The 72,089-nt window shown below is 34.5% G+C and overlaps 1 protein-coding gene and 9 non-coding genes across 10 annotated transcripts; 1 reads left to right on the top strand and 9 right to left on the bottom strand.

The window, feature by feature from the left end:
* Nucleotides 1-21,359: 21,359 nt before the first annotated feature.
* Nucleotides 21,360-21,443, bottom strand: TRNAL-CAA. Its single transcript has one exon. It is a non-coding gene; the product is annotated as a tRNA-Leu (tRNA).
* Nucleotides 21,444-22,508: 1,065 nt separating this feature from the next.
* On the bottom strand, nucleotides 22,509-22,592 carry TRNAL-CAA. Its single transcript has one exon. It is a non-coding gene; the product is annotated as a tRNA-Leu (tRNA).
* Nucleotides 22,593-23,684: 1,092 nt separating this feature from the next.
* On the bottom strand, nucleotides 23,685-23,768 carry TRNAL-CAA. Its single transcript has one exon. It is a non-coding gene; the product is annotated as a tRNA-Leu (tRNA).
* Nucleotides 23,769-28,116: 4,348 nt separating this feature from the next.
* TRNAL-CAA lies at nucleotides 28,117-28,200 on the bottom strand. The gene has a single exon. It is a non-coding gene; the product is annotated as a tRNA-Leu (tRNA).
* A 2,006-nt stretch (nucleotides 28,201-30,206) lies between these two features.
* Nucleotides 30,207-30,290, bottom strand: TRNAL-CAA. The gene has a single exon. It is a non-coding gene; the product is annotated as a tRNA-Leu (tRNA).
* A 3,226-nt stretch (nucleotides 30,291-33,516) lies between these two features.
* TRNAL-CAA lies at nucleotides 33,517-33,600 on the bottom strand. Its single transcript has one exon. It is a non-coding gene; the product is annotated as a tRNA-Leu (tRNA).
* A 1,092-nt stretch (nucleotides 33,601-34,692) lies between these two features.
* TRNAL-CAA lies at nucleotides 34,693-34,776 on the bottom strand. The gene has a single exon. It is a non-coding gene; the product is annotated as a tRNA-Leu (tRNA).
* Nucleotides 34,777-38,580: 3,804 nt separating this feature from the next.
* TRNAL-CAA lies at nucleotides 38,581-38,663 on the bottom strand. The gene has a single exon. It is a non-coding gene; the product is annotated as a tRNA-Leu (tRNA).
* Nucleotides 38,664-39,724: 1,061 nt separating this feature from the next.
* Nucleotides 39,725-39,808, bottom strand: TRNAL-CAA. The gene has a single exon. It is a non-coding gene; the product is annotated as a tRNA-Leu (tRNA).
* A 15,960-nt stretch (nucleotides 39,809-55,768) lies between these two features.
* Nucleotides 55,769-60,109, top strand: LOC109157799 (wall-associated receptor kinase-like 20). Its single transcript, XM_019305640.1, has 4 exons — nucleotides 55,769-55,870; nucleotides 57,219-58,043; nucleotides 58,725-58,781; nucleotides 58,907-60,109. Exons 2-4 carry the CDS (start codon nucleotides 57,254-57,256, stop codon nucleotides 59,992-59,994), a joined length of 1,935 nt encoding a protein of 644 aa, XP_019161185.1. The 5' UTR covers nucleotides 55,769-55,870; nucleotides 57,219-57,253; the 3' UTR covers nucleotides 59,995-60,109.
* The last annotated feature ends 11,980 nt before the right edge of the window (nucleotides 60,110-72,089 follow it).

Raw genomic sequence — 72,089 nt, forward strand, 5'->3', positions numbered from 1 at the left:
GATACGTATGTCTATTTAATTTGTCACGTTTTAGCATAATTGTTTTGTGCAATTTGTTTGCTAAATGTGTTTAATTAGATTAATTTGAGATTAGTATGTAATTTAGGGGGAACGTTCTTTTAATTGGGTTAATTTTGATGAAATTGTATATATTTAAGGGAAATTTAGATATTTGCATGCCTATTGGGTTTATATGAGAAGAAAAGATGTATTTTGATGAATACTTGCTCATTTTGGAGATTCAAAAGTCAAACAAGTTAGGCCCAATTTTAGAAAGTCAAAAGATTTGATTGTTTTGGGAACTTGAAATTTCTTTTCAGATATTAGGTATCAGTCTGATCAATTTATTTTTATCAGGTTTCTTTTCAGAAAATCAGCTTTATTGAAATATGAAATTGAAATAATAATATTTATCTGGAGTATATTTATTGGTCTAACAGATTATTTTCGAGATTTTTTTTATCTGATTTGCTCCAGGTTGGCGGTTATTTGAAGCACAATTTTTGGCGCCATGTACTCACAAATGGAGTATAAAAATCTGAGCTAGCAAATTTAAATCATGTGGAAGGTCGAATTTATCCTCAAAGAGATCAATACTCTCTCTCTACCCACTAGAGGGCAAAAGAGTAATTTCTCACCCTTCTCCCTCAATTCTAACGGGTAGAATTGGAAATCTAGAAGAACTCAAAGTCTTCTTCCTCATCCTCTCTCTCGCCGGCCGGAAAAACACACTAGAAGAAGCCAAAAATCTCTCAATGCTCCTTTACCCACTCTAATTTCTCTACACAAAAATCTTCTACACACTAAAACCCATCACCCAAACCCAAAATCCTACCCAAATAACCTCACAATCCAAAAACCCATCCCTTCTATCCTATTTCGGACCTCACTGCCGAAACATCAATCTTGCACCAAAAAATTCCTAAATTCTTTTTCTACTCAAATGGAGATTAATCAAGTGGAGATGGAGTCATTCACAACCGGAGGAACAAGGAAATCTAGCCGTGTACTAAGCGGGATGATCCTTGATGTCACCGATTTCAACAAGCAAGTGGAGGACAAATCTATTGGGGTAAAAATTATCAACTCTCTAGAATCTTGTGGGTTGTTAAATTTTTGCACTTTTAGATATGTTGGTTTCTATAAAGATGAGGTGACCGAATTATACATGAATGCTAGAATAGAAAATGGCTCAATTATTTCTATGATCAAAGGTGTTGATGTAGAAATTAATCTCGATGATTTTCGGATGATGTTTAATCTTGTTGAATTGAATTTGAGGGTAGAAAATCATGTGCATGATGTCAATTCCATTTGGGCCGAGGTACGCGATGCAAACGCACCGCTATCTCCGAAGGTTAATGGTAACAAAAGAGATTTGAAGAAGGATTATGGATTGTTGTTGGATATTGTTCATAAATGTGTAGAATCCCGGTATCATTGCCGTGACAAGTTGTCAAAAGAAAAATTGTTGATTATGGACATTATTTTGAACAATGTTTGTGTGGATTGGGGTGCCTTTATGTTTGGAAGGTTGTGTGAATCTATTAGGAAGGCCAAGCCTTTGGTGGATGGATGGTTTCAACAGGAGATCGGTTACGGGTTTGCCGTTGGTGAGATTTTGAGAACCAAGAATGTCACCCTTACCAAAGCCAAGCATATTACAAACCATAGCTACCTCTTTCGGCCACCCAACTCCAATGAACCTAAAAATCCTACCTTACCCACAAGCCTACCAAAACCCACCCGAAAAAGAAAATTGCCCAACCCCTTCCAAAACCTTAAACAATATATCCGAGAACCAAGCCATGAAGGATCAAACACCCATGCCGTCCGATCCAATGAAGAACAATCTAGCCACCCAATCTCAAGACCCTTAACCACTCAAAACCTGAACCCAATTATCTTTGAGAGCCACGGTTTTGTTGAGGAAAATAGAGTTGAGGTGAATGTTGTTGAGAATGATCAAATTGAAGTTGGAAGTGATGATGAGATATCTACAATTGGGGCGGATAGTGCACTTTTGGAGGAGTATAAAAGAGCACTAGAATGGAGAGCATGGAGATTAGGAGACCACAACATGTTGGCCGAATCAATAGGGCCGAATACCATGGAAAGGGAAGAAATGGTGTTGAATTGGTTAGGCACACGGGATCTTGCTAGAGCTACCCGACTTTCGGTGATTAAGTCTCACTTTTTGACTAAGCTTGCTAGGAAGAAGAGAACCGAAAAGGGAGTGATGGTTGAAGCCACAACCGAAGAGCCTTTAGGAGAGTTTGATTCAAATGATATTCGCCGTGCCACCACTATGTCTTTAGAGGATACCCGAAGAGGACCCGGAGAGGGATCTTTGGCGAGAAATGATGGTGTAGAGATCGTGGCATTTGATCCATTTCCTGCGAATTTTGGAGATGAAAATTTGAATGAAAATTTGAGCTTTGAATCTTACTTTCCACATCTCGTAACGGAGGTTACGGATTCTATTCGTGAAGTAGGAAATGCACCAAGTCAAGGGGTTTCTTTAAATTTGGATGAGACAAGGAATTTGCCTACTTTGCCATCTTCCTATGAGTTTTATGACCAAGAACATCCAAGAAATAGATCAACATTGCTTCTTTGCTACAACACCGAGGAAGCCGAACCCAACCTTGTTGATACAATGATCACCACACCAAGAGATGATTTTGCACACCCTTTGCCAATTCCAACCCCACCCGTGCAACATGAACCCTTGATCAATACTCAAGCCTTAAGAGAAGAGATTGTTGGAGATGTTAAGGCCATTGTACAAGAATCTACGGGTGGATTGAGAACAAAGATGGAGGCAATGGACACAAAACTTGATGATTATCACAAGGAGATGGTGGATCGTGCTCAACAATTGTTTAATAGGCAAGGCCTATTAAAAACCGAAATTGACACGGCCAAAGATGAATTGAAGAAAGATGTGATGAAGTTGTTCAATGAAATGGGAAAGCATGGGTCCGATACTACGTCGAGACTCAAACTTTTGGAACAACAAGTGCAAGGTTTACTAACTCAATCGCGTATTCACATGGATCTTCTAGAGGGAGTGCGTGACAAGCAAGATTCTTCCACCAAGAGCTTTCAACGATTCATAGATGCTGCCGAAAAGGGGGAAGGATTGGCACGTCATTTTGTGCCACAAGCTTATGCGTACACACAACCAAGAGCTCCAAGAGGACCAATGGTTGAACTAATTCGACCAACACCACCAAGAGCTCCAAGCCGTGTAAGTATGATTGATTACCTTAGAGGAACTTGTCCGAGCCCAAGTTCTACATCTCTAGGAGTGTTGCCACCGACGCCGATTGCTCCAACGCCTCCAATGCCGAAGCCAATTGCAACAAGGATTCAAAAATTGCAAGAACTTCAAACGGAATTCGGACACCGTAGTGAACAAATGTGTGACGGCCGAACGTTTGATGAATGTATTTTCTGGCATGAAGCAGGAGTATTGAAAGGGAACAACATTAGGGAAGCGTATGGCAACTATGTCACCGGACAAGTGACCGCACCCTATCAACACAAAGAGCTAGAAAAGGACTTCAAGAAATTGAGGGAGTTCATCAATGCGAAGTTGAAAGGGAGGTAACAAAGTTGTTTGTCAAATTCAATTTTTGGTGTATAATTTATTTTAGCTAGCACATTTGTTTTGACATCCTATATATGCTAAGCTAAAATGGGTTGAAATTGCATGATGAAAATATTTCGTACCATACGAAGTAAGTCCTAGTTAATTTATTTATTTTGTGCTTTTATGTCACAAGATTTTAAATTGGACTTAGTAATTGCATGTGATGCGTATAATTGAGAAAATAAAATTGAAAGGGGGAAGAAAAATTAAAAGATAAAAATCAATACGCAACCCCGCGTTATAGTCTCAATATACGTTTAGGACCGTCCAAAATTAAAATCTCTAGGTCTTAAATTTGTTAAACCCGTCAATTGGCTAGTCGAAATAAAAGCTATTAAAAAGAAATTATTTTTCAAAATTGACAAAGCCAAAATGACTTGGGTATAAGTTTCGGCATCATCAAAAAGGGGGAAATTGTTAGGAATATATTTTAAATTTTGATGAGCCGAATGTATTTTTGAAAAATCAAGTAGTCCCCATTTTTACTCTATTTGAGTCAGTTTGAGTCTACGGAGTATGGTGCATCCATATCATGCAACCCATGTACAAGTCTGGAAGATCATGATTTATTTGAAGAAGTTAAGCGGGATTATAGCTTAACACAATTATGTTACGGATAAGTTACCAAGAACCATGCTAGAGGAGTTGGAAGAAATGCGTGTGAGCTATGCCAAATGATCCTAAGTTTGAATCTCAAGTGAAGCATTTTTAAACTTGGGAGACTAGCTTGGACCGTATGGGAGACTAGCTTGGACCGTATGGGAGACTAGCTCTGGCCGTATAACCGTATGGGAGACTAGCTCTGACCGTATAACCGTATGAGAGACTAGCTTGGACAATATACCAAATCGTATGAGAGACTAGCCTGAGTGTATTGGAGACTAAGTAAGAATATGGAGACTAAGTAAAATGCACAAGTCTCACAAAAGCCATGCACCATATGGAAAAACACACCAAGTATGGTGGACCAAGCTTAAATTCGAAACAGAGCATCTCACCATGAACAACTATGAAGTTTTTACAAAGGTTCCAGCTTATTATTTTACAAAGGATCATGAAGGAGAAAATATCTGATATATTTTCATCTGAACATCAAGTTTTTACGGTGGAACCAGAGACGCTCGAAGAAGGCTGATTCGCGGAGAAATTATTTTATACTCAAGCAAGAATCAGCAGATAAATTATTTGATCAACTTTACATGTTAGAGCATTTATGAAGGAAAAGAAATATCAAGCTTGCCGCGCCGAACTTATTCAAATTTTGGAGGCTACAAAATTCAAGACACGGCAACGGGCAAATTATTCAAATTATCTGACAAAAGGAGAAAAGACATCTACCTAATATTTCAGATCAAGTTGACACTATCTTTTGATCAACTACAATTCAAAATGGACGATCGAGATCGAAAGATGATCAACGGGCAAATAGCTTTCACTAGCTATAAATTGTCCAAGCAGACTTGAAGACAAGTGAGCAGTTAAGAGATAAGAACCCCAAGTGATTAAGCAGTTCAACAACTTGAACAACGGCTAAGACATACAAGCAAAAGATACAAGCTATTTTTTTTATTAGCCGAAAAGGGGGAAACAAAGCTTCATAGAATAAAATTCAAGTCTGAGTGAGAGAGAAATTTTATTTCTTTGTAATATTCTCTACTGAGTGTAGAAAGAGTGGACTAGGAGGATTACACCACCTCTGAACCACTATAAATCTCTCTCTCTATTTACTTACTGCTCATATATTTTGTGCATGCTTATTCTAACTGCGAACTAACCCGATTACGATTTATCGCATATCTTTATCTGTCTGGGTTTGATAGTTCCCACGTTTGCATGCTAGCCAAACTTTTCGTTCATCATCCTTGAACCATATCAAGTGTTTCTAACGTGTTGCATGTTTAGAATATCTTTTTGAGCACCGCACTTATAAGCATAACACTTTACCGCTACTTATTCCGCTGCACGCTCTAAGTTGTTTACCTTGTTAATGCTTGTTACTTAGAGTTGAAATTACCAAAGTGTTATTTGCCTTGTAAGTTTTCGAAGAAAGTTTGAAAAGTTAGAGAAGTCTATTCACCCCCCCCCCCCCCCCCTCTAGACTTCTCGCCACCCTTTCGGGACCAACAAGTGGTATCAGAGCGGTTGTCTATTTGAGTCAATTTTGACTGCTAGATAGATCTCAAAATCTTCAAGATGAAGAGAGATATGGCTCTTGCTCAAAATTTGCTTTTCTCACTTGATAAATTTGATGATTGGAAAATACGTATGCAGGTGCACTTATCTGCTTTAAATGACGAAATGTGGGAAGTCATCGCAAATGGTCCTATCCAAATTATGGAAGTTAACACTGCCGCCGCACTAACTCCAAATGCTTCACGATATATTCCAAAGCCAAAAATGGAGTGGACAAAGGAAGATAGAGGGCGAAATAATTTGGACAACATTGCCAAAGATATTTTGTTCAAAGCGGTCGATGACACCATATTCCCAAAGATTCGAAAGTGCACCACAGCAAAAGAAATATGGGATACACTTATCGGAATCGGTGAAGGCGATGAACAAGAAAAAGACAACAAACTAACCATTGCCATGAAGAGGTTCAAAGATTTCAAAATGCTACCGAACGAAAGCATCACCGACATGGAAGCTCGATTAATCAAAATTCTTGGAGAGATCACGGATATGGGAAAGACCATTACCCAGAAAGAAATATCGCTCAAAGTGTTACGCGGACTACCTACAAATTGGGATATGAAGGTGACCGCAATGCGCGATCATAGAGATCTAAGGACATTATCTACGGATAAACTCTTTAGTGATCTTAAGGCGTATGAGTTCGAAATGAAGACACGAGTCGAAGAAGAACGTGATGAACGAACATCCGCATTGATAGCCGAACAACCCTCAACATCAAGGTCAGTAGGAAATAATGATTTTTTATCTGACGAACAATTTTCTCTATTTGTTAGGAAATTCAAGAAGTTCATGCGAAAGAACAAAGGATCACCACAAGGAAATTTCTTTCGAGAAAATAGAAGATCAAGAAGGGAACCGGTCGAAGATAACACAAACGTGTGTTACAATTGTAGAAAGCCTGGACATTTTATGGCCGAATGTCCACACCCCAAGGCGGACAAAAATTCGAATACTTCTCCACAAGTGGAATACAAATCCAAAGAGAAGAAATTCAAAAAGGGCAAACGGAAGGCACTAATAAGCGATCCGTTAGAAGCAAGTGAATCCAAAGAATCATCTAGTGACGAGAGTGATTCATCACAAGAAGATACGACGCTACTATGCCTAGTGGGCAAGACATCCGAACATGAAGAATGTTATATGGCGCGTGAAATCGACGAAGAGGTATCTTCTAGCTCTTTTAGTTCTTTTAGTTCAGTTGACACTTCTTTCCAGACTCAAGAATCATTTCAAAGTCTTATGGAAGATTGTCAAAAAGTCATGGCCACTCATACTCAAATCAAAGAGCGCAATAATATGTTAATTCTTGAAAAGGAAGAAATGTCACAAAAATTGCTAAATGCTCTAAATGAAATGAGTAATTTGAAAGCCGAAAATGTTCGACTTCAAGAAGAGTGCAAAACTAGAGAGGTTCGAGAACATAACCTTCGGGAAGTAATCGCATCATTTACAAATTCATCCAAAATAATGGATAAAATGGTAAACATGCAGAAACCCGCTGGAGATAAAGCCGGACTAGGCTACGATCCATTATGTTCTCAAACCCCTGTGAAACTGACTAATTCTACTACTACTTTAATTAATAAAGTCCCAGTGGTAAAATTTGTGAAAAGTCAGTATAGCACAATGAGACAAGGAGTTGGTAAACAAATAAATGCCCATAAAAATGTTGCAAGGCCGAATAAAAAATTTAATATCTCGGATAGGCAACAAAATTTTAAAAGGCAAAAATTTGCATCTCCAAAGAGAACCAACGAGTCTAGTGCAACAAAACCTCATAGGAATATGGGAAGAATTCCGAGAATTGGGGCTGGGAGGTTATATCCCTCAGAACAAGATTGATCGCTTGATGACAAACCATGGACCAAGTCCAGATTTGCTCTCTTTCATAGAATCAAGCAACTATCTGCTTCCCAACCCGCACCAAAGCATTATTCGCAAGTGCGTTATGATTATAGAGTCTTTAATGGTTACAAATCACCTACTCTTGGATCAGTGGGATCTAGGTGGATTTGGATGCCAAAAATTACTAACACAAAAGGACCCAATCAAGCATGGGTACCTAAAAATAATTAATCTTTCTTGCAGGAAGTTTGGCATTTCGATAGCGGTTGCTCTCGACATATGATCGGCAATAAAGCCAGTCTAGTTGAGATCAAAAGTATCGAAGGACCAAAAGTAGTATTCGGTGGAAACGATCGATATGGAATGACAAAAGGAACCGGCGCAATTGTGAAAAATGGTCTACGATTTGATGACGTATCTTATGTCGAAGGATTAAAATTTAACTTGTTTAGTACAAGTCAATTTTGCGACAAAGGATATCTCGTAGAATTTTACAAAAGCAAATGTCAAGTCAAGGACGAATCCACGAATGAAGTCGTACTCGCCGGATCAAGAAAGAAAAACATGTATGTGGTGGATTGGAGAACAACGAAGGAATCTGTATGCTTGATGGCAAATAATTCGAATGAAGCTTGTTGGGAATGGCACAGAAGGCTAAATCATTTGAATTTCAAAACCATCAACAAGCTTGCAAGAAATAATCTAGTCGAAGGACTACCCAACATTGTGTTCAAGAAAAATCAAATTTGTGATGCATGCGAGAAAGGAAAACAAATCAAGGCATCATTCAAAGCCAAAGCTCAAGAGTCAACATTAAGACCCTTAAGTCTACTGCACATGGATTTATTTGGTCTAGTAGACCCAGTAAGTATAAGTGGTAAGAAATATACTTTGGTTGTTGTTGATGATTTTTCCAGGTACACATGGACAATATTCATCAAGAAAAAGGATGAAGTCTTATCAAAGTTGCCAGAGCTATTGAAGCTACTGCAAGTCGAAAAAGACATGAAGATTGCAACAATACGTGTTTCTAACGTGTTGCATGTTTAGAATATCTTTTTGAGCACCGCACTTATAAGCATAACACTTTACCGCTACTTATTCCGCTGCACGCTCTAAGTTGTTTACCTTAGAGCGTTTCTAACGTGTTGCATGTTTAGAATATCTTTTTGAGCACCGCACTTATAAGCATAACACTTTACCGCTACTTATTCCGCTGCACGCTCTAAGTTGTTTACCTTGTTAATGCTTGTTACTTAGAGTTGAAATTACCAAAGTGTTATTTGCCTTGTAAGTTTTCGAAGAAAGTTTGAAAAGTTAGAGAAGTCTATTCACCCCCCTCCCCCCCCCCCCCCCTCTAGACTTCTCGCCACCCTTTCGGGACCAACAAATATTGTGTAAATACTATATTTGTTATTTATAATTGTATTGATTTTGAATTCAATTAATGTGTTTGTTACATTAATTTTTTATTAAACTATTATCTCATATTACCCAAAATATTGTCAAATCCCATTAATTTCATAATAGAACAATACATTAGTCTGGCGCCTTAGGCCACTCTGTCATGTTAACCATTTAGCCATAAAAAGTGATTAAATTTATTAGCTATGGATTTTCATATTTTTATAATTCTTAATTGAATATGATCATATTATAGAAATTCTTACAATAAAAGAATATTGTATAAACTATTCATTTTTTAATAATGCTTCATTGAGTACGATAATGTCAAAGAAATTGTTACAACAAAAAGAATATTTTAAAAATAATAAAATTGATTTTTTAAATTATATTTATTTTCAATTCAATTAATGTGTTTGTTAAATTCATTGTTATTGTCAAATGTGGGATTTGTTCCCACGTATTCTTATGCGGACCAAAACTTGAGTGCAGCATATAAAACCACTCAACCATCCTGACCATTATCAACAAATAGTGTTTAATTTTATTAAATACTTGACATAGCAAGTATATATTTTCATTTTTTTATTGTGATTCATTGAATACGATAATGTTAAAGAAATTCTTACAATAAAAGAATATTGTGTAAATACTTAATTTGTAAAATATGAATGCATTGATTTTTAATTCAATAAATGTGGGAATTATTGTCAAATGCGATTTTTGTGAGATGTGGGGTTGGTATGTATTTTCATTTCAAATTCAATTAATGAGTTTGTTACATTAATTTTTATTAAGCACAAATCTTATATTATATCACTAATATAACACAAATATTATCTAACGGTAAATAATGTTACCGGAGAAATAATATAAGAGTAACGAATAAGAGAGTAACAATAGTTGTATTGCCTTTGTCTCAGTATAAAAAGTACAGTGTGTCCTGCTCTGCTGAGGGAAGTTCTATTTATGCTAGGTCCTAACGGTAACAACATGAAGAGACATCCTTGGGGGGCTGAGCTAACGGCAGGAATATGAAGAGTCATGAATGAGGCGTTGAGGCTTTAACTCTCTCTCATCAATGGTGGCATCAATGGTTGCTTCAATGACATTAGATGTGACACCTGTTGGAATTCTAACCGTTGGAGCATCAATGCGGTGTCGGGTCAACTATGGTGCCGGGTCAGATGCACACTTATGATCCGGGTCAGGTGCTAGCCCTATTATCCTGTCACCAGTCCCCCCTACTCCTGAGTCTACGAATGTGTTTGAGTTGACTTGGGAGTAAGGCTGAATCAATTGTGATACTGTGCCATCCTGATTGAGTTAGGATATGCGATTTTGTTTTCCAGATCCCTTCCTGCCTAAGCAATTTGAGCATCTTTCTATCAGCTCTTGTCACCATTCGTCGGTTTCTGCGGTTTAACATTACCTTTTTTTTTTTTTTTTTTTTTTTTTTTGCGGCGTGGGCCGGCTTCGGGTTGGGGCGCCGCCTCAGCCTGGCTGAGGCGGGTGCCTCGCCTTGTGGCCGAGGCACTGCGCTTCGGCCACGGCCGAGAGGCGCACTTGGCCGAGGCGTGCGCCTCGGCCGGGCCTCAGCCACTTGACCGAGCCGTGCGCCCCGGCCGTGTGGATGAGGCGTCGCCTCGGCCACTTGGCCGAGTCGTGCACCTCGACCCCCTTTTTTTTTTTTTTTTTTTTTTTTTTTTTTTTAGTAGTCGAGGCGTCGCCTCGACCAGGAGGCTGAGGCGCGGCCTCGGCCATCTGGCCGAGGCGTCGCCTCGACCAGGAGGCCGAGGCGTGCACCTCGGCCTTGGGCTGAGGCGCGGCCTCGGCCATCTGGCCGAGGCGTGAGCCCCAGCCATGTGGCTGAGGCGTCGCCTCGGCAAGTGGTCGAGGCGTGCGCCTCGATCCTTTTTTTTTTTTTTTTTTTTTTTGAGTAGCCGAGGCGTCGCCTCGACCAGGAGGCTGAGGCGCGGCCTCGGCCATCTGGCCGAGGCGTCGCCTCGACCAGGAGGCCGAGGCGTGCAACTCGGCCTTGGGCTGAGGCGCGGCCTCGGCCACTTGGCCGAGGCGTGTGCCTCGATCCTTTTTTTTTTTTTTGAGTAGCCGAGGCGTCGCCTCGACCAGGAGGCCGAGGCGTGCACCACGGCCTTGGGCTGAGGCGTGAGCCCCGGCCATGTGGCTGAGGCGTCGCCTCGACCACTTGGCCGAGGCGTCGCCTCGACCACTTGGCCGAGGCGTGCGCCTCGATCCTTTTTTTTTTTTTTTTTTTTTGAGTGGCCGAGGCGTGCGCCCCGACTACTTGGCCGAGGCGTGCGACTCGAACCATTTTTTTTTTTTTTTTTGAGTGGCCGAGACGTCGCCTCGGCCTTGGGCTGAGGCGCGGCCTCGGCCATCTGGCCGAGGCGTGCACCTCGGCCTTGGGATGAGGCGCGGCCTCAGCCATCTGGCCGTGGCGTGAGCCCCGGCCATGTGGCTGAGGCGTCGCCGCGGCCAAGCGCCTCGACCCCTTTTTTTTTTTTTTTTTTTTTTTTTTGAGTTGCCGAGGCGTCGCCTCGACCAGGAGGCCGAGGCGTGCGCTGAGGCGCGGCCTCAGCCGAGGCGTTACCTCGGCCATCTAGCCGAGGCGTGCACCTCGGCCTCGCGCCTCAGCCATCTGGCCGAGGCGTGTGCCCCGGCCATGTGGCTGAGGCGTCGCCTCGACCCTTTTTTTTTTTTTTTTTTTTTTTTCTGAGTGGCCGAGGAGTCGCCTCAGCCACTTGGCCGAGTCGTGCGCCTCGACCCCTTCTTTTTTTTTTTTTTTTTTTTTTTTTCGAGTGGTCGAGGCGACGCCTCGACCAAGAGTGGCTGAGACGCTGCCCGGCCCCCTTATTTATTTATTTATTTTTTTTTTTTTTATTTTTTATCGAGGCGCCTCGCCTCGGCCTTTTTTTATTTTTTAGAGTGTAGTGACGGCCGTGGTTGATTGAATGTGGTTTTGAAAACCTTTTTATTTGAGAGCGAAGTAACCTGGGCAGACCATGATTACTAAATATTGTTTACAGGTCTGGGCGGGCCACGACTAAATCGTATTACTGATAATATCTAATTAAATTTTCTAAGTTCCGTACCCGATCGATCATCCTTGCAAATGGTGTGGACTTGTGGATTCTTTCCGCCAATCTTTTTGCATGCTTTTACGTAACAACTGCGGGCTGCTCGCTGGTTTCCTCTGATGACCCCTATCCCATTCGGAGTAGGGAACTTCATACACAAGTGTTCCACCGACACTATGGCCTTGATGTCCTCCAGTGCCGGCCTCCCCAAAATGATGTTGTGTGCACAAGTGAGTCTTACCACGATGAATTCCATGTCAAGTTTGCGAATGTTAGGGCTCGTGCCTATCTCCACTGGTAAGGCCACCGACCCCTCCGTCTCCACTGAATCACCCGTAAATCCAGAGAGTGGGGTACGTACTTCTTTGAGCTGGTTCCTAGGTATCCCCAACTTGGTGAAGGCATCGTAATACATCACATTGACTGAGCTTCCCGTGTCGACTAAGATGCAGCGGATAATGACATCGTTGACGTCCATCTCAATCACCAGGGCGTCACGATGGGGTAGCGGGCCCTCTGGGAGGTCATCATTAGAGAAGGTGATGGCCTCCTGTCTCTGTTTCTTTTCTCTAGGAAGACTCACCACTTCTCCCACGTATATCTGTCGACTCCACTTCTTTCTTTCTGCGGGCGTGTCGCCCCCTGCGGGTCCACCATAGATAAAGTGTATGGTGTGCTTCTTTTGTCGTCTGGGCGCCACCTCAGTTTCTTTCTCGCCATCACTCTGCTCAGATATTTGTTCGTGGTCTCTTTTTTTGGAGTTTGAGGTGGACGGCTCGGTGTCATCCTCATTCATCCAGACATTTTTTGGTGGATTGTGTTGCGGCTGTTGCTGCTGCTTGGATCGCTTGACGAAATGTCGGAAGTAGCCCTGCTGGATGAGGTCTTCTATTTGTCTCTTCAAAACGTGACACTCATCCGTATCGTGTCCGGCATGCCTATGAAACCTGCAGTACTTTGTTTGGTCTGCCTTTGGGGAGACCTTCATGCACTCCTCGGGGAATTCTACCATTCTCATCTCCTCAGCTTGCTTTAGAATGACACTGACGGGATGGGTAAGAGGAGTTAAATTACGCAAGGGGACCAGGCGAGGTCGTTCGTAGTCTCGGCCCTTCCCTGCGGTCGGGTGGTTCGAGAGTGGTGCCTGGCTGGGCGGACCAGCTTTCCCAGGTTTCCCGTTTTTCCTGTCGTCCTCCTCATCTTTCTTTTTCCTGTCGACGTCCTCTGCCTCGGCATAGCGGCTAGCCGTCCTCATCAAATCTTCGTAAGAACGGGGGTGGTGGGCGTTCAGCTGCTTGTAGAAATACCCCGATCTTAAGGCATGGATAAATATTGGGATCGCCGCCTTGGAGTCGAAGTCGTAGACATTATTGACTTCCTTTTTCCATTTGATCAGGGAGTTTTTTAGGCTCTCGCCTCTATCTTGCTTCACTACACAGAGGTGAGAGAAGGGTTTCTTACGCTGTATGCTACCGGAGAAGTATGTTAGGAAGCTCTTGGACAACTCCCCAAAGTTTTGGATCGACCCATCTGGGATGGTGTTGAACCAGTCTTGGGCCGCTCCATCTAGGGTGGACAAGAACGCTCGGCACATGATGGCGTCCCCTGCCCCGATCATTACCATAGCAGCCTTGTACCTCGTCATGTGGACACGTGGGTCAGTGGCCCCCGTGTACTCCTTGATAGCGGGCAACCTAAAGTCCCTCGGCAAAGGTACGTCCATGATGCTTGGGGAGAATGGTGCTGTCATCCGTACCTCGGGTTCCGGCGACTGCTCCCGTGCCTCCACCCTTCTTGCTAACTCCTCGATTCTTTTCTACAGCCTCTCGACCAGGGCCGACTCGTCATGGTGCCGGCGCGGGGCCGGCTGCCGCTCCTCCATGTGTCGTCGTGGAGCTAGTTCATCAACGCGTCGCTTTCCCGCCGAGTGCCATCGCGGAGCCGGCTCTTCGACGCGTCGCTCCTCCAAGTGTCGACGTAAGGCCGACTCATCAACGTGTTGGCATGGGGTCGGCTCCCGAGACTCGCCCACCTCCTCTGTGGGTGATCTCTCGGCTTCTCTGTTTTCGTGTTGGCGAGGACCTCTGGTAGAGGATCCCTCGGACCGTGATCCTAATCTTTGCCGCACGGGCGCCCTTTGTCCCAGTCGTTCTGGTGCAGATTGGGAAGGGCCTGGTTGTCGTCTGGCCGGTGCACTTCTTTGGGTCTCCACCCTTATTTCCTGGGGCCGCGGCGGGGGCACTTGACCTTGCAGTCCCACCGCCACCTGATTTGGCGCCGCCGTCACTGCTTGCTGAATGACATCGGCAGTCGCCTGGAGGTTCATGACTTGGTTCGCCCCTCCATTGTGGGGTTGGTCTCGGAGGTCTCCTCCATTGTTGAGTTGGTCTCGAAGGTCTCCTCCATTGTTGAGTTGATCTCGAAGGTCCCCGGGCCTCCCGTTGTTGAGATGTTCTCGGAGGTCCCCTCCGCGATTGTTGGTGAGTAGGTCACGGAGGTCACCTGAGGCGTTGCCATTGTTCATGTTGCGAGAACCGTGGGAGCTGCGGGACGCCATTCTTTCAAGCTTGCTGTTGAAAGAGAAAAAAAGTTGTGTTGTAGCCTGCTTGAGTATTGGACTCAGGCTCTCAATGAAAGCACCAATGATGGTAAATAATGTTACCGGAGATATAATATAAGAGTAACGAATAAGAGAGTAACAATAGTTGTATTGCCTTTGTCTCAGTATAGAAAGTACAGTGTGTCCTGCTCAGCTGAGGGAAGTTCTATTTATTCTAGGTCCTAACGGTAACAACATGAAGAGACATCCTTGGAGGGCTGAGCTAACGGCAGGAATATGAAGAGTCATGAATGAGGCGTTGAGGCTTTAACTCTCTCTCATCAATGGTGGCTTCAATGACATTAGATGTACGGCAGGAATATGAAGAGTCATGAATGAGGCGTTGAGGCTTTAACTCTCTCTCATCAATGGTGGCTTCAATGACATTAGATGTGACACCTGTTGGAATTCTAACCGTTGGAGCATCAATGCGGTGCCGGGTCAGATGCACACTTATGATCCGGGTCGGGTGCTAGCCCTATTATCCTGTCATTATCATTTGTCATTTATTATTGTCAAAAGTGGGATTAGAACCTACGCCCTCTTACGAAGAACAAAACTTGAGTTTAGCACCTTAGACCACTTAGCCATCCTGACCATTTACAAATAAATAATGTTTAATTTTATTAAATACAGGATGTAGCTAGTATGTATATTTTCATTTTTTGATAATATTTTCAAAGTACCTGTCATGTCACGGTATGTTTGATAAGCTAATCCCGTGTGGGTAATGTTTCAGAAATTGTTACAATAAAAATGAATATTGTGTAAATACTATATTTGATATTTATAATTGTATTGATTTTGAATTCAATTAATGTGTTTGTTACATTAATTTTTTTATTAAACTATTATCTCATATTACCTGAAATATTGTCAAATGCCATTATTTTCCTAATGGATCAATACATTATTCTGGCGCCTTAGGCCTCTCGGTCATTTTGACTATTTAACCATAAAAAAATGTTTAAATATATTAAGTATACATTTTCATATTTTTATAATGTTTAATTAAATACGATCTTATTATTGAAATTCTTACAATAAAAGAATATTGTATAAACTATTCATTTTTTAATAATGCTTCACTGAGTACGATAAGGTTAAAGAAATTTTTACAACAAAAAGAATATTGTTTAAATAATAAAATTGATTTTTATAATTATATTTATTTTAAATTCAATTAATGTGTTTGTTAAATTCATTGTTATTGTCAAAAGTGGGATTTCTTCCCACGTCTATTATGCGGACCAAAAGTTGAGTGCAACATATTAAACTACTCCACCATCCTGACCATTATCAACAAATAATGTTTAATTTTATTAAATACTTGACATAGCTAGTATATATTTTCAATTTTTTTTTTTTTTTGATACTGATTCATTGAATACTAAAATGTTAAAGAAATTCTTACAATAAAAGAATATTGTGTAAATATTGAATTTGATATATATGAATGCATTGATATTTAATTCAATAAATGTGGGAATTGTTGTCAAATGTGATTTGTATGTATTTTCATTTCAAATTCAATTAATGAGTTTGTTACATTAATTTTTATATGCACAAATATTGTCTTATGTCATTTGGGATTTGTATGTATTTTCATTTCAAATTCAATTAATGAGTTTGATAAATTAATTTTTATTAAGCACAAATCTTATATTATATCACTAATATAACACAAATATTATGATTTGTCCTTTGTTATTGTCAAAAGTGGGATTAGAACCTATGCCCTCATACGAGGACTAGAACTTGAATCTAGCCCCTTAGACCACTTAGCCATCCTGACCATTTACAAATAAATAATGTTTAATTTTATTAAATACAGGATGTAGCTAGTATGTATATTTACGTTTTTTGATAATATTTGTCAAAGTACATGTCATGTCACTGTATGTTTGATAAGCTAATCCCGTGTGGGTAATGTTTCAGAAATTGTTACAATAAAAAAAGAATATTGTGTAAATACTATATTTGTAATTTATAAATGTATTGATTTTGAATTCAATTAATATGTTTGTTACATTAATCTTTTATTAAACTATTATCTCATATTACCCAAAATATTGTCAAATGCCATTAATTTCATAATGGACCAATACATTAGTCTGACGCATTAGGCCACTCTGTCATTTTGACCATTTAGCCATAAAAAATGATTAAATTTATTAGATATGCATTTTCATATTTTTATAATGCTTAATTGAATATGACCATATTATAGAAATTCTTAATAAAAGAAAATTGTATAAACTATTCATTTTTTAATAATGCTTCATTGAGTACGATAATGTCAAAGAAATTGTTACAACAAAAAGAATATTTTAAAAACAATAAAATTGATTTTTTTTAATTATATTTATTTTAAATTCAATTAATGTGTTTGTTAAATTCATTGTTATTGTCAAAATTGGGATTTGTTCCCACCTATTATTATGCGGACCAAAACTTGAGTGCAACATATAAAACCACTCGACCATCCTGACCATTATCAACAAATAATGTTTAATTTTATTAAATACTTCACATAGCAAGTATATATATTCATTTTTTTATTGTGATTCATTGAATACGATAATGTTAAAAAAAATTATTACAATAAAATAATATTGTGTAAATACTGAATTTGTGAAATATGAATGCATTGATTTTTAATTCGATAAACGTGGAAATTATTGCCAAATGTGATTTTTGTGATACGTGGGGTTGGTATGTATTTTAATTTCAACAACACAAATATTATCATAGGTCATTTGTTATTGTAAAAAGTAAGATTTGAACCTACGCCCTCTTACGAAGACCAGAACTTATGTCTGACACTTTAAACCACTCTGCCATACTGACCATTTACAAATAAATAATGTTTGATTTTATTAAATACAGGATGTAGCTAGTATGTATATTTTCATTTTTTGATAATATTTTCAAAGTACCTGTCATGTCACTGTATGTTTGATAAGCTAATCCCGTGTGGGTAATGTTTCAGAAATTGTTACAATAAAAATGAATATTGTGTAAATACTATATTTGATATTTATAATTGTATTGATTTTGAATTCAATTAATGTGTTTGTTACATTAATTTTTTATTAAACTATTATCTCATATTACCTGAAATATTGCCAAATGCCATTATTTTCCTAATGGATCAATACATTAGTCTGGCGCCTTAGGCCTCTCGATCATTTTGACTATTTAACCATAAAAAATGTTTAAATATATTAAGTATACATTTTCATATTTTTATAATGCTTAATTAAATACGATCTTATTATTGAAATTCTTACAGTAAAAGAATATTGTATAAACTATTCATTTTTTAATAATGCTTCACTGAGTACGATAAAGTTAAAGAAATTTTTACAACAAAAAGAATAATGTTTAAATAATAAAATTGATTTTTATAATTATATTTATTTTAAATTCAATTAATCTGTTTGTTAAATTCATTGTTATTGTGAAAAGTGGGATTTCTTCCCACGTCTATTATGCGGACCAAAAGTTGAGTGCAACATATTAAACTACTCCACCATCCTGACCATTATCAACAAATAATGTTTAATTTTATTAAATACTTGACATAGCTAGTATATATTTTCAATTTTTTTTTTTTTTTTGATACTGATTCATTGAATACTAAAATGTTAAAGAAATTCTTACAATAAAAGAATATTGTGTAAATATTGAATTTGTTATATATGAATGCATTGATATTTAATTCAATAAATGTGGAAATTGTTGTCAAATGTGATTTGTATTATTTTCATTTCAAATTCAATTAATGAGTTTGTTACATTAATTTTTATATGCACAAATATTGTCCTATGTCATTCGGGATTTGTATGTATTTTCATTTCAAATTCAATTAATGAGTTTGATAAATTAATTTTTATTAAGCACAAATCTTATATTATATCACTAATATAACACAAATACTATCATTTGTCCTTTGTTATATTGTCAAAAGTGGGATTAGAACCTACACCCTCATACGAGGACTAGAACTTGAATCTAGCCCCTTAGACCACTTAGCCATCCTGACCATTTACAAATAAATAATGTTTAATTTTATTAAATACAGGATGTAGCTAGTATGTATATTTACGTTTTTTGATAATATTTGTCAAAATACATGTCATGTCACTGTATGGTTGATAAGCTTATCCCGTGTGGGTAATGTTTTAGAAATTGTTACAATAAAAAAAGAATATTGCGTAAATACTATATTTGTAATTTATAATTGTATTGATTTTGAATTCAATTAATGTGTTTGTTACATTAATTTTTTATTAAACTATTATCTCATATTACCTGAAATATTGTCAAATGCCATTAATTTCATAATGGACCAATGCATTAGTCTGACGCATTAGGCCACTCTGTCATTTTGACCATTTAGCCATAAAAAACGATTAAATTTATTAGATATGCATTTTAATATTTTTATAATGCTTAATTGAATATGACCATATTATAGAAATTCTTTCAATAAAAGAATATTGTATTTTTATTTTGATAGACAATAAAAGAATATTGTATAAACTATTCATTTTTTAATAATGCTTCATTGACTACGATAATGTCAAAGAAATTGTTACAACAAAAAGAATATTTTAAAAACAATAAAATTGATTTTTTTAATTATATTTATTTTAAATTCAATTAATGTGTTTGTTAAATTCATTGTTATTGTCAAAATTAGGATTTGTTCCCACCATTTATTATGCAGACCAAAACTTGAGTGCAGCATATAAAACCACTCGACCATCCTGACCATTATCAACAAATAATGTTTAATTTTATTAAATACTTCACATAGCAAGTATATATATTCATTTTTTTTATTGTGATTCATTGAACACGATAATGTTAAAAAAAATTCTTACAATAAAATAATATTGTGTAAATACTGAATTTGTGAAATATGAATGCATTGATTTTTAATTCGATAAACGTGAAAATTAATGCCAAATGTGATTTTTGTGATACGTGGGGTTGGTATGTATTTTCATTTCAAATTCAATTAATGAGTTTGTTACATTAATTTTTATTTAGCACAAATCTTATATTATATCACTAATACAACACAAATATTATCATATGTCATTTGTTATTGTCAAAAGTAAGCTTTGAACCCACGCCTTCTTAGGAGGACCAGAACTTGAGTTTGGCACTTTAAACCACTCGACCATCATGACCATTTACAAATAAATAATGTTTAATTTTATTAAATACAGGATGTAGCTAGTATGTATATTTACGTTTTTTGATAATATTTGTCAAAGTACATGTCATGTCACTGTATGTTTGATAAGCTAATCCCGTGTGGGTAATGTTTCAGAAATTGTTACAATAAAAAAAGAATATTGTGTAAATACTATATTTGTAATTTATAATTGTATTGATTTTGAATTCAATTAATATGTTTGTTACATTAATCTTTTATTAAACTATTATCTCATATTACCCAAAATATTGTCAAATGCCATTAATTTCATAATGGACCAATACATTAGTCTGACGCATTAGGCCACTCTGTCATTTTGACCATTTAGCCATAAAAAATGATTAAATTTATTAGATATGCATTTTCATATTTTTATAATGCTTAATTGAATATGACCATATTATAGAAATTCTTAATAAAAGAAAATTGTATAAACTATTCATTTTTTAATAATGCTTCATTGAGTACGATAATGTCAAAGAAATTGTTACAACAAAAAGAATATTTTAAAAACAATAAAATTGATTTTTTTTAATTATATTTATTTTAAATTCAATTAATGTGTTTGTTAAATTCATTGTTATTGTCAAAATTGGGATTTGTTCCCACCTATTATTATGCGGACCAAAACTTGAGTGCAACATATAAAACCACTCGACCATCCTGACCATTATCAACAAATAATGTTTAATTTTATTAAATACTTCACATAGCAAGTATATATATTCATTTTTTTATTGTGATTCATTGAATACGATAATGTTAAAAAAAATTATTACAATAAAATAATATTGTGTAAATACTGAATTTGTGAAATATGAATGCATTGATTTTTAATTCGATAAACGTGGAAATTATTGCCAAATGTGATTTTTGTGATACGTGGGGTTGGTATGTATTTTAATTTCAAATTCAATTAATGAGTTTGTTACATTAATTTTTATATGCACAATCCTGACCATTATCAACAAATAATGTTTAAATTTATTAAATACTTGACATAGCTAGATAGTATATATTTTCATTTTTTTTTTTTTTGATAGTGAGTCATTGACTACTGAAATGTTAAAGAAATTCTTACAATAAAAGAATATTGTGTAAATACTGAATTTGTTATATATAAATGCATTGATATTTAATTCAATAAATGTTGGAATTGTTGTCAAATGCAATTTTTTTGAGATGTGGGATTTGTATGTATTTTCATTTGCACAAATATTGTCTTATGTCATTTGGGATTTGTATGTATTTTCATTTCAAATTCAATTAATGAGTTTATTACATTAATTTTTATATACACAAATATTGTCTTATGTCATTTGTTATTGTCAGAAGTGGGATTTGAACCCACGCCCTCTTACAAGGACCAAAACTTGAGTCTGGCGCCTTAGACCACTCGGCCATCCTGACCATTTATGAATAAATAATGTTTAATTATCTTAATACGTGATGTAGATAGTATGTATATTTTCAATTTTTGATAATATTTGTCAATGTACCTGTCAGGTCACTGTAAGTTTGATAGGCTAATCCCGTGTGGGTAATGTTTCAGAAATTGTTACAATAAAAAAGAATATTGTGTAAATACTACATTTGTTATTTATAATTTAATAGATTCTGAATTCAATTAAGGTGTTTGTTACATTAATTTTTTATTAAACTATTATCTCATATTACCTGAAATATTGCCAAATGCCATTATTTTCATAATGGATCAATACATTAGTCTGGCGTCTTAGGCCACTCGGTCATTTTGACCATTTAGCCATAAAAAATGTTTAAATATATTAAGTCAGCATTTTCATATTTTTATAATGCTTAATTGAATACGATCATATTATTGAAATTCTTACATTAAAAGAATATTGTATAAACTATTCATTTTTTATAATGCTTCATTGAGTACGATAAGGTTAAAGAAATTTTTACAACAAAAAGAATTTTGATTAAATAATAAATTTGAATTTTATAATTATATTAATTTTAAATTCAATTAATGTGTTTGTTAAATTCATTGATATTGTCAAAAAATGTGCTTTGTTCCCACGTTTTCTTATGCGGACCAAAAGTTGAGTGCAACATATTAAACTACTCCACCATCCTGACCATTATCAACAAATAATGTTTAATTTTATTAAATACTTGACATAGCTAGCTACTAGCTAGTATATATTTTCATTTTTTTTTGATAGTGAGTCATTGACTACTATAATGTTAAAGAAATTCTTACAATAAAAAAATATTGTGTAAATACTGAATTTGTTATATATAAATGCATTGATATTTAATTCAATAAATGTTGGAATTGTTGTCAAATGTGATTTTTGTGAGATGTGATATTTGTATGTATTTTCATTTGCACAAATATTGTCTTATGTTATTTGGGATTTGTATGTATTTTCATTTCAAATTCAATTAATGAGTTTATTACATTTATTTTTATATGCACAAATATTATATTATGTCATTTGTTATTGTCAGAAGTGGGATTTGAACCCACGCCCTCTTATGAGGACCAGAACTTGAGTCTGGCGCCTTAGACCACTCGGCCATCCTGACCATTTATAATTAAATAATGTTTAATTATCTTAATACGTGATGTAGCAAGTATGTATATTTTCATTTTTTGATAATATTTGTCAAAGTACCTGCCAGGTCACTGTAAGTTTGATAGGCTAATCCCGTGTGGGTAATGTTTCAAAAATTGTTATAATAAAAAAGAATATTGTGTAAATACTATATTTGTTATTTATAATTTAATAGATTCTTAATTCAATTAATGTGTTTGTTACATTAATTTTTTATTAAACTATTATCTCATATTACCTGAAATATTGTCAAATGCCATTATTTTTATAATGGATCAATACATTAGTCTGGCGCCTTAGGCCACTCGGTCATTTTGACCATTTAGCCATAAAAAATGTTTAAATATATTAAGTATGTTATTTTCATATTTTTATAATGCTTAATTGAATACGATCATATTATTGAAATTCTTACAATGAAAGAATATTGTATAAACTATTATAAAAAAAGAATATTGTATAAACTATTCATTTTTTATAATGCTTCATTGAGTACGATAAGGTTAAAGAAAGTTTTACAACAAACAGAATTTTGTTTAAATAATAAATTTGAATTTTATAATTATATTAATTTTAAATTCAATTAATGTGTTTGTTAAATTCATTGATATTGTCAAAAATGGGATTTGTTCGCACGTTTTCTTATGCGGACCAAAGGTTGAGTGCAACATATTAAACTACTCCACAATCCTGACCATTATCAACAAATAATGTTTAAATTTATTAAATACTTGACATAGCTAGATAGTATATATTTTGATTTTTTTTTTTTTTTGATAGTGAGTCTTTGACTACTGAAATGTTAAAGAAATTCTTACAATAAAAGAATATTGTGTAAATACTGAATTTGTTATATATAAATGCATTGATATTTAATTCAATAAATGTTGGAATTGTTGTCGAATGCGATTTTTGTGAGATGTGGGATTTATATGTATTTTCATTTGCACAAATATTGTCTTATGTCATTTGGGATTTGTATGTATTTTCATTTCAAATTCAATTAATGAGTTTATTACATTAATTTTTATATACACAAATATTGTCTTATGTCATTTGTTATTGTCAGAAGGGGGATTTGAAGCCACGCCCTCTTACGAGGACCAAAACTTGAGTCTGGCGCCTTAGACCACTCGGCCATCCTGACCATTTATAAATAAATAATGTTTAATTATCTTAATACGTGATGTAGCTAGTATGTATATTTTCATTTTTTGAAAATATTTGTCAAAGTACCTGTCAGGTCACTGTAAGTTTGATAGGCTAATCCCGTGTGGGTAATGTTTCAGAAATTCTTACAATAAAAAAGAATATTGTGTAAATACTATATTTGTTATTTATAATTTAATAGATTCTGAATTCAATTAAGGTGTTTGTTACATTAATTTTTTATTAAACTATTATCTCATATTACCTGAAATATTGCCAAATGCCATTATTTTCATAATGGATCAATACATTAGTTTGGCGTCTTAGGCCACTCGGTCATTTTGACCATTTAGCCATAAAAAATGTTTAAATATATTAAGTCAGCATTTTCATATTTTTATAATGCATAATTGAATACGATCATATTATTGAAATTCTTACAATAAAAGAATATTGTATAAACTATTCATTTTTTATAATGCTTCATTGAGTACGATAAGGATAAAGAAATTTTTACAACAAAAACAATTTTGTTTAAATAATAAATTTGAATTTTATAATTATATTAATTTTAAATTCAATTAATGTGTTTGTTAAATTCATTGATATTGTCAAAAAATGGGATTTGTTCCCACGTTTTCTTATGCGGACCAAAAGTTGAATGCAACATATTAAACTACTCCACCATTCTGACCATTATCGACAAATAATGTTTAATTTTATTAAATACTTGACATTGCTAGCTAGTATATATTTTCATTTTGTTTTTTTATAGTGAGTCATTGACTACTATAATGTTAAAGAAATTCTTACAATCAAAAAATATTGTGTAAATACTGAATTTGTTATATATGAATGCATTGATATTTAATTCAATAAATATTGTAATTGTTGTCAAATGCGATTTTTGTGAGATGTGGGATTTGTATGTATTTACATTTGCACAAATATTGTCTTATGTCATTTGGGATTTGTATGTATTTTCATTTCAAATTCAATTAATGAGTTTATTACATTTATTTTTATATGCACAAATATTGTCTTATGTCATTTGTTATTGTCATAAGTGGGATTTGAACCCATACCCTCTTACGAGGACCAAAACTTGATTCTGGCACTTAGACCACTAGGCCATCCTGACCATTTATAAATAAATAATGTTTAATTATCTTAATACGTTATGTAGCTAGTATGTATATTTTCGTTTTTTGATAATATTTGTCAAACTACCTGTCAGGTCACTGTAAGTTTGATAGGCTAATCCTGTGTGGGTAATGTTTCAGAAATTGTTACAATTAAAAAGAATATTGTGTAAATACTATATTTGTTATTTATAATTGTATTGATTCTGAATTCAATTAATGTGTTTGTTACATTAATTTTTTATTAAACTATTATCTCATATTACCTGAAATATTGCCAAATGCCATTATTTTCATAATGGATCAATACATTAGTCTGGCGCGTTAGGCCACTCTGTCATTTTGACCATTTAACCATAAAAAATGTTTAAATATATTAAGTCAGCATTTTCATATTTTTATAATGCTTAATTGAATAAGATCATATTATTGAAATTCTTACAATAAAAGAATATTGTATAAACTATTCATTTTTTATAATGCTTCATTGAGTACGATAAGGTTAAAGAAATTTTTACAACAAAAAGAATTTTGTTTAAAAAATAAATTTGAATTTTATAATTATAGTAATTTTAAATTCGATTAATGTGTTTGTTAAATTCATTGATATTGTCAAAAAATGTGCTTTGTTCCCACGTTTTCTTATGCGAACCAAAAGTTGAGTGCAACATATTAAACTACTCCACCATCCTGACAATTATCAACAAATAATGTTTAATTTTATTAAATACATGACATAGCTAGCTAGTATATATTTTCATTTTTTTTTTGATAGTGAGTCATTGACTACTATAATGTTAAAGAAATTCTTACAATAAAAAAATATTGTGTAAATACTGAATTTGTTATATATAAATGCATTGATATTTAATTCAATAAATGTTAGAAATGTTGTCAAATGCAATTTTTGTGAGATGTGGGATTTGTATGTATTTTCATTTGCACAAATATCGTCAGAAGTGGGTTTTGAACCCACACCCTCATACAAGAACCTAAACTTGAGTCTGTCACCTTAAACCACTCAGCCATCCTGACCATTTATAAATAAATAATATTTAATTATCTTAATACGTGATGTAGCTAGTATGTATATTTTCATTTTTTGATAATATTTGTCAAAGTACCTGTCAGGTCACTGTAAGTTTGATTGGCTAATTCTGTGTGGGTAATGTTTCAGAAATTGTTTCAATAAAAAAGAATATTGTGTAAATACTATATTTGTTATTTATAATTGTATTGATTCTGAATTCAATTAATGTGTTTGTTACATTAATTTTTTATTAAACTATTATCTCATATTACCTGAAATATTGCCAAATGTCATTATTTTCATAATGGATCAATACATTAGTCTCGCGCCTTAGGCCACTCGGTCATTTTGACCATTTAGCCATTAAAATGTTTAAATATATTAAGTCAGCATTTTCATATTTTTATAATGCTTAATTGAATACGATCATATTATTGAAATTCTTACAATAAAAGAATATTGTATAAACTATTCATTTTTTATAATGCTTCATTGAGTACGATAAGGTTAAAGAAATTTTTACAACAAAAAGAATTTTGTTTAAAAAATAAATTTGAATTTTATAATTATAGTAATTTTAAATTCGATTAATGTGTTTGTTAAATTCATTGATATTGTCAAAAAATGTGCTTTGTTCCCACGTTTTCTTATGCGGACCAAAAATAGAGTGCAACATATTAAACTAATCCACCATCCTGACCATTATCAACAAAAAATGTTTAATTTTATTAAATACATGACATAGCTAGCTAGTATATATTTTCATTTTTTTTTTGATAGTGAGTCATTGACTACTATAATGTTAAAGAAATTCTTACAATAAAAAAATATTGTTTAAATACTAAATTTGTTATATATGAATGCATTGATATTTAATTCAATAAATGTTGGAATTGTTGTCAAATGCGATTTTTGTGAGATGTGGGATTTGTATGTATTTTCATTTGCACAAATATTGTCTTATGTCATTTGTAAGTATTTTCATTTCAAATTCTATTAATGAGTTTATAACATTTATATTTTTATATGCACAAATATTGTCTTATGTCATTTGTTATTGTCAAAAGTGGGATTTGAACCCACACCCTCTTACGAGGACCAAAACTTGAGTCTAACACCTTAGACCACTCACCCATCCTGACCATTTATAAATAAATAATGTTTAATTATCTTAAATACGTGATGTAGCTAGTATGTATATTTTCGTTTTTTGATAATATTTGTCAAAGTACCTGTCAGGTCACTGTAAGTTTGATAGGCTAATCCTGTGTGGGTAATGTTTCAGAAATTGTTACAATAAAAAAGAATATTGTGTAAATACTATATTTGTTATTTATAATTGTATTGATTCTGAATTCAATTAATGTGTTTGTTACATTAATTTTTTATTAAACTATTATCTCATATTACCTGAAATATTGCCAAATGCCATTATTTTCATAATGAATCAACACATTAGTCTCGCACCTTAGGCCAATCGGTCATTTTGACCATTTAGCCATAAAAAATGTTTAAATATATTAAGTCAGCATTTTCATATTTTTATAATGCTTAATTGAATACGATCATATTATTGAAATTCGTACAATAAAAGAATATTGTATAAACTATTCATTTTTTATAATGCTTCATTGAGTACGATAAGGTTAAAGAAATTTTTACAACAAAAACAATTTTGTTTAAATAATAAATTTGAATTTTATAATTATATTAATTTTAAATTCAATTAATGTGTTTGTTAAATTCATTGATATTGTCAAAAAATGGGATTTGTTCCCACGTTTTTTTATGCGGACCAAAAGTTGAGTGCAACATATTAAACTACTCCACCATCCTGACCATTATCAACAAATAATGTTTAATTTTATTAAATACTTGACATAGCTAGCTAGTTTATATTTTCATTTTTTTTTTGATAGTGAGTCATTGACTACTATAATGTTAAAGAAATTCTTACAATAAAAAAATATTGTGTAAATACTGAATTTGTTATATATGAATGCATTGATATTTAATTCAATAAATGTTAGAATTTTTATCAAATGCAATTTTTGTGAGATGCGGGATTTGTATGTATTTTCATTTGCACAAATATTTTCATTTCAAATTCAATTAATGAGATTATTACATTTATATTTTTATATGCACAAATATTGTCTTATGTCATTTGTTATTGTCAAGAGTGGGATTTGAACCCACGCCCACTTACGAAGACCAAAACTTGAGCCTGGCGCCTTAGACCACTTGGCCATCCTGACCATTTATAAATAAATAATGTTTAATTATCTTAATACGGGATGTAGCTAGTATGTATATTTTCGTTTTTTGATAATATTTGTCAAAGTACCAGTCAGGTCACTGTAAGTTTGATAGGCTAATCCCGTGTGGTTAATGTTTCAGAAATTGTTACAATAAAAAAGAATATTGTGTAAATACTATATTTGTTATTTATAATTTAATAGATTCTGAATTCAATTGTGTTTGTTACATTAATTTTTTATCAAACTATTATCTCATATTACCTGAAATATTGCCAAATGCCATTATTTTCATAATGGATCAATACATTAGTCTGGCGCCTTAGGCCACTCGGTCATTTTGACCATTTAACCATAAAAAATGTTAAAATATATTAAGTCAGCATTTTCATATTTTTATAATGCTTAATTGAATAAGATCATATTATTGAAATTCTTACAATAAAAGAATATTGTATAAACTATTCACTTTTTATAATGCTTCATTGAGTACGATAAGGTTAAAGAAATTTTTACAACAAAAAGAATTTTGTTTAAAAAATAAATTTGAATTTTATAATTATAGTAATTTTAAATTCGATTAATGTGTTTGTTAAATTCATTGATATTGTCAAAAAATGTGCTTTGTTCCCACGTTTTCTTATGCGGACCAAAAGTTTAGTGCAACATATTAAACTACTCCACCATCCTGACCATTATCAACAAATAATGTTTAATTTTATTAAATACATGACATAGCTAGCTAGTATATATTTTCATTTTTTTTTTTTGATAGTGAGTCATTGACTACTATAATGTTAAAGAAATTCTTACAATAAAAAAATATTGTGTAAATACTGAATTTGTTATATATGAATGCATTGATATTTAATTCAATAAATGTTGGAATTGTTGTCAAATGCGATTTTTGTGAGATGTGGGATTTGTATGTATTTTCATTTGCACAAATATTGTCAAAAGTGGGATTTGAACCCACGCCCTCATACGAGGACCTAAACTTGAGTCTGTCGCCTTACACCACTCAGCCATCCTGACCATTTATAAATAAATAATGTTTAATTATCTTAATACGTGATGTAGCTAGTATGTATATTTTCGTTTTTTGATAATATTTGTCAAAGTACCTGTCAGGTCACTGTAAGTGTGATAGGCTAATCCCGTGTGGGTAATGTTTCAGAAATTGTTACAATAAAAAAGAATATTGTGTAAATACTATATTTGTTATTTATAATTGTATTGATTCTGAATTCAATTAAAGTGTTTGTTACATTAATTTTTTATTAAACTATTATCTCATATTACCTGAAATATTGCCAAATGCCATTATTTTCATAATGGATCAATACATTAGTCTCGCGCCTTAGGCCACTCGGTCATTTTGACCATTTAGCCATTAAAATGTTTAAATTTATTAAGTCAGCATTTTAATATTTTTATAATGCTTAATTGAATACGATCATATTATTGAAATTCTTACAATAAAAGAATATTGTATAAACTATTTATTTTTTATAATGCTTCATTGAGTACGATAAGGTTAAAGAAATTTTTACAACACAAACAATTTTGTTTAAATAATAAATTTGAATTTTATAATTATATTAATTTTAAATTCAATTAATGTGTTTGTTAAATTCATTGATATTGTCAAAAAATGGGATTTGTTCCCACGTTTTCTTATGCGGACCAAAAGTTGAGTGCAACATATTAAACTACTCCACCATCCTGACCATTATCAACAAATAATGTTTAATTTTATTAAATACTTGACATAGCTAGCTAGTATATATTTTCAATTTTTTTTTGATAGTGAGTCATTGACTACTATAATGTTAAAGAAATTCTTACAATAAAAGAATATTGTGTAAATACTGAATTTGTTATATATGAATGCATTGATATTTAATTCGATAAATGTTAGAATTGTTGTCAAATGCGATTTTTGTGAGATGTGGGATTTGTATGTATTTTCATTTGCACAAATATTGTCTTATGTCATTTGTTATTGTCAGAAGTGGGATTTGAACCCACGCCCTCTTACGAGGAACAGAACTTGAGTCTGGCGCCTTAGACCACTCGGCCATCCTGACTATTTATAAATAAATAATGTTTAATTATCTTAATACGGGATGTAGCTATTATGTATATTTTCATTTTTTGATAATATTTGTCAAAGTACCTGTCAGGTCACTGTAAGTTTGATAGGCTAATCCCGTGTGGGTAATGTTTCAGAAATTGTTACAATAAAAAAGAATATTGTGTATATACTATATTTTTTATTTATAATTTAATAGATTCTGAATTCAATTAATGTGTTTGTTACATTATTTTTTTTATTAAACTATTATCTCATATTACCTGAAATATTGCCAAATGCCATTATTTTCATAATGGATCAATACATTAGTCTGGCGCCTTAGGCCACTCGGTCATTTTGACGATTTAGGCATAAAAAATGTTTAAATATATTAAGTATGAATTTTCATATTTTTATAATGCTTAATTGAATACGATCTTATTATTGAAATTCTTACAATAAAAGAATATTGTATAAACCATTCAATTTTTATAATGCTTCATTGAGTACGAAAATGTTAAAGAAATTTTTACAACAAAAAGAATTTTTTTTAAATAATAAAATTGAATTTTATAATTATATTTATTTTAAATTCAATTAATGTGTTTGTTAAATTCATTGATATTGTCAAAAATGGGATTTGTTCCCACGTTTTCTTATGCGGACCAAAAGTTGAGTGCAACATATTAAACTACTCCACAATCCTGACCATTATCAACAAATAATGTTTAAATTTATTAAATACTTGACATAGCTAGATAGTATATATTTTCATTTTTTTTTTTGATAGTGAGTCATTGACTACTGAAATGTTAAAGAAATTCTTACAATAAAAGAATATTGTGTAAATACTGAATTTGTTATATATAAATGCATTGATATTTAATTCAATAAATGTTGGAATTGTTGTCAAATGCGATTTTTGTGCGATGTGGGATTTGAATGTATTTTCATTTGCACAAATATTGTCTTATGTCATTTGGGATTTGTATGTATTTTCATTTCAAATTCAATTAATGAGTTTATTACATTAATTTTTATATACACAAATATTACTTGAGTCTGGCGCCTTAGACCACTCGGCCATCCTGACCATTTATAAATAAATAATGTTTAATTATCTTAATACGTGATGTAGCTAGTATGTATATTTTCATTTTTTGATAATATTTGTCAATGTACCTGTCAGGTCACTGTAAGTTTGATAGGCTAATCCCGTGTGGGTAATGTTTCAGAAATTGTTACAATAAAAAAGAATATTGTGTAAATACTATATTTGTTATTTATAATTTAATAGATTCTGAATTCAATTAATGTGTTTGTTACATTAATTTTTTATTAAACTATTATCTCATATTACCAGAAATATTGTCAAATGTCATTTTTTTCATAATGGATCAACACATTAGTCTCGCGCCTTAGGCCACTCGGTCATTTTGACCATTTAGCCATAAAAAATGTTTAAATATATTAAGTCAGCATTTTCATATTTTTATAATGCTTAATTGAATACGATCATATTATTGAAATTCTTACAATAAAAGAATATTTTATAAACTATTAATTTTTTATAATGCTACATTGAGTACGCTAAGGTTAAAGAAAGTTTTACAACAAAAACAATTTTGTTTAAATAATAAAATTGAATTTTATAATTATATTTATTTTAAATTCAATTAATGTGTTTGTTAAATTCATTGATATTGCCAAAAATTGGATTTGTTCCCACGTTTTCTTATGCGGACCAAAAGTTGAGTGCAACATATTAAACTACTCCACAATCCTGACCATTATCAACAAATAATGTTTAATTTTATTAAATACTTGACATAGCTAGATAGTATATATTTTCATTTTTTTTTTTTGATAGTGAGTCATTGACTACTGAAATGTTAAAGAAATTCTTACAATAAAAGAATATTGTGTAAATACTGAATTTGTTATATATGAATGCATTGATATTTAATTCAATAAATGTTGGAATTGTTGTCAAATGCGATTTTTGTGAGATGTGGGATTTGTATGTATTTTCATTTGCACAAATATTGTCTTATGTCATTTGGGATTTGTATGTATTTTCATTTCAAATTCAATTAATGAGTTTATTACATTAATTTTTATATACACAAATATTACTTGAGTCTGGCGCCTTAGACCACTCGGCCATCCTGACCATTTATAAATAAATAATGTTTAATTATCTTAATACGTGATGTAGCTAGTATGTATATTTTCATTTTTTGATAATATTTGTCAATGTACCTGTCAGGTCACTGTAAGTTTGATAGGCTAATCCCGTGTGGGTAATGTTTCAGAAATTGTTACAATAAAAAAGAATATTGTGTAAATACTATATTTGTTATTTATAATTTAATAGATTCTGAATTCAATTAATGTGTTTGTTACATTAATTTTTTGTTAAACTATTATCTCATATTACCTGAAATATTGCCAAATGCCATTATTTTCATAATGGATCAATACATTAGTCTGGCGCCTTAGGCCACTCGGTCATTTTGACCATTTAGCCATAAAAAATGTTTAAATATATTAAGTATGCATTTTCATATTTTTATAATGCTTAATTGAATACGATCATATTATTGAAATTCTTACAATAAAAGAATATTGTATAAACTATTCAATTTTTATAATGCTTCATTCAGTACGATAATGTTAAAGAAATTTGTACAACAAAAAGAATTTTTTTTAATAATAAAACTGAATTTTATAATTATATTTATTTTAAATTCTATTAATGTGTTTGTTAAATTCATTGATATTGTCAAAAATGGGATTTGTTCCCACGTTTTCTTATGCGGACCAAAAGTTGAGTGCAACATATTAAACTACTCCACAATCCTGACCATTATCAACAAATAATGTTTAATTTTATTAAATACTTGACATAGCTAGATAGTATATATTTTCATTTTTTTTTTTTTGATAGTGAGTCATTGACTACTGAAATGTTAAAGAAATTCTTACAATAAAAGAATATTGTGTAAATACTGAATTTGTTATATATAAATGCATTGATATTTAATTCAATAAATGTTGGAATTGTTGTCAAATGCGATTTTTGTGAGTTGTGGGATTTGTATGTATTTTCATTTGCACAAATATTGTCTTATGTCATTTGGGATTTGTATGTATTTTCATTTCAAATTCAATTATTGAGTTTATTACATTTATTTATATTTTTATATGCACAAATATTTTCTTATGTCATTTGTTATTGTCAGAAGTGGGATTTGAATCCACGCCCTCTTACGAGGAACAGAACTTGAGTCTGGCGCCTTAGACCACTCGGCCATCCTGACCATTTATAAATAAATAATGTTTAATTATCTTAATACGGGATGTAGCTAGTATGTATATTTTCATTTTTTGATAATATTTGTCAAAGTACCTGTCAGGTCACTGTAAGTTTGATAGGCTAATCCCGTGTGGGTAATGTTTCAGAAATTGTTACAATAAAAAAGAATATTGTGTAAATACTATATTTTTTATTTATAATTTAATAGATTCTGAATTCAATTAATGTGTTTGTTACATTATTTTTTATTAAACTATTATCTCATATTACCTGAAATATTGCCAAATGCCATTATTTTCATAATGGATCAATACATTAGTCTGGCGCCTTAGGCCACTCGGTCACTTTGACAATTTAGCCATAAAAAATGTTTAAATATATTAAGTATGAATTTTCATATTTTTATAATGCTTAATTGAATACGATCTTATTATTGAAATTCTTGCAATAAAAGAATATTGTATAAACTATTCAATTTTTATAATGCTTCATTGAGTAAGATAATGTTAAAGAAATTTTTACAACAAAAAGAATTTTATTTAAATAATAAATTTGAATTTTATAATTATATTAATTTTAAATTCAATTAATGTGTTTGTTTTTTTTTTTTTTGAAAATAATTAATGTGTTTGTTAAATTCATTGATATTGTCAAAAATGGGATTTGTTCCCACGTTTTCTTATGCGGACCAAAAGTTGAGTGCAACATATTAAACTACTCCACCATCCTGACCATTATCAACAAATAATGTTTAATTTTATTAAATACTTGACATAGCTAGCTAGTATATATTTTCATTTTTTTTTTATAGTGAGTCATTGACTACTATAATGTTAAAGAAATTCTTACAATAAATGAATATTGTGTAAATACTGAATTTGTTATATATGAATGCATTGATATTTAATTCAATAAATGTTGGAATTGTTGTCAAACGCGATTTTTGTGAGATGTGGGATTTGTATGTATTTTCATTTGCACAAATATTGTCTTATGTCATTTGGGATTTGTATGTATTTTCATTTCAAATTCAATTAATGAGTTTATTACATTTATATTTTTATATGCACAAATATTGTCTTATGTCATTTGTTATTGTCAAAAGTGGGATTTGAACCCACGCCCTCTTACGAGGACCAGAACTTGAGTCTGGCGCCTTAGACCACTCGGCCATCCTGACCATTTATAAATAAATAATGTTTAATTATCTTAATACGGGATGTAGCTGGTATGTATATTTTCATTTTTTGATAATATTTGTCAAAGTACCTGTCAGGTCACTCTAAGTTTGATAGGCTAATCCCGTGTGGGTAATGTTTCAGAAATTGTTACAATAAAAAAGAATATTGTGTAAATACTATATTTGTTATTTATAATTTAATTGATTCTGAATTCAATTAATGTGTTTGTTACATTTTTTTTTTTCTTTTTTTAAGAATCAAGAACTACATTCCACACCAAAAGGGCATAAAGCCTTACAAGAGACGCCATAGGTCCAAAAGTGACCTATGGCTTGAAATTACAAGAGGCAAAGCCTTACAAAAACAAGGGCCAAAGATGGCCTAAATGACAAAGGGCCATATGGCCTTACAAACCCACAAGGCTAAAGAGCCTAAATCTACAAGGCCTTTAAAAGGCTTTACAACTATAAGCACAACAAGGCCATTCGGCTTTTGGTCATAACCAAGCACAAGGGTCCACCCATCAAGATGAACCCTCCTTATTCCTCCTTACAAAGATCCTTCTTACATGTTCATGAGACCACCCGAATACCATTTACAAACAACAAGCTTGGTTTAGCATTCAAAATTAAGAACTCTCCAAGGCAAATCAACAATCAAATCTGCCTCATTTTTCTTTGTTTCAGGTCAGAATGTTACCAAGAGTAGTTCAATCTGATGCATTTCCAGCTATCTTAGCAAAGCGACAGCAATATTATCTCATAGCCTCATAACCAGCACCTTAGGCTGCATCTCCGTACCATTCGGATCACCTGCAACTCCATTTCAGACCTTATTTCTGCAAATTTCCATTTTCAGATTCATCAAACATTCATTTTTAGCTGCATTCAGATTATTAGACTCTTAAACCAGCAGTCACAGTTGTCATGTTGATTCATTTTCCATGGCATAATCCACAACTTTAGCAACAACAGCCCTCCACCTGAGAAGGCTTTAGGTTGCTGCTACAACAGACTTTCACAACTTCATTTTGCTTCTTTCTAGCCTTAGCAAAATCTATTAACCCCCTTACTGCTGATTTAACATCATCATATTCAAAAATCAGGCCTGTGCTTGGCTGAGGGCTAGTTGTGGTCCCCAGTCCAGCTTCAGCTAAGACAGATTCCTCACCTTTTACTACACTCCCCTTTTTGATTTCAAGTGAGCTATTCTTCTCAGGTTTTGATACACTCATAGGACTACCCATCTCCTCAAGCAAACTTCTGAACTTTTCATGTATATGTACCAACTTTCCCAAGAAGATTCTATTGGCTTTTTGCACCAATTCATCTTGTTTTTCAGCAAACCTTTCATCTCCCAATTCCAATTGCGCATGATCAAAGAAGTGCAACACCTCCAACCTGGCCTCTTCTAACACAACTGCATCCTCCTTACTCATAAATTCCTTCACCTTTTCAATCCAAATTTCCAGTTCCATAAAAGAAAAGCTGGAGGAAGTCTGGATATTCCCAGATTCATCACTGTCCTCAAGGCCTACCCCCTTTTTCTCTTCAGAATCTAGATTTTCTTCTATCACGTTCATCTCAATTTTGTTTGCCTGTTGCTCAGAATTACCTTGCAAGACAAGTTGTCCAGAATCTGTCTTCAGCTCAATCTCTGAATCCTTATTCACCACTTTTTTATTAGCTTTTCTTTGTTTCTTTTTCATCCTCTTCACTTGATTCTTGGTTAACATATCATCCTCATTTTGGCTTAGGCATAGGTCCCCAATTTCATGAATATGCTCTTTATCTCTAACTGCATCACAAGGACTAGAAGATTCCCCACTGCCTTCTAGCTCTAAATCTTCTCTTAATACTTTCTCAGTAATTTCATCAAGAAGGCCCATGGCAGCCTGTTCTATTATTCCATTAGCTAGGGAGCTCAATTCACCTTCTTTTTTATTGAGCATAGCCTCTGCCTCCTTTGCTTCATGACCAGAATTATCCATTCTAGTTCCCTGTCTCTCTTCAACAATAGGTCGATTAAGAGACTCAACACTCTCCAATCCCTGACCAGAAACTTTCCCACAGCCCAGCCCCTCTTTGTCAATTTGTCGAACAGCTCCTAGGCATCTTTCCACACCCTCCTGTCTCATCTCTGTAGACTTCACCTCCACCACCGGCCTTATCACTTCCTTGTCCCTCCTCTGAATCCCTCCACTTCGCTTACAAGTTGCCATCAAGTGGCCAAATCGACCACACACAGCACAGAAGCTCGGCATTCTCTCAGTCTCAACATTCTGCCAGAAACCTTCCAATCCTCCACCTTCTCCGATAAATTGAATCCAAATACGATCAACAACCGGTTTAGACGTATCAATCTCAGCCCTAATTCGTGCTACACTTGGTCTCGAACGTCGGATTGTAGCCGAATCGAGCTCCACTACTTTTCCGATTGGCTCACATATGTGAGATAATGCATCAAAATTAAACAAGTGAACTGGTAACAAAGGCAATTGAAGCCATACCAGGGCCATAGGAGAATCTCGGCTGAGTTCGAGGCTCTGCTCCGGTCTCCATCGCGATAGCCAGAGGCGGTTTCCGTCAATCGCAAATTGGTTCCGTAGCCAAGCCCTTCGACAATCATTCTCCGATGCAAAGCGTAATAGAACACACCTGCGATTCAAGGATCCCACCTGTAAATCTCCTTCTGAACATAATACAGTCCGCAATTTTCCTTTAAGGTAGTCTAACGGTGGGCGTTCCCTCGCAAACCGTCCAACCAGCGAGACCTTCTCCTCAGACTTCACCAAATTCGTCCAATCTATCTTCGAAATTGTTACAATTGGGCGATTTTCCTTCAGATAGTTGGTTTGCATTAATTGGTTTCCTTCAGATAGTTGGTCTCAAATGTTACTTTAATGTTAACTCAACACTAGTATAAATTTGCTTCATTTTCCACATTTGAAAACTTTCTCGAAAAACCTAGCTCTCATTTGTTACATTAATTTTTTATTAAACTATTATCTCATATTACCTGAAATATTGCCAAATGCCATTATTTTCATAATGGATCAATACATTAGTCTGGCGCCTTAGGCCACTCGGTCATTTTGACGATTTAGCCATAAAAAATGTTTAAATATATTAAGTATGCATTTTCATATTTTTATAATGCTTAATTGAATACGATCATATTATTGAAATTCTTACAATAAAAGAATATTGTATAAACTATTCAATTTTTATAATGCTTCATTCAGTACGATAATGTTAAAGAAATTTTTACAACAAAAAGAATTTTTTTTAATAATAAAACTGAATTTTATAATTATATTTATTTTAAATTCAATTAATGTGTTTGTTAAATTCATTGATATTGTCAAAAATGGGATTTGTTCCCACGTTTTCTTATGCGGACCAAAAGTTGAGTGCAACATATTAAACTACTCCACAATCCTGACCATTATCAACAAATAATGTTTAATTTTATTAAATACTTGACATAGCTAGATAGTATATATTTTCATTTTTTTTTGATAGTGAGTCATTGACTACTATAATGTTAAAGAAATTCTTACAATAAAAGAATATTGTGTAAATACTGAATTTGTTATATATAAATGCATTGATATTTAATTCAATAAATGTTGGAATTGTTGTCAAATGCGATTTTTGTGAGATGTGGGATTTGTATGTATTTTCATTTGCACAAATATTGTCTTATGTCATTTGGGATTTGTATGTATTTTCATTTCAAATTTAATTAATGAGTTTATTACATTTATATTTTTATATGCACAAATATCGTCTTATGTCATTTGTCGAAGTGAGATTTGAACCCACGCCCTCTTACAAGGACCAGAACTTGAGTCTGGCGCCTTAGACCACTCGGCCATCCTGACCATTTATAAATAAATAATGTTTAATTATCTTAATACGGGATGTAGCTAGTATGTATATTTTCATTTTTTGATAATATTTGTCAAAGTACCTGTCAGGTCACTGTAAGTTTGATAGGCTAATCCCGTGTGGGTAATGTTTCAGAAATTGTTACAATAAAAAAGAATATTGTGTAAATACTATATTTTTTATTTATAATTTAATAGATTCTAAATTCAATTAATGTGTTTGTTACATTATTTTTTTATTAAACTATTATCTCATATTACCTGAAATATTGCCAAATGCCATTATTTTCATAATGGATCAATACATTAGTCTGGCGCCTTAGGCCACTCGGTCATTTTGACGATTTAGCCATAAAAAATGTTTAAATATATTAAGTATGCATTTTCATATTTTTATAATGCTTAATTGAATACGATCTTATTATTGAAATTCTTGCAATAAAAGAATATTGTATAAACTATTCAATTTTTATAATGCTTCATTGAGTACGATAATGTTAAAGAAATTTTTACAACAAAAAGAATTTTGTTTAAATAATAAATTTGAATTTTATAATTATATTAATTTTAAATTCAATTAATGTGTTTGTTAAATTCATTGATATTGTCAAAAATGGGATTTGTTCCCACGTTTTCTTATGCGGACCAAAAGTAGAGTGCAACATATTAAACTACTCCACAATCCTGACCATTATCAACAAATAATGTTTAATTTTATTAAATACTTGACATAGCTAGATAGTATATATTTTCATTTTTTTTTTTTGATAGTGAGTCATTGACTACTGAAATGTTAAAGAAATTCTTACAATAAAAGAATATTGTGCAAATACTGAATTTGTTATATATAAATGCGTTGATATTTAATTCAATAAATGTTGGAATTGTTGTCAAATGCGATTTTTGTGAGATGTGGGATTTGTATGTATTTTCATTTGCACAAATATTGTCTTATGTCATTTGGGATTTGTATATATTTTCATTTCAAATTCAATTAATGAGTTTATTACATCAATTTTTATATACACAAATATTGTTCTTATGTCATTTGTTATTGTCAAAAGTGGGATTTGAAGCCACGCCCTCTTACGAGGACCAGAACTTGAGTCTGGCACCTTAGACCACTCGGCCATCCTGACCATTTATAAATAAATAATGTTCAATTATCTTAATACGGGATGTAGCTAGTATGTATATTTTCTTTTTTTTGATAATATTTGTCAAAGTACCTGTCAGGTCACTGTAAGTTTGATAGGCTAATCCCGTGTGCGTAATGTTTCAGAAATTGTTACAATAAAAAAGAATATTGTGTAAATACTATATTTGTTATTTATAATTTAATAGATTCTGAATTCAATTAATGTGTTTGTTACATTAATTTTTTATTAAACTATTATCTCATATTACCTGAAATATTGCCAAATGCCATTATTTTCATAATGGATCAATACATTAGTCTGGCGCCTTAGGCCACTCGGTCATTTTGACGATTTAGCCATAAAAAATGTTTAAATATATTAAGTATGCATTTTCATATTTTTATAATGCTTAATTGAATACGATCTTATTATTGAAATTCTTGCAATAAAAGAATATTGTATAAACTATTCAATTTTTATAATGCTTCATTGAGTACGATAATGTTAAAGAAATTTTTACAACAAAAAGAATTTTGTTTAAATAATAAATTTGAATTTTATAATTATATTAATTTTAAATTCAATTAATGTGTTTGTTACCGAAAGGCGGGTGGCTCGGGTAAGATCACATGTGCGTAGCCAACTCAAGACTAGTTCCTCTCTTTCAAAAGTATTTGGCCCTATTGTCTCGGCCAAGCTATTGTGATCTCCCAACCTCCAAGCTCTCCAATCAAGTGCACGTTTAAATTCCTCCAAAAGTACACTATCCGCCCCAATTGTTGGTATGTTCTCAACACTCCCAACTTCAACTTGGTCACATTCAACTGCATCAACCTCCAATCTATTTGCTCCTTCAACTATCCCGTAACTCTCTAGGACAAGGGGATCCGGGTTTGGAAAGGGTAAGGGACTTGTGGTTATTGGGTGGCTTGATTGTTCTTCATTGGATCGAACGGCAGGGGTGTTTGATCCTTCATTGCTTGGCTCTCGAATAAACTGTCTAAGGGCTAGGGAAGGGTTTGATAATTTTCTTTTTCGGGTAGGCTTAGGTATTGTGGGTACGGTGGGATTTTTGGGTTCGGTTGAGTTTGGTGGCCAAAAGAGGTAACTATGATTTGTGATGTGTTTGGCTTTGGAAAGGGTCACATTCTTTGTCCTCAAAATTTCACCAATTGCAAACCCGTAACCGATTTCCTGTTGAAACCATCCATCTACCAAAGGTTTTGCCTTCTTCAAGGACTCACACAATCTCCCAAACATAAATGCACCTCAATCAACACAAACATTATTCAAGATAATATCCATAATCAACAATTTATCTCCCGACAACTTGTCACGGCAATGGTACCTAGACTCAACACACTTGTGTATAATATCCAACAAGATTCCGTAGTCCTTCTTCAAATCCTTCTTATTGCCGTTTATCCTAGGAGCTAGCGGTGCGTTTGCATCGCGTACCTCGGCCCAAGTGGCATTAATATCAAACACATGATTTTCTACCCGCAAATTTGTTTCAACAAGATTGAAAATCCTCCGAAAATCATTGATTTTTATTTCTATTTCAACTCCATTGACCATAGAAATAATTGAATTATTTTCGACTCTAGCATGCTTGTATAACTCAATCACCTCATCTTTATAGAAACCAACATATCTAAAGGTGCAAAAATTTAACAACCCGCAAGATTCAAGAGAGTTGATAATTTTTACCCCTATAGTTTTGTCCTCCACTTGTTTGTTGAAATCGGTGACGTCGAGTATCATTCCACTCAGCACACGGCTAGACTTTTTTGTCCCTCCAGTAGTAGTTGTCTCCATCTCCACTTGATCAACCTCCATTGAGTTGAGCTTGATTTTAGGAATTTTTGGTGAATTTTTGGGCTATTTCGGCGATGATGTCCGAAAAAAGGTGATGGGAATGGGTATTTGGATTTAGAGGATATTTGGGTGAGATTTTGGGTTTGGGTGATGGGTTTTTGTGTGTAGAAGAGTTTTATGTAGAAGATTTAGGATAGGTGTAGAAACATTAGAAGATGTGGACTCTTCTTCCTTCGATTTTCCGGCCGGCGATAGTTGGAGAAGAAGAAGTGGTTTCACTTTTTGGGTTTCTCTCTTCTACCCGTTAGAATTGAGGGAAATCCTTAGTGAAATTACTTCTTTGCCCTCTAGTGGATGGAGAGAGAGTATTGACCTCCTTGAGGATAAATTCGACCTTCCACATGATTTAAATTTGCCAGCTCAGATTTAAATACTCCATTTGTGAGTACATGGCGCCAAAAATTGTGCTTCAAATAACCGCCAACCTGGAGCAAATCAAATAAAAAAATCTCGAAAATAATCTGTCAGAGCAATAAATATATTCCAGATAAATATTATCATCTCGATTTCATATTTCAATAAAGCTGATAAATTTTCTGAAAAGAAATCTGATAAAAATTTTGGACTGACAGATACCTAATATTCTGAAAGGCTTCAAGTTCCAAACATATTTAAAATAGTTGACTTTCTACAATATTGGGCCTAAACTTTTTGACATTTGATACTACAAATTTGGGCAAGCAATCATCAGAATATATTTCTTTATATATAAAAACCCAATTGACATGCAAATTTCTAAATTCCCCCTAAATAGATGCTTTATCTACAAAACTAACCCAACTGATATTTGTTCCCCCTTAATTGTATACTAAGCTCAAATTAATTTAATTAAACACATTTAGCAAATAAATTACACAAATTAACTATGCTAAAACGAGACAAAATAAATTGATACAAATATCACATTAATAAATTACAAACACATGTACTCAAATTTCGTAAGATAAAAATTTTAACACATTTAGACACATAAATTTTATAAAATCATGTATATAACCAAACACATAACACACGTACATATGAAATCAAATTAAGGTACGTAGGTCACATAAATTACATGCAACATGCACAGTGCGAAGATATTAACAAAAAAAAGTTTAGAAATTGCTTAGCTCATTTCGATCATTCCCATTTCATGCCTTAGAGTAGCAAAACGAGATTCACACAACGGCTTTGTGAGAATGTCGGCAATTTGATTCTCCATAGGAGCGTGATCGATTTTCAAGTCTTTCTTTTCGACGTGGTCTCGGATAAAATGGTATCGAACGTCGATATGCTTGGTTCGCGAATGAAGCACCGGATTTTGGGTTATGGCGATTGCACTTGTATTATCGCATAAAATGCTAACATTTTCGCACTTAATCCCATAGTCCAATAATTGTTGCTTCATCCACAAGATTTGTGCACAACAACTCCCAGCTGCAATATATTCGGCTTCGGCAGTGCTCGTAGCTATGGAGTTTTGCTTTTTGCTGAACCAAGAGACCAATCTTCCCCCTAAGAACTGGCATGTCCTTGAGGTACTTTTTTCGGTCTATTTTACAACCTGCAAAATCTGCATCTGAGTAACCAGTTAGTGTAAAATCTCCTTCTTTGGGATACCATAATCCCACATTGATTGTTCCTTTAAGATATCGAATTATTTTCTTGGTTGCAATCAGCTGACTTTCTTTGGGCTTGGATTGGAATCTTTCACATACGCCAACCGAGTAGGATATGTCCGGTCTACTTGTGGTTAGATATAGTAACGATCCAATCATCCCTCGATACATCGTTTGATCGTCATCTTTTCATTCATCATCTTTATCCAATTTTTGAGATGTACTCACGGGAATTTTGACTGAGGATTTTCCATCTACGCCAAATTTCTTGATAAGATCTCTTGTGTATTTGGCTTGATTTATGAAAATTCCTTCTTCAAGTTGCTTGACTTGCAGTCCCAAAAAGTAACTTAATTCTCCCATCATACTCATCTCGAACCTGTTCTGCATGAGCTTAGAAAATTTCTCACATAAAGTTTTATCAGTACTTCCAAAGATAATATCATCAACATAAATTTGTACTAATAAAATGTGATTATTTTCTTGAATTCTAAAGAGGGTTTTATCGACTAGACCTTTGGTGAATCCACAACTAATTAAGAACATCGACAAGGTGTCGTACCAAGCTCGCGGAGCTTGTTTTAACCCATACAATGCCTTCTTTAATTTGTAGACTTGATCACCAACGTCTTTTACCTCAAAACCAGGTGGTTGTTCGACGTAAACTTCTTCTTCAAGTAAGCCATTAAGAAATGCGTTCTTTACGTCCATTTGATAAACAATGAAATTCTTGTGCGCTGCATATGCTAGGAATATCCGGATTGCTTCGAGTCGTGCGACGGGGACGAATGTCTCATCAAAATCAATGCTTTCTTCTTGTGAATACCCCTTCGCAACTAATCTTACTTTATTCCTAACAATGACGCCGTCTTCGTTTGCTTTGTTCCTAAAAACCCATTTAGTGCCAATTACATTTTGGTGCGTTGGTCTTGGAACAAGTTTCCATACGCCGTTGCACTTGAATTGATCTAATTCCTCTTGCATGGAATCTATCCAACTTGGATCGGCTAAGGCTTCGTCAATTTCTTTTGGCTCCAGTTGTGATAGAAAGCTTGAGAACATTGCATCCCTTGTTGATACTTGTTGTTGGTTCCTAGTAGATGACCGTGTCTTTACTCCGTACCTTGGATTTCCAATGACTAAGTCATGTGTGTGACTTCTTAGCCATTTTCGATTCGGTTGGAAACTTGTTGGATTCTCAGAGTTTCATTCTTGTTGAAATACCATTTGATGTGATTCCATTTGTTGCGAATTGTTGACGGGTGTATCTTCGGGTTCATCTACTGGAATTTCTTCTGCTTGAATTCTGGGTGCAATTTCTGTTGTAGGTGTGCGTGATATTTCGGGTATCATATTGGATATTGTCTCAATTTGGTGAGTACCCATATCACTTGATTCTTCTACTTCCTGCAACACATTATCTTCCAACATATCATTAGAAATAATTAAATCACGATTACCTTCACTATTTTTGCCATTATTGTCGTGATTTTCATCGAACATAACGTGAATCGATTCTTCTACCACCATGGTTGATTTGTTGAATATTCTATATGCCTTGCTGGTGGATGAATATCCTAAGAATGTTCCTTCGTCCGCTGGCTCGTCAAAAGTCTTTAATTGAGACTTTCCATTAACAAGTACAAAACATTTACAACCAAATGTATGAAAATAGGTGAGATTGGGTTTTCTCCCTTTCCATAATTCATATGGTGTTTTGTTATAAGACTTGTGGATTAGACTGCAATTTTGAGTATAGCATGCCGTGTTAATCGCTTCTGCCCAAAATCTCTTTGGTAGACCGGCGGCTGATATCATGACTCGTGCGGCTTCCTTAAGTGTTCGATTTCTTCTTTCAGCTACGCCATTTTGTTGCGGCGTTCGTGCGGCAGATAATTGATGTAATATTCCTTGTGAGTTGCAGTACAATTGAATCACTCCATTCACGAACTCTGTTCCTCGATCGGTTCGTATTGTTGCAATCTTCATGTCCTTTTCGACTTGCAGTAGCTTCAATAGTTCTGGCAACTTTGATAAGACTTCATCCTTTTTCTTGATGAATATTGTCCATGTGTACCTGGAAAAATCATCAACAACAACCAAAGTATATTTCTTACCACTTATACTTACTGAGTCTACTGGACCAAATAAATCCATGTGCAGTAGATTTAAGGGTCTTGATGTTGACTCTTGAGCTTTGGCTTTGAATGATGCTTTGATTTATTTTCCTTTCTGGCATGCATCACAAATTTGATTTTTCTTGAACACAATGTTGGGTAGTCCTTCGACTAGATTATTTCTTGCAAGCTTGTTGATGGTTTTGAAATTCAAATGATTTAGCCTTCTGTGCCATTCCCAACTAGCTTCATTCGAATTATTTGCCATCAAGCATACAGATTCCTTTGTTGTACTCCAATCTACAACATACATATTTTTCTTTCTTGATCCGGCGAGTACGACTTCGTTTGTAGATTCGTTCTTGAATAGACATTTGCCTTTGTAAAATTCTACGAGATATCCTTTGTCGCAAAATTGACTTGTACTAAACAAGTTGAATTTTAATCCTTCGTCATAGGATACGTCATCAATTCGTAGACCATTTTTCACAATTGCGCCAGTTCCTTTTGTCATTCCATATCGATCGTTTCCACCGAAAACTACTTTTGGTCCTTCGATACTTTTGAACTCAACTAGACTAGCTTTATTGCCCGGTCATATGTCGAGAGCATCCGCTATCGAAATACCAAACTTCCTGCAAAAAAGATTAATTATTTTTAGGTACCCATACTTGTTTGGGTCCTTTTGTGTTAGTAATTTTTGGCATAAAAATCCACCTAGATCCCACTGATCCAAGAGTAGGTGATTTGTAACCATTAAAGACTCTATAATCATAACGCACTTGCGAATAATGCTTTGATGCGGGTTGAGAAGCAGATAGTTGCTTGATCCTATGAAAAAGAGAAAATTTCGACTTGGTCCATGGTTTGTCTTCAAGCGACCAATCTTGTTCTGAGGGATATAATCTCCCAGCCCCAATTCTCGAAATTCTTCCCATATTCCTATGAGGTTTTATTGCACTAGACTCATTGGCTCTCTTTTGAGATACAAATTTTTGCCTTTTAAAATTTTGTTGCCTATCCGAGATATTAATTTTTGGATTCGGCCTTGCAACATTTTTCTGGGCATTTATTTGATTACCAATTCCCTGTCTCATTGTGCTATACTGACTTTTCACAAATTTTACCACCGGAACTTTATTAATTAAAGTAGTAGTAGAATTAGTCAGTTTCACAGGGGTTTGAGAACATGATGGATCGTAGCCTAGTCCGGCTTTATCTCCGGCAGGTTTTTGCATGTTTACCATGTTATCCATTATTTTGGATGAATTTGTAAATGATGCGATTACTTCCCGAAGGTTATGTTCTCGAACCTCTCTAGCTTTGCACTCTTCTTGAAGTCGAACATTTTCGGTTTTCAAGTTACTCATTTCATTTAGAGCATTTTGCAATTTTTGTGCCATTTCTTCCTTTTCAAGGATTAACGTATTATTGCGCTCTTTGATTTGAGTATGAGTGGCCATGACCTTTTGACAATCTTCCATAAGACTTTGAAATGATTCTTGAGTCTCGAAAGAAGTGTCAACGGAACTGAAAGAGTTAAAAGAACTAGAAGATACCTCTTCGTCGATTTCACGCGCCATATAGCATTCCTCATGTTTGGATGTTTTGCCCACTAGGCATAGTAGCGCCGTATCTTCTTGTGATGAATCACTCTCGTCACTAGATGATTCTTCGAATTCACTTGCTTCTAGTGGATCGCTTATTAGTGCCTTCCGTTTTCCCTTGTTGAACTTCTTCTATTTGGATTTGTATTCCACCTGTGGAGAATTAGAAGTGTTCGAATTTTTGTCCGCCTTAGGGTGTGGACATTCGGCCATAAAATGTTCAGGCTTTCTACAATTGTAACACACATTTGTGTTATCTTCGACCGGTTCCCTTCTTGATCTTCTATTCTCTCGAAAAGAATTTCCTTGTGGTGATCCTTTGTTCTTTCGCATGAATTTCTTGAATTTCCTAACAAATAAGGAAAATTGTTCGTCAGATAAAAAATCACTATTTACTACTGACGACTTTGATGAGGATGGTTGTTCGGCCATTAGTGCGGATGTTCGTTCATCACGTTCTTCTTCGACTCGTGTATTTATTTCAAACTCGTACGCCTTAAGATCACTAAAGAGTTTATCCGTAGATAATGTCCTTAGATCTCTATGATCGCGCATTGCGGTCACCTTCATATCCCAACTTGTAGTTAATCCGCGTAACACTTTGAGCGATATTTCCTTCTGGGTAATTGTCTTTCCCAGATCCGTGATTTCTCCAAGGATTTTGATCAATCGAGCTTCCATGTCGGTGATGCTTTCGTTCGGTAGCATTTTGAAATCTTCGAACCTCTTCATTGCGATGGTTAGTTTATTGTCTTTTTCTTGTTCATCGCCTTAGCTTCACCGATACTGATAAGTGTATCCCATATTTCTTTTGCTGTGGTGCACTTTCGAATCTTTGGAAATGTGGTGTCATCGACCGCTTTGAACAAGATATCTTTGGCAACGTTGTCCAAATTATTTCGCCCTCTATCATCACTTGTCCACTCCATTCTTGACTTTGCAATATATTTTGGAGCATCTGGATTTAGTGCGGCTGCGGTGTTAACTTCCATGATTTGGATAGGACCATTTGTGATGACTTCCCACATTTCATCATTTAGAGCAGATAAGTGCACCTGCATTCAAATTTTCCAATCATCAAATTTGTTAAGTGAGAAAAGTAAATTTTTGAGCGAGAACCATATCTCTCTTCATCTTGAAGATTTTGAGATCTATCTAGCAGTCAAAATTGACCCAAATAGACAACCGCTCTGATACCACTTGTTGGTCCCGAAAGGGTGGCGAGAAGTCTAGAAGGGGGGGGGGGGGGGGGCGGGTGAATAGACTTCTCTAACTTTTTCAACTTTCTTCGAAAACACACAAGACAAATAACAGTTTGGTAATTTCAACTCTAAGTAACAAGCATCAACAAGATAAACAACTTAGAGTGCACAACGGAATATATAACGGTAAAGTGTTATGCTTAATTGTGCGGTGCTCAAAGAGAGATTCTAAACATGCAACATGTTAGAAACACTTGATATGGTTCAAGGATGATATACGTAATGTTTGGCTTGCATGCAAACGTGGGAACTATCAAACCCAGACAGATAAAGATATGCGATAAATCGTAATCGGGTTAGTACACAGTTAGAATAAGCATGCACAAAATGTATGAGCAGTAAGTAAATAGAGAGAGAGATTTATAGTGGTTCAGAGGTGGTGTAATCCTCCTAGTCCACTTCTTCTCCTTTCACTCCAAGGAGGAAATTCACTATTCTTCGATCACCCAGATACAATAGTGAATAAGTATCCACCGACACTTCTCCGAGTGCTTCGCACAAAGCTACACTCCACCAAGGTTTTTCGCAAGCTCCTCTTGTTACTCCGCCTTCCCGAGTACTTCACACCAAGCTGTACTCCTACACTACGAGAACTACGCACAAAGCTACGCTCTCACAGGGTTTTCACAAGCTCCTCTTGTTACTCTGCCCTTTACAACGAGTGCTACGCACAAAGCTACACTCAACCAGGGTTTTTCATTCTCTCTAGTTACTCCGCCTTCTTTCTACACTCAGTATAGAATATTACAAAGAGATAAAAATTTTCTCTCACTCAGACTTGAATTCTATCGTATATAGCTCAATATATCACTTGATGATTGATTGGATATTCTTCGTTGTAGAATTCATATTTGTATTCAAGTCTGCTTAGACAATTTATAGCCAATAAAAGCTATTTGCCCGTTGATCAACTTCCGATCTCGATCGTCCATTTTGAATTGTAGTTGATCAAAAGATATTGTCAACTTGATCTAAAATATTAGGTAGATGTCATTTCTCATTTTGTCAGATGATTTGAATAATTTGCCCGTTGCCGTGTCTTGAATTTTGTAGCCCCCAAAATTTGAATAAGTTTGGCGCGGCAATCTTGATATTTCTTCCAGACTTGTACATGGGTTGCATGATGTGGGTGCACCATACTCTGTAGACTCAAACTGACTCAAATAGAATAAAATTGGGGACTACTTGATTTTTCAAAAATACATTCGGCTCATCAAAATTTACAATTTATTCCTAACAATTTCCCCCTTTTTGATGATGCCGAAACTTATACCCAAGTCATTTTGGCTTTGTCAATTTTGAAAAAATAATTTCTTTTAATTGCTTTTATTTCGACTAGCCAATTGACGGGTTTAACAAAAAAAATGAGACTTAGAGATTTTTCAATTTGGACAACCTAAACGTATATATTTGAGACTTTGATCGTGCATGGGGTTGTCATTTTTCTTTTTAGCTTGAATTTTTCTTCCCCCTAAATTTTATATTCTCATATGATACGTGTTACACTATTAATTCTAAATCCAAATTAAAATCTTTTAACATACTAAACAAAAATAAATAAAATAACTAAGACATACTAGATAAGTATGGTACCAAATTTGTGTCATGCATTTTCAACCCATTTTAGCTTAGCATAGATATAGTATCAAAAGATAATGTGCTAGCTAAATAAATTATACATAAAAAATTATGAGATGTGTCAAACAATTTTTACCTCCCTCTTAATTTTGCATTGATGTGCGCCCGTAGCTTCTTGAAGTCATTGTCGTAGCTCTTGTTTTGGTACGGGGCAGTCACTTGTCCAATGATGTAGTAGCCATAGGCTTCTCTTATGTTTTCTCCTCTCAACACGCCGGCTTCGTGCCAAGTAATGCACTCATCAAATGATCGGTCATCACTCATTTGTTCACTCCGATGTCCGAACTCGGTTTGAAGGGCTCTTGTAATTTTTGCATTCTTGTGGCAATCGGCTTCGGCATTGGTGCATTCGTTGTGGGTGGCAACACTTCATAAGGGGTTGATCTTGAGCTAGGGCAAGGACCTCTAAGATAATCCATCATGCTCCCACGGCTTCTAGGTGTTGTTGACGATCGAACAAGTTCCACCAAAGGTCCTCCTCTTGGTCGTGGAGCTCTTGGTTGTGATGATGCATAAGCATAGGCTTGTGGTACAAAATGACTTGCCAATCTTTCTCCCTTTTCGGCAGCATCAATGAACAATATATTGGAACCTCTGTAGAAACTTCTCAGTTGTTCATGGTGAGATGCTCTGTTTCGATTTTATGCTTGGTCCACCATACTTGGTGTGTTTCTTTATCTAGTGCATGACTCTTGTGAGACTTGTGCATTCTCCTTAGTTAGTCTCCAGGCCACTTAGTCTCCAAGTAGGTTTGTTTCCCAAGCTAGTCTCCCTCTTGGTTAGTCTCCCAGCTAGTCTCCATTTCTCCAAGCTAGTCTCCTTGCTAGCTAGTCTCCAATACACTTTAGCCCAGTTCACACGCATATCATCCAACTCCTCTAGCATGGTTCTTAGTAACACATTCGCATCATAATTGTGTTAAGCTATAATCCCGCTTAACTTCTTCAAATAAATTATGATCTTCCAGACTTGTACATGGGTTGCATGATGTAGGTGCACCATACTCTATAGACTCAAACTGACTCAAATAGAATAAAATTGGGGACTACTTGATATTTCAAAAATAAATTCGGCTCATCAAAATTTACAATTTATTCCTAACACATTTGTTATTGTCAAAAGTGGGATTTGAACCCACGCCCACTTACAAGGACTAAAACATGAGTCTAGCGCCTTAGACCACTCAACCATCCAAACCATTTGTATTAAGTATGCATTTTCATATTTTTATAATGCTTCATTGAGTACGATAAGGCTAAAGAAATTTTTACAACAAAAAGAATATTGTTTAAATAATAAAATTGATTTTTATAATTATATTTATTTTAAATTCAATTAATGTGTTTGTTAAATTCATTGTTATTGTCAAAAGTGGGATTTGTTCCCACGTCTTCTTATGCGGACCAAAAGTTGAGTGCAACATATTACACTACTCCACCATCCTAACCATTATCAACAAATAATGTTTAATTTTATTAAATACTTGACATAGCTAGTATATATTTTCATTTTTTTTTTTTTGATAGTGATTCATTGAATACTATAATGTTAAAGAAATTCTTACAATAAAATAATATTGTGTAAATACTGAATTTGTGATATATGAATGCATTGATATTTAATTCAATAAATGTGGGAATTGTTGTCAAATGCGATTTTTGTGAGATGTGGGATTTGTATGTATTTTCATTTCAAATTCAATTAATGAGTTTGTTACATTATAATTTTTATATGCACAAATAATGTCTTATGTCATTTCTTATATTGTCAGAAGTGGGAATTGAACCCACACCCTCTTACGAGGACCAAAACTTGAGTCTGCCGCATTAGACCACTCGGTCATCCTGACTATTTATAAATAAATAATGTTTAGTTATCTTAAATATGTGATGTAGCTAGTATGTATATTTTCGTTTTTTGATAATATTTGTCAAAGTACCTGTCAGGTCACTGTATGTTTGATAAGCTAATCTCGTGTGGGTAATGATTTAGAAATTGTTACAATAAAAAAGAATATTGTGTAAATACTGTATTTGTTATTTTTAATTGTATTGATTTTGAATTCAATTAATGTGTTTGTTACATTAATTTTTTATTAAACTATTATCTCAAATTACTTGAAATATTGCAAAATGCCATTATTTTCATAATAGACCAATACATTAGTCTGGCGCCTTAGGCCACTCGGTCATTTTTACCATTTAGCCAAAAAAAAATGTTTAAATATATTAAGTATGCATTTTCTTATATTTATAATGCTTAATTGAATACGACCATATTATTGAAATTCTTACTATAAAAGAATATTGTATAAACTATTCATTTTTTAATAATGCTTCATTGAGTACGATATGGTTAAAGAAATTTTTACAACAAAAAGAATATTGTTTAAATAATAAAATTGATTTTTATAATTATATTTATTTTAAATTCAATTAATGTGTTTGTTAAATTCATTGTTATTGTCAAAAGTGGGATTTGTTTCCACGTCTTTTTATGCGGACCAAAAGTTGAGTGCATCATATTAAACTACTCCACCATCCTGACCATTATCAACAAATAATGTTTAATTTTATTAAATACTTGACATAGCTAGTATATATTGTCTTTTTTTTTTTTTGATAGTGATTCATTGAATACTATAATGTTAAAGGAATTCTTACAATAAAAGAATATTGTTTAAGTACTGAATTTGTGATATATGAATGCATTGATATTTAATTCAATAAATATGGGAATTATTGTCAAATGCGATTTTTGTGAGATGTGTATGTATTTTCATTTCAAATTCAATTAATGAGTTTGTTTCATTAATTTTTATATGCACAAATATTGTCTAGTCTAGCGCCTTAGACCACTCGGCCATCCTGACCATTTATAAATAAATAATGTTTAATTATCTTAAATACGTGATGTAGCTAGTATGTATATTTTCGTTTTTTGATAATATTTGTCAAAGTACCTGTCAGGTCACTGTATGTTTGATAAGCTAATCCCGTGTGGGTAATGTTTTAGAAATTGTTACAATAAAAAAGAATATTGTGTAAATACTGTATTTGTTATTTTTAATTGTATTGATTTTGAATTCAATTAATGTGTTTGTTACATTAATTTTTTATTAAACTATTATCTCATATTACCTGAAATATTGCAAAATGCCATTATTTTCATAATAGATCAATACATTAGTCTGGCGTCTTAGGCCACTCAGTCATTTTTACAATTTAGCCATAAAAAATGTTTAAATATATTAAGTATGCATTTTCATATATTTATAATGCATAATTGAATACGACCATATTATTGAAATTCTTACTATAAAAGAATATTGTATAAACTATTCATTTTTAATAATGCTTCATTGAGTACGATAAGGTTAAAGAAATTTTTACAACAAAAAGAATATTGTTTAAATAATAAAATTAATTTTTATAATTATATTTATTTTAAATTCAATTAATGTGTTTGCTAAATGCATTGTTATTGTCAAAAGTGGGATTTGTTCCCACGTCTTTTTATGCGGACCAAAAGTTGAGTGCAACATATTAAACTACTCCACCATCCTGACCATTATCAACAAATAATGTTTAATTTTATTAAATACTTGACATAGCTAGTATATATTTTCATTTTTTTTATAGTGATTCATTGAATACTATAATGTTAAAGAAATTCTTACAATAAAAGAATATTGTGTAAATACTGAATTTGTGATATATGAATGCATTGATATTTAATTCAATAAATATGAGAATTATTGTCAAATGCAATTTTTGTGAGATGTGTATGTATTTTCATTTCAAATTCAATTAATGAGTTTGTTACATTAATTTTTATATGCACAAATATTGTCTTATGTCATTTGTTATTGTAAGAATTGGGATTTGAACCCATGCCCTTTAACGAGGACCAAAACTTGATTCTGCCGCCTCAGACCACTCAGCCATCCTGACCCTTTCCAGATAAATAATGTTTAATTTTATTAAATAGAGGATGTAGCTAGTATATATATTTTCGTTTTTTGATAATATTTGTCAAAGTACCTGTCATGTCACTGTATGTTTGATAAGCTAATCCCGTGTGGGTAATGTTTCAGAAATTGTTACAATAAAAAGGAATATTTTGTAAAAAAAAAAAAAAAAAACACAACATTTGAAAAATAAAATAGCTATATATTATATATTATATAATCATATAAAAATGTGTTCAATTAGAGTTTAAATTTACTCATACAAAATTTGAAATTTGCTTTCCAAATGTAATTATCTTAGTTATTATTCGTATTGTGAAAATTATAATATAGATGAAATACAATTAAGAATAAATCAATGTAATTATGTAAATTCTCTCTATAAGTTTATTTGAATATGTACATAATTTGAGATTATATTAACCATACAAAATTTTAATTCTAATTTTAATTTTAAGTTTAATTGTAATTTTGTATTCTATAAAAATAATAAATACTTGACCAATGGAAGCTCAAAAATATTATTATATTAAACAATTTAAAATATTTTAGTTTTATATTTTTATATTTATATTTATAATAACATAATTTTTTCCCGTGCATCGCGCGGGTGAATTACTAGTTCCAATAATGCAAAAGTGAAATACTGAGTTATGTTCTAAATAATCAAAAGAAGATTATTAAACGAAAAAAAAAACTTATAAATTGGTAGATACAACAAAAAATAATATATACATATGCATTTAATTAATTTAAAATTAGATGTCTATAATGTCTTTATTCAAAAAAAAAAATTATTCATTATAAAAAATTTAAAAACAGATATAATTTCATTAGCTATATTATCTTTATTTTCTACCATCTAAAGATTCATTACTTTCAAATTCATTAATTAATCATATTCGCTACATTGTCCATTGTCTTCTTTTTACATTATCTTGTAATTAAATACCAAAATTATAATACAAAATATGTTATATATTTATTTACCAAGTATTTTATACAAATATAATAAATATTACGGAGTAATATTTTGTTCAAAAATTTCACATGATAATCTACAACGACACACATCTCACAATACATGAAACATGTATGGAAAAAGCTATCACTACCAAATATCAATAGGCACTTGTAAGATAAAGAGTTCATAGTATAACTAAGGGTGTGTTTGGTTCGCACATAGGAATCGGAATCGGAATGGGTATCAAATACTTGGTAATGGTAATGGGTTTTGGTGAAAGTATTTAACATGTTTGGTAGTAGGGTGGAATGAGAATGGTTACTAATAGTAGTGCTTGAGAATAAATAAGGGAATGAAACCCTTATTGTATTTGGGTATGGGTTTTTCAATTGATGGGGTATTCGAAACTCATAGTAGTGTTCTAAAAATCTATAAACCAAACAACAACAATCACTTTCATACCCATTCCTATGTGCAAAATCCACCAACCAAACACACCCTAAGATCTTAGTCATATGCCCAGCAAGGCAAATCTAAAACTTTCTACATCATAATCTCATTGCATGATGTTATCTTTTATGCTATCATCAGTAACTCAATTGCACATGACATACTACCAATAACAAAAAAAGATGACATGTACTGAAAATGAAGACAATGACAATATAATGCTATCTAAAAGAGAATTAAGAAGATTTAGAGAAATTTAAACCAAAAGTAGTATTTATTTATATTATCGCTTTAAAAAAAAATAGCAAATTATATGCATAAGGATAATAAAAATGGACCTAATAGTAACAAATTAAAGATCAATGGACTTAATAACAGTAGATTGTGGGAAGAAAAAAATTAATTCCTATTTTAATTAATTTTGACTAGTTTTGACAAATGTCTGTAAAACAAATTCGCACTGCTTAGCTAAATGCATGTTTGTTTTTCTGGTTCGAGACCTCGGTACTCCCAAACATACCCATTCGTCCCGTACGAGGCTAGATCTGACACCAACTTCTATGATGTATCTATACTTTAAATCGGATTTTTTACTGAAATGTGTCATTTTATGAAAAAAGAGATAAATATGATATTTTTAAAGTTGTATAAAATAAGAAAAAATTTATTTTAGTTTGAATTTTTTGTAAAAAAATACAAGTAGTAAATGAGATTTTCAAAAATTAAAAAAAAAATCGTTAAAATACGAAAAATGCAGGTTTGGTATAATTAGAGAAACGTGATGATTGACACTCGTATTTTAACTAAAAAAAATTATTTTGAATTTTTGAGAAACTCATTTACGATTTGCATTTTTAACAAGAAATTCAAGTTCCAAATGAAAATTTTCTTATTGTATACAATTTTAAAAGTGTTCTATTATTGTCTCTTCTTCCACAAAATGACACATTTCCGTCATTTACCCTACTTAAACCAACCATCCCAACATTACAATTTCTCAGTATGTTTGAAAAGAAAACAAGAATATAACACTTTTTAAAGTTGTATAAAATAGAAAAAATTTATTTAGGATTTGAGTTTCTCGTCCAAAAATGTTAGTTATAAATGAGTTTTTAAAAAATTTAAAATAATTTTTTCACTAAAATACAAAGAACGCATGTCTAGTATAAATGTATAATATGAGAAACGATGATGATTGAAACTTCTAATTTTACAAAAATAGTTCATTTTGAATTTTTGAGAAACTCCTGTAATATTTTGACAAGAAACTCAAGTCCTAAATGAGTTTTTTTTTTTTTTTTTTTTTTTTATAATACTATTTTAAAAAGAGTTAATACCCAAAATCGTCCTCGACTATAGTGGTTTTTCTCAATTTCGTCCTAAACGACTTTGGTGACCTAATATCGTCCCAGACTTTTGTGTTTCGCTCAATTTAGTCCTCCATTTGTTATTCCGTCGAATTGGTGTTAAATAAAGGGACAATTCAGTAATGTCAATATTGATCTCTCTTTACTTTCAACTTGTGAAGTGCGAAATTCTTCTTTCTTGTACGAATTACACCCATAATTACTCCGGACCTGCAAATCAAATTTTATATTCGCAGTTTTAAGAGTAATTCTGTGAGTAATTCGTAAAAAAAAAAAGGATTTCGCAGTTCACAAGTCTATGAGTAAAGAGATGCCAATATTAAAATTACTGAATTGTCTATTTATTTAACACCAAATGGACAGAATAACAAATGAAGGACTAAATTGAGCAAAAACACAAAAGTCTGGAACGATATTAGGTCACCAAAGTCGTTTAGGACGAAATTGAAAAAAACCACTATAGTCGATGACGATTTTGAGTATTAACTCATTTTAAAAAGTATCGTATTCTTATTTCTTCTTCTACAAAATGACCCATTTTAGTCATTTACCCTACTTAAACCAACCATCCCAACATTACAATTCCTCAGTATGTCTGAAATGGAGATTTCGTTTTTCTTCTTCACGACGTTTGTGCTCATCTTACGGATTGGGCCGACGACCATGGCGGCGCTGCCGTGTGGGAACTGCGGCGAAACTCCGGTGCCTTTCCCGCTGAGCACGGGGCCTAAATGCGGCGACCAAGCCTACAAAATCCGGTGCGCCTCAGGCAAACTGTGGTTCGACGCCCTCCACAATTCTTCCTACGCCATCACTTCCATTAACCCACAGGCGCAGACGATGACCGTGCTTCCAGCTCCCACCGTGCCCGGCACATGCGTCTCGTCGGATCTGCGCAGCGAGGGAATCCAGCTCGACCAGAACCTCCCGTTCAACATCACGGCCAGCAACACCGTTCTGCTGCTGAATTGCACGGACAACATGCTGCACCTGCAAGTGCCGATAAACTGTTCGACCAAATGCGTGTGCCACGCTTACATTGATGGCACTTCTGGGCTGGCGCCGTGTAAGAAGGGGAAACTGTGTTGTATATTCAGGACTGGGGGGTCGCAGAATGAGTACATGATAAGGGTTCATTCGCAGGGGTGTATGGGTTACCAGAGCTTTGTGAATTTGAACCCGGCGTTGCCTTTGGGTAAGTGGCCGCGGCCGGGGCTGGAGCTGATGTGGGATACTCCGGTTGAACCCGCCTGTAAAACTCAATTGGATTGCAGGGAGTTGCCGTTCTCGCTGTGCTTGCCGGATCCGGTGAATGGTGGACAAAAAAGGTGCTTTTGCAAGGCCGGAAGGTATTGGGATGCTACTACTGGATATTGCCAAAGTAAGTACGTCCATCTACTATACCAAAAGTTATAGTTCGTCCCTACACGGACTTAGTTTAGTGGTTTAATGAGCAATATTTGAGAAAAGAAAAGTTATAACGCGTAACTTGACCTTTCAAATCTTCCCCAACAATTTTTCTAGCCATTAGGTGCTGGACTTGTTCCTTTAATAGTCTCTGCCCAACAATTCTACTCTTAGCTTATCACTATGCAAAAAGTTATAAATCTTAATATAGGTGCAAATTTATTTCTTTATACCGCCACATTTTCAAGAAACAAGGCCGCAAGGTGCTGGACTTACCCCTTTAGGCCTCCACCCAACAATCTCCTAGCCACCTGGTGGTGCTGGACTTAGCCCTTCATTGACCTCCCCTCAACAATTTTCCCTAGTTCCCACCTTATTACTACACCAAAAAGTTATAGCTAGTGAAAATTGAACTTTATTTCTTATACTACTACATTTTTTAGGGGGCAGGGTGCTGAACTTGACCCTTTAAGCCTCTGCCTAGCCACGTAATACTGAATTTGCCCCTTAACCGGCTTCTGCCCAACACGTGGGATGCCACACTCGATGTCAACCATTATATTTGCCTAAAATAACCTAAGATAGTCTTCAAATTTTGTGTAAAATATATATATAACAGTACGTAGCTTTAATATGTTGCTATAAACATGTTCAGAGTGTGGAAAAGGGAGAAATTGTAAGCTCAGAAGGAACAAAGGGATCCTATTTGGAGGTATATATATCATCGATTAATTTTAATTTGTTCTATCTGCAAATTAACCTTTTGCCTATATATATACTGACTGTGAAGAATTTGAATTGTCACCATTTCGTGTATGCTTGTTCTGGGTATCACAGTTGCTGGCGGTTGTGGGTTTGTCCTAGTGCTAAGTGCATTTCTGGTCCACAGACGCAACCAGCTTAAAAGAAGAGCTCAGAAGACACTGGTCAAGCAAAGAGAAGAGATTCTAAATGCCGCTAGTAGTAGCAGTGGGAAGTCCGCCAAAGTATTCTCCGGCAAGGAGATCAAGAAAGCCACCAACAATTTCTCCAGGGAGAATCTGCTCGGCTCGGGCGGCTTCGGCGAGGTCTTCAAGGGCACTTTAGACGACGGGACATTCATCGCCGTCAAGCGCGCCAAGCCCGGCAACACCAAAGGCACCGCCCAAGTCCTCAACGAGGTTCGGATTCTTTGCCAGGTCAATCACCGCAGCCTCGTTAGGCTCCTCGGCTGCTGCGTCGAGCTCGAAGAGCCACAGCTTGTGTACGAGTACGTCCCCAATGGGACCCTCTTTGATCACCTCCACGCCTTCCACCTCCGCCACTTGACCCCGCTTACCTGGCTGCGCCGCCTGGTTGTGGCCCACCAGACCGCCGACGGGCTGGCCTATCTTCACTCCTCGGCGGTGCCTCCTATCTACCACCGCGACGTCAAGTCCAGCAACATCCTGCTAGACGAAAAGCTCGACGCCAAGGTTTCCGATTTCGGGCTCTCGAGACTCGTGGAGCTGAGTGATAGTGAGAGTAGCCATATTTACACCTCCGCTCAAGGGACTCTGGGATACCTAGACCCCGAGTACTATCTGAACCTTCAACTCACAGACAGGAGCGATGTTTACAGCTTCGGGGTCGTTCTGCTAGAGCTCTTGACCTCGAAAAAGGCCATCGATTTCAACCGGGAAGAGGAAAATGTGAACTTGGTGGTTTTCATGAAGAAGGTGATGGATGAAGGGAGATTGATGGATGTTGTTGATCCTTTTATCAAAGAAGGGGCAAGTAAAGTCGAAATAGAGACGCTAAAAGCAATGGGGGGCTTGGCCGCGGCATGCCTGGATGAACGGAGGCAGAATCGACCTTCCATGAAAGAAGTTGCCGATGAGATTGAGTATATTATCGGCATTGTTACCGGCGGCGCTGATTCAACCACGGGTGATCTTAAGATCTAGCCGGCGAATATGGGTTGCCTTGCTAACTGGTAGCCAACAATAATTATCGTTTTATGTAGCCAACATGTCATTGTAGAGATCGGAAGGAAATTGGTGTATATCTATGTCTGCCAAACGAAACCTTTGTATCTTCTACTTCTATGGAGATCTTCTGTTGATATTTCAGGAGAAATTAGGAAACTTAAAGCTCTATTTAAACAAAAATCTATAAATTGACACTACTCTCCCTGCCATTTTTCATTGATCCATGAAGTTGAAGGTGAAAGCTGTTAGAAAACTTGAAGGAATTTCTGAATTTCATAGGTATATGTTATAATAATAATAATGCTATTATTATTATTAGTAATATATTAAACCAAGTAGTTAGCAGATAATTTGTTAAAAAATAAAAGTAGGTGTGTGAACGTGGATGCATGCATAGCACTACATGAAATGGAGTACATGGAATCATGGCCTCTAATTACTTCCTAAACTTTAGCATTGTTGCTTTTCTCTTTCACTATAAATATGTGGCTTTTGTTTATTCATAATCATCAAGTGAAGTAATAAACATTTACTTCTATTCCTCTCTCTCTCTCTTCTCAATATATAAATATAATATATAGATATATTATATTTAATATATATTATAGATATATTATATTATATTTAATATATATTATATTAAATATATTATATTTAATATATCTAACATTTGGTATCAGAGTCAGTCAACCTTTCAACCCCGAGATATTGTTCGTAGTGAAATATGGCTGCAAATTTCAATATTGTATGGACGGGTCCCAAATTGGACGGGAAACTCGATTACAGTTATTGGCAAATTATGATGTCCACACATTTGCAAGCTCAAAATCTTTTGAGCTTTGTTGATCCCGGTCTACCCGAAGGAGCTGAAGCAGGCGCTATACGGCGAGATAAATTGGCCTTGGGTCAGATTCACCAAGGTGTTCATTATTCCATTTTTGGGCAATTAGCTCGTGCTCAAACAGCAAAACAAGCTTGGGACATCTTAAAGGTGTCAAACAAAGGAGTCGATCGGGCACAGAAGTCTAAGTTGCAGTCGTTGAGAAGGTTGTATGATAATTGTGAGATGACCTCTACAGAAACAGTAGATGCGTATTTCACTCGTCTTATTGATATGGTGAATAAGATGAGGCTATATGGAGATACGATTGAAGATGGTGCAGTGGTTGAAAAAGTTCTTCGAACTATGCCGATGAAGTATGACCATGTGGTGGCTTCGATCACAGAGTCACACAAAACCGAGCTCTTATCAATTGCAGAGCTGAAAGGTATGGTAGAAAGTCATATTGACAGGATTGCGTCAAAATCGGAACCACTAGCAGAAGAAGCTTTGAAGAGCCAAGTCACCCTTAATGTGACTGGCACTAATCAAAGAGGTGGAGGATCTGGTAGAGGTCGTGGAAGAGGAAGAGGAGGTTCTAGTGGAAGAGGTCGTGGTAACTTCAACAAAGGAGGAGGACGTGGTAACTCCAACCAAGGAAGAGGTGGAGGTAATACCAAACAAGGTAAATTTCCATTTCATTGCTACAATTGTGGCAAGTATGGGCACAAGATTGCAGATTGTTGGTATAATGAAGACAACAATCGTGGAAATCAAGCAAACATTGCTGAAAACACAGCTGAAAAGTCTAGTGAGAGTTCTGAAACTTTACTTTTAGCCAGCGATAGTTTTTCTGCAGATAAGAACATATGGTTCTTGGATACTGGGTGTAGTAACCATATGTGTGGGAAGAAAGAATTGTTTTCTGAACTGGATGAATCGGTCCAGTCTGAAGTGACATTTGGCAATAAGTCAAAGGTGCCAATTTTAGGAAAAGGTAAAATCTCTATTCAGTTGACGGATGGTACTCACAATTTTATATCCGATGTGTTCTATGTTCCTGAACTACACCAAAATTTGTTGAGTATGGGTCAGTTGTCAGAAAAAGGATATAAGATACATATTGCTCAGGGGTGTTGTACCATTGCAGATGCTAAAGGAGTTTTGATTGCAAAGGTAAATATGTCTCAAAATCGACTATTTCCTTTGAAAATTAAGCATACTCTCCTTGCTTGCTTTAATTATGAAGTTTGTGATGATAATTGGTTATGGCATATGCGGTTCGGGCATTTTCATTTCTCTGGATTAAACTATCTTGCAAGAAAGGAACTTGTTTCTTATTTACCTATTGTGAATGTCCCTAATCGTATCTGTGAGATTTGTGTGATTGGGAAGAAACATAGAGATCCCTTTCCCGTGGGCAAGTCAAGGAGAGCTACAAAACAGTTGGAGATTATTCACTCAGACCTATGTTCGTTGGAGGTTCCCTCACATGGAGGTTGTAAGTACTTTATTACTTTCATTGATGATTTCAGTAGGAAAACATGGGTTTACTTTCTGCAGCAAAAGTCTGAAGCATGTGATGTTTTCAAACAATTTAAGACTTTTGTTGAAAAGCAAAGTGGTTATGAAGTAAAAATCTTGAGAACTGATAGAGGTACAGAATATATTGCTTGTGATAATTTTATGAAAGAAAAGGGTATTCAGCACCAAATGACAGCTAGATACACTCCACAACAAAACGGAGTGGCTGAGAGGAAGAATAGGTCAATCATGGATATGGTGAGGTGCATGTTGAAATCCAAGGATCTGCCTAAACCTTTTTGGGCAGAAGCTGTTGCTTGTGCTGTCTATGTGTTGAATAGGTGTCCAACTAAGAGTGTCCGTGATAAGACGCCCGAAGAAGCATGGAGTGGGAGAAAACCCTCTATCAAATATCTCAAGGTTTTTGGATGTTTGGCATATGCCCACGTGCCGGATCCATTGAGAAAGAAGTTGGATGATAAAGGTGAGAAGTGCATATTCATTGGTTATAGTGACACTTCAAAGGCTTATAAACTATACAATCCTGAAACTAAGAAGGTTGTTATAAGTCGTGATGTCACTTTTGATGAATATGGTGCCTGGGATTGGTTAGCTAAAGATGAAAGTTCAGTTGTTATTCCTGTTGTTGAAAATATTGTTGATGAGCAACCGATTCCAGATAATGTCCAGTCTCCCTCACAGCCAGAATCGTCAGTTCGGCGATCTCAGCGCGAGCGCCACTTACCAGCTCGCTTGCAAGATTATGTTTTGGGTCATGATAATGACCTGTCTGATGAAGAGATTGTTCAATTTGCTCTCTTTGCAGATTGTTATCCTTTAACTTTTGAGGAGGCTGCTACAGAAACTCATTGGCTTAAGGCGATAGATGAGGAGATACGTGCCATTGAGAAGAATGGTACCTGGGAGTTAACAGATTTACCTCCTGGAAAGAAGCCAATTGGAGTGAAGTGGGTTTACAGAACGAAGTACAAGTCAAATGGAGATATTGACCGTTTTAAGGCACGATTAGTAGCAAAGGGTTACAAGCAAAAACCAGGTATTGATTATTTTGAGGTTTTTGCTCCTGTAAGTAGACTTGATACAGTTCGAATGGTTATTTCTCTTACTGCTCAAAATGATTGGAAATTGCATCAAATGGATGTCAAGTCTGCTTTTTTGAATGGTTTTCTTGAAGAAGAAATATATGTTGAGCAACCTGCGGGATTTCTGAAGAAAGGGGAGGAAAATAAAGTGTACAGGTTGAGAAAAGCTTTGTATGGCTTAAAGCAAGCGCCTAGGGCCATGGTATGGTTGCATTGACTCATATTTTGTTGAAAGTGATTTTATGAGATGTCCTCATGAACACACTTTGTATGTCAAATGCACAGATTCTGGTGATATTGTTCTAATCTGTCTGTATGTTGATGATTTGGTTTTTACTGGAAATAACTTGAAACTAATCTCAGAATTCAGGGAGGCACTCATTAAGAGGTTTGAAATGACCGATATAGGCCTTATGTCTTACTTTCTTGGCCTTGAGGTTGTTCAGATGGATGGTGGAATCTTTATTTCACAAAAGAAGTATGCTGCTGATATTTTGAAAAAGTTCAAAATGGAAAACACCAAACCAGTTTCAACGCCGTTAGCTGAAAAGTTAAAGGTGTCCAAAGATGAGTGTGGTAAGAACGTGAATGTTACATCTTATAAAAGCTTAATTGGGAGTTTGAGGTATCTGGTGGCAACAAGGCCAGATATTTCTTTTGGAGTTGGGATACTTAGCAGATTCATGGAGGAACCAAAAGAATCACATTGGGCTGCAGCAAAGCGAATTCTGAGATATGTGAAAGGTACGAGTAATGATGGAATCTTTTACTCCACTAATGAAGATGTGAGACTTGTTGGGTACACAGACAGTGATTGGGCTGGAGATATTGAGACCAGAAAAAGCACATCAGGATATGCCTTCTATCTTGGTTCAGCTATATTTTCTTGGTCTTCAAAGAAGCAGCAGATTGTAGCACTTTCAACCGCAGAAGCAGAATATATTGCAGCAGCAAACTGTGCTACTCAAGCAGTTTGGCTGAGGAGAATTTTGGAATTTCTACAACACAACCAAGAAGCACCTACAACTATTTTTTGTGACAACAAATCAGCAATTTCGTTGTCAAAAAATTCAGTCTTTCATGGTCGCAGCAAACACATTGATATCAAGTATCACAAAATCAGAGAGTTGGTTGTTGAAAAACAAATCAACATTGAGTATTGTTCAAGTGAATGTCAAGTTGCAGATATCTTTACGAAGCCGCTGAAGACAGAGACATTTCTTAAATTGAAGAAGGAAATTGGGATGACCAATATATCCAACTTGGTTTAAAGGAGGCAATGTTATAATAATAATAATGCTATTATTATTATTAGTAATATATTAAACCAAGTAGTTAGCAGTTAATTTGTTAAAAAATAAAAGGAGGTGTGTGAACGTGGATGCATGCATAGCACTACGTGAAATGGAGTACATGGAATCATGGCCTCTAATTACTTCCTAAACTTTAGCATTGTTGCTTTTAAAATTGTGCAAACAGTCTACCAACGGGATAAGACACATCTTTTTAAAAAGAGAGTAAGGGTCAAATAAATCATTGAATTAATCATGAAAATGCAATTAGTTACCGAACAAGCAAAAATTGTACAATCATATCAGTTAGCCAAGCTAACTTCCACTAATTGGCTTAGTTTGTGGTTTATGGTGTTCAATGGCCAAAATGGGCACACGTATGAGAATTGAACAAAGGTTTGAAGGTTCTTGTGTATGATATATCATCATTTACACAAATGGTAAAATGACTCAAAGACATCTTATAATTCTACCAGACAATAGTAAATTAAATATACATTTACGAGAGAGGATTCAAATGATAATACCTACCTATCCTATACAAGGATTGTTTGTTGGACGCAATCGTGTTGTGTCATTTTTAGTCCCCAAAAAATAAATTTTCATTCTTGTGGGGATTGTTGAAAAATGAACTAAAATTGGCATGTAAAATTGTTATTTTGAGGCAAAGTTGAGTGAGACCCACTTTGAATTTGGATCAGGTCAAAATGAATTTAGGTTCTCCTAAATGATATTTAATTTAATTCGATATATTATATACTCTAAATGGATAATGAGTGAATAAAAAATTGATTCTCAAAGTAAATCCATTTGAAATGGGAAAAATAGAATTGTGAAAGCTTTTAAGAAGTTTTTGTCCTAGTGATAAGTGTTTTATTGTCCACAATTTACCCCTTAATTTAAAAATTGTTTTTACAAAAAAAATGTTTTATTTTGTTATTTAATTTATTTTAATTTAAAATCAAAAGTTGAAATTATAATTATATTATAGGAAAGTGAATAAAATAATAGATGATGTGTATGTATCATGAGTGTAGGCCTCACAAAATGGGGGAAAAGGGATTAGGATTAAAAGAAAACAAGATAGAAGATTGTGATTTTCTGTATTCGCAATATTAAAGATTTTTTGTTATATTTCAGACTTAACTTTTTGAGAATTTGTCTTATCTCTAACCCTAATCACGTTTGATTGACTAGTTAGTACAACAAAGATACGACTATGTGCCGGAAACAAATCAAACAGAGAGTAAAGAGCACAAAGTATTGTTTGCCTAGTTTGATCAATACAATACTATGATTTAGAACTTTAGGTAACCTCTGATTTTTAGTAACCATATTTATCAATCGATTTTTAGTAAAGTTCTAACCTAATTAAACCGCCTGAAATCGAAAAAATAATAAAAGAATGGCACAAGTGTCAAATAAGCCAATCTATTACTTCAAAGTGCTCAATTCCCCCCATCAACTAAAACATAAAGTAATTCGACACACTTACCTCTAAAAATTTTTCGATTAGTTTTTTTTTTTTTTTTTTTTTTTTTTTTTTTTTTTTTTTTCAGGTTACCTCCGGTGGAGTCTGAGTTGGCCCGGTCACTAATTATGTGGCAATGATGACATGACAATTAAATAACAAAACTAACCACATCCTAAATATGTAATTCGAAACACTAATTGTTAATTCCTAAATTCTGAGAACCCGAGTCTTCCTAATCAGTGAGAGCCCTACAACAAAATTATTCGAAACCCTATCCTAAATAATTCGAAACCGACGACAGTTATGTGTTTGAAGGCGTCGATTAGGTAATTGTAATTCAAAGGCGTCGTTGTAACTTATGTGTTCGAATTGACGCAGTGTAGATGAATTTCGAATTGACGCAGTGCAAACGAATTTCGAATTGACGTAGTGCAGAAGAATTTCGAATTGACGACAGTGCATTCGAAAGCGTCGATTAGCTTAGGAATTGTAAGGCGTCGACAATGCATCTGAGTAAGTAGGTAAGTTGTTCTATATTCCTAAAGAATTCTAGTTCAAATAACTTGTCCAATGGTTGTTGTTCTGTAAAGTGGTTGTGGTCCTGCATATTGTTCTGTCCAATGAAGTTGTGGTCCTTCTTTTGTTGAGAATAAATATGCTTATTGTACTCTGAAGCTTGAAAAGTGTGTTTATTGGCCTGTTTTTGTGTATAATATGTCTGGTAAAGCTATTGTGGGGTCCTACAAAACACAAGCCTTAAGTATATTGTCTGGTTGTTGTGATTTATAAATTGTGCATTTAATAATTGTGAAAAAATATGTGAAAAAGATGTGTTGACGGATTAGTTATGTCTGTTTGCTTATTCTATTTACTTATTCTATTTCGGGATGTCTGATTCTATATATAGAATTACTTATTCACCATGGTGGTAACTTTATAAAAAACCCTAGGCTTAAGTATGTAGGAAGAGAAGTAGAATCTGTACTAATTGACCCAGAATTGGTATGTTATCCACATATGATGAAGTATATTAACTTATGGTAAAATTGTATCACTAACTTACAAATTACTTGAAGAATCCTTTAAGGAGTTGAAGCTTTTAAATGATGATGCCAGCAGTATGCACTTAGTTTAGATTACATTGAAAGGTAGTGTAACACCCCCAAAACTTGACAAAGGTAAACAGTTTAACTTAGGAAATTAAGATAACAACTATCCATTAACATACAGAATTCCAGCGGAAGCTAATAAAGTCAAGGGGTGCTATGCCACATCTAGAACTTCTATCTAGATGCACGGGCTTAACAAAGTACTACTTAACCACAAGTCTACAAGTTCCAGGGCACACAGGCCAAACTACTAAGCTATAAGAAGGAAGCTAGTCTACCGGACTTCACTATCGCGCTCCCGGCTCAACTACTTGCACCTGAAAAACATATGGGGTAGCACCCATTAGCGAATAATGCTAAGTAACCCACCACTACTCGTTGAGTACAATACAGTATAGATATAAGAAAACCATTTGAGACTTGGAATATATATATATATATATATATATATATATATATATATATATATATATATATATATATAGCCTTTTAAAACGAGGAATAGAAACATCATAAGACTCATCATGGAACGCTCTCAATCAACCGACCATCATACGATAAATCAAGAGATCGATACAACGATAAGAACAATGGAATCATCAACAACATATGATCATCAATATCAATCATGGTAACATCATAACATGAAGGATAACATCAATACATGCTCATAGCAAATGAAAGTCAAAGATCGCAACCAATGACCATTTCCCATGTTCCAAGTCCACGCAGGACATAGCCAGACCCAATCATTCACCGCGGAGTCATCGCAACGACCCAAATCATAGTGGATCAGTGTGGAGGGCTTCAAATCATCAATCACATACCATAGAGTCATCACAATGACTTGGACCGCAGCCAAGTGGAAACAGATCTAGCAACTTTAAGTGTATACACCCCCATATTGGGATTCCAAGCCCAACAGGTTAGCTACTTTCTCTAGCAACTGGAATAAGTTTCCCAAGTTGCCCACAAATCAATAATCCAAACAGCAACCCAGAGCTTTAAACTCACTACCGGATCAGTTCACAATGGTTGATCGGGGCTTTAAACTCACTACCGACCTGTCAAGGGCTTCCTACACCAACATGACCCATTGCAAACAGAGCCAGAGGCCCGCCACACATATCAGTAACACATAAGTCCCCACACTGTCCACTGTTCCACCATATCAATCCAATCATCTCATCAAGAGTCGATACACACGGAATCTAGATATAAGACAAAGCATAGATTCCACACGAAATGTGCACAACAACGGATAAGCTCAACAATAGCTTAATCAAGGAATAATCAGGATAAGTTACAACATTTGTACAAGTTCATAATCATAGGTTCCATCAAAGGAATTCAAGGAAAGGCATGAAGGAAACATTTCAACGTATTCCACAATAACGAAATACTTCAACTCAAGAGACCACAATGATTGGTAAACACAAGTTACCAATCCTCATCAATAATGGGCATGGGAAATACAAGGAAAGCACATACTAGTACCAATAACAACGTAGCTAGCATGCAATTCATCAAGGCAATCATAAAGGTTCAAACGAACATCATAGACTTCATTCCAATCCAACGAATCACAAGGTTGGATCACATACATGATTCAAGACTCACAAATCCTATCATGGGTACTTAAGACATCGTTCTAGACTTACGAAACATCAATCAAGACACACAAGTGCACAACGGATCAATAACACGAAGGCCAAAATACATCGTACCAGTGGGCGGAACTGTGGGTGGACAACCTCTTGTCGTTCCCCCCACTGTGTACCAGCGGGTGGAACTACGGGTGCACAACCACCCGCGATCCCCCCCCCCCCCCCGTCACCACCAACACGCTCCCTGCGGGTGGAACGATAGGTGGACAACCCCCCGTTGTTCCTCTTGCGGGTACATACCTGCGAGACAATAATTCCCTTCGAGGAAAAACATCAACAATGTCAAGTTCAAGTCTAGAACACCCAAAATCTCACATTTATCATCAAAGGAACTTGAACCACAAGAATAGCTCAAAGAATAGCATTTATGAACCCTAGATACAAGCTCTAAACATGCATAAACACAAGAATATGCATCATTCCACTCATGAACATCAATAGAACATCAAGAAATCATCATAGCAAGTATAAAATAGGTTTTGTAGAACATGAGTTACCTCCTTAACTTGGCAAATCACCACAAGCACAACTAGATCAACCTAGCCTCTCAACATCTACTTGATCTTCATCAAACTCCCAAAACCCAACAAGATAGAAGAGAGATTTTAGAGAAATAGGATGGAAATCTTGAATAGAAAAGGTGTATGAAGATAGATCTTACCACCTCTAGCCTTGGAGTGTTAGAAAGTTGGAGTCTTGGCTTGGATCTCTTGAAGAAATGTGAAGATGGACTCTAGGGTTTTCTTGGAGAGAAGGAGGAGTGGAGAGCAAGAAAGAAGGGTGTAGAGAGATGAATAAATCCTGAAATGTGTTGGGGTGTCTTGGCAAGGGTAGGGTTTTAAGGCTAAAATTTGTGAAAATACGAAAGGGCCCCTTCTTCCCAAAAACAAGTTAGGACAAAAACAAAGTCTAGGGTACAAGGATTAAAGCACAAGGTCTACCCATTAACCAAATTAAAATGCTAAGGGATTTGGTCAAACTAGGTCCCTTAACTAATTTCAAAGGCGAATTAAGAAAAGAATTGTAAGGCCAAAAGGAATTAATTAAGAAATGAATTCGACTTTAAGGAGTGAATTTCCAGGGTGTCATAGGTAGGAAGTGTGAGATATATGTTGAACATGGACTAGATGATGCAGCCTTTACCTAGTCCTGAAACCGCAAAAACAGAAAATAGGCCTGAATCTTGGTGTTTGAGTGACATAAAATTGGACTTTGAGGGGTTTGAATTTGGGAATGAGGCTGAATTAGGAACTGATGGTGGGGTAGAATTTGAGACTAATGGTGGGGCAGAATTTCAAACTGATGGTGGGGCTGAGTTAGGAGGGGAACTTGGGTGATGGGTCAGATGTTGAAATTGATTGTGGGAAGAAAGTGGGGGTGGGCCTGATTGTGGGGAAGAAATTGAGGGTGGGCCTGATGAAGAGGGTGTGGGTAGGCAACCTGAAACCTCTCTTGTAGATGACAATGAAGGGAATGGGAGTCTTTACTATGATTCTGATGATCCACTCACCATTCAAGAAGAAAATGAGAATGCTGTTGGTGAAGAGGTCCAATCCAATATGAATAAATGCAAATACCTAAGATATAATCCTAAGTCTGATCCACCTATCATTGAGTTGGGTATGCTGGTGCAATTTAAAAATGCAATGATAAGTTATGCAGTACACAATAAAAGAGATATTTATTGGAAAAAAATGAACCTAAATATGTAAGGAAAGAGTGTACTGGAGAGGGGTGTCCTTTCTATTGTAGTGCTGGGTGGGAAGACAAATACAAATGTTTTCAAGTCAAGTCAATAAATCTGGTCCATATATGCAATTCAAAATACAAGCTAAGGGTTGTGAGTCAAAAGTGGCTAGTTGATAAATTAGAGGACAAAGTCAGGGAGGATCCTTGCATTGGATTTACTCAACTGAAGAATGACGTAAAGGTAGATTTGAAGCTAAAAATTACAATCAGCACGGCTAGAAGGACTATAACAGGAATTCTAAAAAAACTAGATGCAGGCTATGAAGGGCAGTTTAAAAGAGTAAGAGATTATGCTCAAGAATGTCTCAACTCAAATCCAGGTAGCACTATTGTGATTAAAACATCTTGGATTGTTCCTGATGCTCTTTGTGTATTTTAGAGAATTTATGTATATTTTGGTGCTTGTAAAAGAGGGTTTTTAGAAGGTTGTAGAAAGGTGATTGGGTTATATGGGTGCTTCTTGAAAGGTATGTTGAAGTGAGAGATATTAACTGATGTTGGTAGGGATGGAAACAACCAGATGTATCCTATTGCTTGAGCTATTGTTGAGATAGAGAATAACTCATCTTGGAGATGGTTTTTAGAGTTGTTGAAGGCAGATCTTGGGATGTGGGACAGCAACCATTGGACATTTATGAGTGATCAACAAAAGGTATGTTAGAAGGTTGTTAGAGGTTTACTCTCAGCTACCCATTTGAAATTCAAATAAGTGGCTAGTCTTACTGTTAGAGTGTATATATATAGGCTTCTCTGTACAACTTGATATTCATTGAGTTCAATACATACACTTCACTATATAAGCTCTACATGGTATCAGAGCGATGAGTGTGGGTAGTGGGTGTTGATCGGAAAGAGGAGGCGACGCAGTCGAAAGGAGCAGAGCAGCCACCGGAGGTCTCACGCGCCGCCGCAACCCTAGGTTTCCGACGCCACACGCCGGCGCATGCCTGTTCCGGCGTCTTCTCTGGTCGCCGCTTGCACTGCTGGGCTCGTCTCTGTACGCCCGACACGGCTGCAGTGGTGGTGAAGCCCAGTGTTGAGGAGGTTTTTGTTGGCTACGTTTTTCCTCTTCTGCTACTGCGTACAGTGAAGAACTGCGTGAATTCCAGGTCGGTTTTATTTGTTTGTTTATTATGGCAGAAGGTAGGACCATTACGGTGGTGTCAACTCCATCTAAATTGATTGATATGGTGTTGGCACCGGATGGGTCCAATTTTGGGGAGTGGAAATTTTTAGTTGAAGTTAACCTGAGAGGTATGGGTAAAGGTGGACATTTAACTAAAGCATGTCCGGTAGACCCTACCGAAGCCCAAGAGTGGGAAAAAGACGATAA

This window comes from Ipomoea nil, unplaced genomic scaffold (genome assembly GCF_001879475.1).
Source record: "Ipomoea nil cultivar Tokyo-kokei standard unplaced genomic scaffold, Asagao_1.1 scaffold2792, whole genome shotgun sequence".
NCBI classification, from domain to species: domain Eukaryota; kingdom Viridiplantae; phylum Streptophyta; class Magnoliopsida; order Solanales; family Convolvulaceae; genus Ipomoea; species Ipomoea nil.

Excerpts from the sequence above, each read along its gene's own strand:
- LOC109157799 (XM_019305640.1), top strand. The coding sequence starts at position 57,254 with ATGTCTGAAATGGAGATTTCGTTTTTCTTCTTCACGACGTTTGTGCTC. Across the intron at positions 58,044-58,724 it reads TACTACTGGATATTGCCAAA|AGTGTGGAAAAGGGAGAAAT; the intron begins GTAAGTACGTCC and ends AAACATGTTCAG. Across the intron at positions 58,782-58,906 it reads CAAAGGGATCCTATTTGGAG|TTGCTGGCGGTTGTGGGTTT; the intron begins GTATATATATCA and ends TGGGTATCACAG.